Source organism: Amblyomma mixtum, chromosome 1, assembly GCF_055824585.1.
Source record: "Amblyomma mixtum isolate Tamu chromosome 1, ASM5582458v1, whole genome shotgun sequence".
Classification (NCBI taxonomy): Eukaryota; Metazoa; Arthropoda; class Arachnida; order Ixodida; family Ixodidae; genus Amblyomma; species Amblyomma mixtum.
In genome coordinates, this window is record NC_143012.1 from 50,736,226 (window position 1) to 50,808,314 (window position 72,089).

Here is a 72,089-nt window from a genome sequence, read left to right on the forward strand (position 1 = left end):
AAAGCTCCGGTGTCGTCATAGTTCTTTCCTGTTTCGAGATTAAAGATATCTCTGGTTTGTGCAGCGATGTTACGAAATTATTTGTCAGGATTTTTTAGGGAGTATACCAATGTTTCCTGTTTGGGCACATAAAGAAGAGCTGAGGTCTATAAGCTTTTTGGGATGACCATCTTACGTAATCGATACATCAACCAAAAACTAGGCTGGAAGGTTGCAGGGAGAGAAGAAACTTGGCAATATGCATCTTAATGGGGTCCTATGATAAGCATTCTAACAAATGTGTTTCAGTGCGTGAGCACTAGAGCTTCCACAAAGCCTCTTAGACGTTGTCTGCACGGTACCTATGGTCACCGCGTTGTGGGCAACCTACCCTAGGTGGAAGGTGCGCCACCTAGGTCACGCAGCCTTCTGATGTCATCAAAATCTGCCCACCGGAATGGGAAGAAACTGCCCAAAGTGGCAGGTGACAGTTAAAGTATTGAGTTTTCGCGAAACCTTGTTTAGGAAGAGCTACCGAAATCTCACAAGCCCCATCGACAGCTGCAGTTGCCATTGCAGGGCAGTGGCGCATCGCTTTACGACCGTACCACTTCGCCATGAGTAGTGTGAGGACTATCAGAGATCTACGAATATTGTTACAGGTTACGGTGTACGGCCTTTACTTCGCGATAATCCACGCAAAAGCGGCTTCTGCTGTCCTCCTTCGGCGGAAGGACCGGAGCCATGCGAAGGGGAAATAATGCCTTGATCGAGCATGTCGGCCACGTGCTGGTGGATAACTCTCCGCTCGGCCGGTGCGAAACGATCTGGTTGGTGTCGAATATGTCGATGCGGTGGTGCGACCAGGAAGTACTCCCCAGTTCATTGGCACGGAGAGCAAGACACCCGCGGTGTTGCTTCAGTAGTGCCTTCAGTGCAGCGAGCTTTGCGGGGGTCAGATTGGGGCCAGAATTAAAGGACTGCCACTGTAGAGCTTCTTGTGTTGGAGGGAAAGGCGCTGGAACCGCTGGTTGCACAGAGGCAACCGGTGAGCCTGAGCCCAAAACATGCGCCGTGCCCAGGCTAACCCGTGACGCAGTATGAGAGGGTGACCACTGAGGTTAAGGACGAGGACGTGAGCCTTTCCATTCGCCACCGATAGAAGACTCCGAGGAGAGGTCGAACCGTGTACTGGTGCTGCACGCACATCGAACGGGTTCGAAGAGCACGCAGCTGCTATCTGGCCGCCTGGCTCACCCTGCGTCCAGGTTCCTGTTCCCAGTTGTAGGGTCACGTCAGAAGCCGCCGACACTGTGCCCACGTCAGACAGGGGGACGTGACGTCTAAAGTTCGGGAGGACACCAAGCAGAAAGGTACAAGCATGCTTGGCCACCAACACCATGGGGAGGCATTCTGAAACCGTATTGAGTGTCGCTTGATGAGCACTTGCTATTCATTGCTGTTTTTCTCTGCCCACCTGCAAGATATTAGACTTGTTCACCAACTCAAAGAGGTTGCCGCATTCTCCCATTCTGCCCGGTTGTGCACATAAATGAGTGCCTCCATATTTGTTTATTTGCTTCGCCGTTCTAATTAGGCTTAACGCTCCCAAAATCCCTCTCCACCGAAGAGTAGCGTTTCAGAGCTGTTTTTACGCCGGCTAAATTCTTAACCTATCATTAAAGTGCTTCTCTATCTCTCCATGTAAATCCTACCAAACTAAAAGCAGCCTCTGTGCACCTTGTCGGGGTGCACAAGCTTGTCGGTTTCACGTAAACTATGAAGGGTGAGGCTGAGTTTATTCTGACAGCAGGAGATGGATTAACTTGCCATGTATCCTAGGCAGATAGCAATTAATCCCTCCCGCACACGAGAATAAGATTAAGAATAAGATCAGAGGTCGGCTCACCACTAGCATCACTGCGACTCCGAGGGCGCACCGCCATTGTCTTTTGTCACAAGTACTGACTTAATTTATACGCGTAGTCAACAGTTTCGGCTGAGATTTTGCAGTCAGATGTCTGGCTCCCTTCGCACATGCATTCAAGTACCCAAACCTCAAAAATGTGCAATTATGCCAGCGTTTTTTACTTTTGCGAGCCGCGATTGTCGATAACTCCATTTAGACCATACATTTTTGCGGCATGCGAAAGGGACGTATGCAGAGGAGCCAGAATGAATCAAACTGTGCTGTTGGCCGCGCACTGCCATCGCAATGCACGCGGCAGTGTTTTGAGCATCCCTTCCGTTACTATGATGCCACTAAAGCCGGGATTCAGTGCCGCAACCTTTAGTCAGCGGCCGACTGCATTGCCGTGAACCAACTGCAGTAGAGAAAACGGTATGAACGGTATGAACGAGATGAGAAGTGGTCATCAGTGCACCTCTGAAAAACATTTCCTTTAACGTCTCGTTTTCTGCGGAGAGCATTACCAAAAAGGACACAGGAAATTGCACGAACTCTAAGAAAATGTTATATAAGCTCATACGACAAAAAATAGGCGACATTTGTAGCGACTCATCTGTCCTCTTCATTTTTGCGCCTTGATCACTAGCAGCTATGTCTGTAACGTGTGACCCGATGGGCACCAAGTAAATCATTCGTTACCTCTGGTGGCAAAAGGCTTGATTGTAATTTCAAAAGACGCATAATTGCGGACCGAAAACATAACTGTTGCATAATACGACGCAGATACTTCCTTCTGGATGTTTGTCATGAACACGAGCAAAGTCCTTTCCTTGTTTTGAGTCTAACCTAATCCTTCTGGCGGTTACAGTACATGACCCGCTAAACAACTTGCGAATTTTGTGTATGAAGAATCTGCTGCTGTTGGCTCCGGTGGTTACAAAATTTTCTTTTTCTTTTTTCTCTTTTTGAGATAAAATGGCTAGATCTCGAAATATACGCCTTACGACACGGCGAAAACAATACGGACACGCGCTGGACATTCTTTCGGAACGGAATAAAATAAAAGGATCATCCCCATTTGTTTCGTAACCAACAGCAATCTGAGAATTTAGGCCTGCCACGTGGCAAACCTCGCAATTACTTTTATGCAACTCCGTCGAGTAGGAGACACCCTTTATTGGACACATATATTTCCGCTTTGTTGCTTCTCTCTTCCTATGGTCGAGTCCGGAAGGTAGACCAATGCCTGGACAATATATTACCAATATATTGCACCGTGAGGACGACGTAAAACTAATGGGGCCAAAGGAAAAAGTGTGATCGCAAGGCCTTGGTAACTTTCAGAAAGAGGACGCAAACAGACCGGCATCCTTCCCCGTGGTTAAGAGTTAGTGTTATAACGTACACGCACGAAAGGTTGGTGGGAGCGAGAGGAAGGCTACTTCTTTTGTAACTCAATGAGAACAGAGTCGACAGAAAAGAAATTAAGTCCGAAGCCAGCACTATGGTATCAAGGAGTTCGGTAATAGCAATTTATTCATGCTGTTTTAGCGAACAGGGTACTGAGCACCTCTTTCGATCATTCAGAATTTCACTATAAACTAAACACCTAATTGAAACTTCGTTCACTATTAACAGAGCTGAAGAAAGAAGTGTTTTTTTTTTAATAGCAAAAAGGATGCGTTCAGTCGCAGCTTTTAGTATCGCGTGAAACTGTCAATCGCAGCGGAACTTTGTCTATCAGAATTTTTTTCAGTTTGTGCATAAGTCTGTAACGATGCCAGGATTCAATATTATCGAGTGTAGCGCATGTCTGCCTATGAAAGGTACGTTGGATGACATGTCACGTATTAACTTCAACTTCATTTACCTCACACTCCTCAATATTCATTATTTGTTAGCGCATTCGATATTTTCAGACGTGAGCTTCGAGCAAAGCGAACACATTTCCACTCTTTTCCCGTATTTTTTTACCATCTCTTTCCGTTGACTTTTACGTCTGTTCTGTAGGCGTCAGATTAATCTAAGTTCCTCCCTGAAAAATAGTTCTCTTCCTTCAAGTACTCTTTATTGAGGCCAATGTGTAATTAACGGTACACAAACCAGCGAAACTTTTTTGTTTTGTATCTGTTTAGTACCCTTGTATTTGAATCACTGACTTCGTTCCAGCTTTTTTTTTTTGTGTGGGAGAGTGTGTTCCTTGCTATACCCTAATTTAGTTATTTTCTGGCTGATGAGCACTGATTCCCATGATAAAAATGGCAGCCTGTGGAGTAAAAATCTCACTTTGGGCGCAGCTGTACGTTGCAGAAACCAAAATTCTAAGCAAGTACTAAGAAAAATAGATACAAACACGTAGAAAAAAAAGAAAGCGCGAAAAAACCTATAAATGAACGTTGGCTGAAAAACAAAAGGCACTGGGGGTGCTCGACTGTTGTTTAAATCATTTGGAAGTCATCGAGAGAGCTGTTGTAGTAGATCGCTTCGAATTTGTTTTACAAATGTTACCACCATGCGTCGCCATCAAAAATATGAGAGCCAAGCCGTGTCTATAAACAAACAGGAGGCGCCGCTCTGGGCTGGGTCCTGACTGTGAGGAAATGATTTTTGGGCCGTACACTGAAATGTTATGAATGATATTGGGATTCTGACATCAAAAAGAAAGAAGTTAGTTGTCGCGATTATCATCGGATGCGAGCTGCTTCCGTTCACGCCACTGTATGGGAATGCGTGAATGATCCGCATCTAACGGATTCCCTGTTTGCCTTCCCCAGCGAACACCCGGCACCGACTTCCCGGAATGCCACAAAGATCCCGCTTGGCCTCCACTCCTACCAGTCAGGAGGTCTTCCCCTCGCTGCTCCCCATCCTGCTCTCTTCATTCGGTCTGGAAAGAATCGCATGCCACATTCGTGGAGCTTCCTATTCCCTGCGCTGTGGGAACAGAAAGGTCGGTGCAATGGTCAGAGAGACATGCTGTTTTTGGCTGTGTAGGCTCCGAGGCACGGCTCTGGAACTGTTCACCGTGTATTGGTCTCTATCGAAGGGACACGCCACAGCGGGAACTAGCAGTACGTCAAGTTCCTGCTATCGAGCGGTGACTTGCAAAGCTGCTGCTTCTGTTACTGCCGGTCAAACACGCTACAAAGCGACGGAGGCGGAGTGGCGGATTTTTGCGCGTTCCGTGAGAAATAACGGCTGATATCCTGAATACTGTGGCTGCGGCTTATTGCGGCTGCGACTGCGGCTTATTGAAGCATTCTCTACTCTGGTGCAATATTCCGCCCAATCATAATTTTAGCTACTGAAATCATACGATAAGCTGAAGTGAAAAAATTCTTATCGTGATTTTCTCTAGAACAAATAGCTTTTTGGCTAAAGTTCATGCTTTGTCTGAAAGCTGGCTTCACAGCCTACGAATAAAAAAATACTTTATGCATCTATTTGTGAGGACTAAAAATATAGGAAATGACGCTCTCTTAAAAATTCACGGAATGCTTGATTATTTATTTCTTCTTTGTGTGTATGTGTTGTTAAGTAGGCCACTTCAGAAAAAGCGATTGTAATTAAGGAAACTAAAAGGTGGAGACATAAATGCTACTCTTCGCCTGAAAGCTGAGAACTATTTCACAACAAGCTTGAATTATGCCGGTCATTTATCACTTGAAACTTTTCAGCTGACATTTGGTCGTAATAGGTCAACCTCGACGTAGGTCGTGCGAAAACGCAGCGCTAGAAAAGCTATAAAAACCACTTCAGCTCGAAATAGATGTCGCTAAAAAGTTACATTTAAACTGGGGGCTAAAAAGTGCATGGCGACGCGATGAACGCAACTCGACGTTAGGGGTTTAAAGTAATAACCATCATAATGCCACTAGCTTGAAACGCCGTGTGTGGGACTGCAGGAATATGCTACCATATGAGTAGAATTGCCCGCTTTTTCGCTCATGCTCATAAATGCAATAGAGAGCAGTAATGACCACTGGGCGAAACGCGCCATGAAAAAGTATTTTTAATGCGATTTTTACCTGACTGCTAAGAACAATTTGCGATTTTTGAACATTTCCGAGTTTCTGCAACACTTAGAAAAGTTGCGACACCATAATAGACTTCGCTGGGCTCACCGTCCAAGGAAAGCGGTTTTGTCAGCTGTGCAATATTAAAGGACTGAAAGACAAAGGAAAGAAAGATGGAATGAAACTATGCGCCTTCGAAACCAAATTAATTCAGTACGGTCGCAAAGCTTCCACACGCAGGCAAATTGCTTGGCCTAGCATATGCGTAGAAGTTAAGACCACCAAGTGAATTTTCTACCGTAATATTAACTACCTCCGCTTTCACATCGCGCAGCGCCACCACAAAATAAAAACGCAATGATCTGTTCAGGTGGGAGATCCTGAGCATGTTTTCCATAACTTTTGGCAGGGGGCCTTCAAGCACAGTTGAGTTTAGATAAAAAAAATACTTTCGGCGCGGGGCCGTTATGAGCTGCACCCGTTAAGGGGCTCCTTTTAGCGAACCAGTTGCGACCAGTTTTAAAATTGTATTCCCCGTACAAGCACTAAGCCTGTACAGGCTTCCCGGTACACACAGTTCGATGAACCCTTGGCATGCGTTTAATGAAAGCTTAGCGACGCGATGGAGGTTCGTTTATCACCCACTCGGGGAACCTAATGCTACGCTTTATTATACGAGTGCGTAAGCGAGCCTGCGTCAGTCAGAAAAGAAATACAATACAGGAATGCCTTAACAATTACTAATTACACCCCACGAATGAGCTTTCGTCAGAAAGCTGCAAAGCATCGGTGTCAGGGCCTCGCCCTTCAGCAAGCAGACAGCAAACGAAGGCAAATTGGTTGCACGCCCATTACGGTTGAAGCCCTTAACGTCGAAGTTTTACGAGTGAATGACCCTGCAACACAAAACTAAGGTCGCAGTAATTAATGACGCGCAGGGAATTCTTTTCAAGTGGTATTCTACCCGCTATGGTAGATGAGGGGCGTACGATGAGAGCATGCGTTTCGCTTTGTGGAGCTCATGGGAGGTTTTCCGGGTTCACACGACACGTGCCCGCATATGCGGAGACTGGACAGTGCCATGACCTTTTCTAGAAAGCTGGTGCCGAAAACACCCCAATTCCTACCCGGTTTCCTGGCGCACAATACTCGTTGCGGAACCTCCTTTCCCTAAAACACGTTCTAATGAAGTTTTGTCAGCCCTAAAAACGGCGCATGACAGCACATATCCTTTGAGGTAATCAAGAATGAATGTCTAAAATAGCAAAGTAGGAAAAATGGTAATCTAGTTTCATCATTGTAAAGTCAAGGGCGCACTTCGCGCCTACTTGGCATTACTCTTATGTAGCAAGATTTTTAACAAGCGCGAAACACTCATCTGAACTCTTCTTTTGATGGTCGCTCAGCACAGTATCGTCCCGGATAGTAATCACACACGGATGTTTTACATTGCGCCTGAAGCCCAAGAAATTATGATGGTGGTGATGATGACGTCCTCAGGCTTAATGGCACATCGCCACGGCGGGGGATTAGCCAGGGGGCATAGTGGCTGCCAAGAAATTAATGCGAGCAGTTTGCTTTGCACATTCATTTTTTTCTTTTCATATGTGCTGTATTTAGCGTTCCTGAATTGAATGTACACCCCAGTCACCGTCTAGTATCAATAGTCGGGGGTGCTTGAACGATTGGCTGAAAATATGTTTTAGCAACTACTGATTACAACAAGGAGTCTTTTCTCGGGCATTCATGTTTCAATGTGAAAAAAGGTTCGAAACAGAAAAATCATGGAAAAATACACAAGGGTGCTGCGACAAATTAAGTAAGACTGTAAAAATCAAGACCCGCAATGTCACCGGGTACTGCTCACTTTTCTGATACAATCTACAAGGGCGGCAGCTTTCAGACGCATGCAGAAGCGCATAACGCAAGCAAAAAAGTTTGAAATGATCGTCCCTGGACATGCTCAGTACGTTCTGTTGTTCTATTCCTGTCGGATGAGGAGGCAGACAGCACGAAACTTAAAAGAAATCGAACCCCCCTCTGGCTGTCAGTCCATGGAAAGACAGCTGGAATGGTAAGACATCGATGTGGCCGGCACTTACAGACAGGCAAGTTCTTGCGCGACATCAAGAAGCACTGTCGAAGAGGGAAAATGCAATATGAAAAGGTAAAATATTATATAAAAGTGGGAAACACCGATCCGTACCGCGGAGAAAAAAAGCGGTGGTTTACGCGCTCACAAGAGCCGTCTGCAGTCGAGAAACCGACACTGATGTCGCATTGACATCATATAGAAAAACGTTCTGTCTATATCTGGATTCTTCTGCTAGAAGAGAGTGGACGACGAGGCAAAGCCTTGAAACATTTATATCTCTTTTGCCATGAAAGAGAGTTGAGTGTAAGACTGCAGTTAAGAAACGAGGTACAGTTGTGTAGCAATGACAGGCTCAAACTAAATGATAAAAATGAAGCAAGTCAGAGCTACAGAAGTATGACTGCACAACAACGGATATCTACATAATAGTGAAGGGTAAACCTGCGAATATTACAACACTTTTTCAGGGCCAGTTTAAAAAAAGCAACAACTCATCAGAGCTAAGAACACCTCAAACAAAGAGTAATGATTCGTGGAAGCTACTCACGTCTATCCTAGTAGCTAAAAGTCAACTTTCAAGCAAGTATTTCTGGTTTGACGAAAAGAAAAACGAAGTGAATATTTGCATATATTTGTACATACGAATATCTAGCGCCGACGAAGAGTAGCCGGAGATTCGGGCACATTCTATCGTGCCTCATTTGCTGTTAAGTAAGTACCTTTTGTTGAGTGGGTTTAAACCACATGTCCAAGTTTGTACTGTGGTAAAGGAGTAACCTATGCCTTGCAAAGGTGAATTTAAATTTGTTTATACAAAACATTTTTCTGTGTTTTTCTCTTTTGATAACCCTGGAAACAATGGCGTAATAATAAAGTTCATGCGCATTCCCAAGTCAATGCTGAGAAGCAATCACGTAAAAGCATGCTTTCTGACATCTGTGCTATTGCCACTGCTATATTCGTTTTACGTCTTGGTCTTAGCGTGTTAAACTCTTTAGGATGTACAACCGGCAGCAAATTTCCGCCTTGATTTTTATCTTAACCCCCACCCCCATGAAAAAGAAAATTTATATAAAATATTAAATTACATAACAGCGTAAAGGTATATTTTTTGTGCTTCTTTAATAAAGAAAAACACCAAAATGTTTATTCGCATACTGCTGCATTGCTTTACCACCGTAATACAGCATAAACTGTTCGTAATGGGTTTTTGTTGCCGATTGTTGCTTCTTTAATTATCATCGTATCACACCTGCACCTAAAGAAAAGAGCATTATACGTTAACAAACGCAAAACGCGAACCTATCTTCCTAAAAACCTTGAAAATTAAACGTTTTTTTTTTTATTTCTTTATTGTTTTTTTTCCGTTTTAGTCACAGTTGCCACCTTCACTGACTCTATCAGGCCATTCGTGAAGTTCAACTAATATTCGGGCTCTACAGGTTCCCGTTTCTTCTCAGATAATGTTTTCCTCCGGGCTAATACGAATAATATGGCCTGTTGCATTTTCTGACATAGTCCCCGGTGCGGTTCTCCGTCTAATCCCTGCCCACCTTCTTTTCAAAGAATGGAATAGATATTCTTCACGATGTCCGGAATGAATTGCCCCGGTTTTTTTCCGGACGCCTGCCCAAAGCTGCAACGACTCCCAAAAACTTAATTTTCATGCACGCGTTAAATTGAATTTCCATGAAATGTGTCGAAACGTTGTTTCTTTACTCTTTAATAAAATAATGAGAACTGTTTTTCAGGAAATGCTGCTTCTCCTTGACTGCGAAAGACATGCAAAAACAAACTGGTTTTAGCCTTTCAGGAGAGTGTGCCCTCTATGTGCAGGGATGTAGCATCCAGAGCAATGCATTACGCCTTTTTTGTAGACGGAAACTAAAATAAATATAAGCGTCTCCCTACTAAGATTTCTCTTCTTTTTGTCACGAAATGTGGCAGTTGGGGAGAAGCATCGAGCATGACAGAATTGACGCTGAAGGAAATTGCGTTAAGGGAAATGAATAATAAGATAGACGATCCTAATTTTATATTCGTAATTTGTGAATTAAACTGGTTATCCACTCGCAGTAATGGCTTTACCACGAAAACTAAATTATTTCCATATTGAATTACCGCATTGTAACCTTTGACCCACAAAGAAGCATATTTTGATATGATTATCTTTCAGATAAACATACTGGGAGCATCTTTTCACTATGTTGGAAACGATCGAAAGCTTATACTTCGAAATCTCAAGAATGGATCCGCCAAAAGAAAACAGAAGAGTCCGCGAACACTGAGCAGCAGTGCAAAGAAGCTAAAGAAGTGTTAAAGGAAAGAAAAAAAGAGGCCTGACTCAAGCAACCTGCCTCTGTCGGCACCCACATCGTTAGCACAATAAAACTGTAACTGCGGGAAGGTAATCCAGACAGGATTTAGCTTAGCGCAAAAGTCGTAGCAAGTAGTATCGGTAGGAATTGCCTATACGATACGGTGAGAACCAGCATCCATTGCTTGTACTAATTTCGCACTCATTGTCACCAGTATTGCGTTGTTTCACTGCGAAATACAGGTATTTGGTTTCGGCCTTCGACGTTCATCCGCGATTACCAAGCTTCTTTGTGCGAGCTCTGTTGACGCATGGCTTAATCGGCTGACGCCGGCTTTGGGCAATCAGGTGAACAGATTTTTCCACTCGACCACTTAACACGTATTTTACTTTTCCCTCGTGCGTAATTAGTGACGCAACTCTGTGAAGAAATGACTTAGCGCGCACACTAGGCTATGTTGATCGGTGCCTGTCCAGTTGAGATATTTGTGCTTCTGTTATATGAGAGCAATCTGTACGCTGGAGACGTCAACATTAGTTCAAATCTAGGTTAAAAATGACAAATTGCACTTTTTTTGTTTCTTTGGAGCTATGTAGAAAGCAAGTCATGGAGGTCGAGGAAAGGAATCAAAGCTTAAATATCTCTAAAATGTAGCCACCTTACATTTCGTCGTGCTAAAGTGATCTTATATAAACCATTACTGCCCTCTGGCTTGTGTTATTGAAATAAGGTACATATATATACGGCGATAAACAAGCTTTACCTGCAAGCTTTTGCATCGTGTCACTGAAGTTTCAAAATAAAGAGGGTGCCGTCTGAAAAATAGGACTCGCCACTTTGCATAAGCCACCCGTGAAGCCGTACCGATTTTTGGGCCTGCAGTCGTTGTGTGAAATGGTCGAACGCAGTTTTTTTTCTAGCAAAATGTATCCTGTCAAGCAAAAAACTAAAAAAGGTGGAATTTTAATTAAGCAAATTAATTAATTTTGTCATCAAGAAAGAAGCGATGGGACGCGACAAACCTGCGTTACAAATAATTGATGTACAGAGGGCAGAACGCTGGTCTATATGACGTTCTCGGTGTGTTTCGGGCTGAATACGTGACATCTAGCGATAGCATTTGGCTAACAATAGTCTAGATGTAAGCATGGGCAGTTGGACTGATAGGATTTTATCGTCCTTGATTGCCTTCCTGATCGCAGCGGCTTCGAGAGGTGCGAAACAGACAGCTGGGTCGTTCTAGACATATGTTTGTTTTGCCCTCTGTACATTTCACTTTTATGTGGAGAACTTTCCAACTGCTTCATTAGATCCGATTTCGCGGTCGCTTTTTCGTCTTACTGCTGCCTGTGTTTCTGGTGGACGGATGCCTGTAGAGCGTGGAGGTGGCTGGAGGTGCCATGGGAATGTGCAGCACACACAGAGAAGCACTTAGCTTAGCGTAAATTTTTGTTTTTCGCGTCTTCAAGCATAAACGCCATGCAACTCGTTCAGACTATTCCCCTATGCTTCTTTAGTTGAAGAAGTGCCTCCTCCGAATATCATTTATTGGCAAGCTTGAATTGCAAAGACCAGAGTAAATATGTAATACCAGTGAACGTGCACACATGTGAACGTGTTCTTCCGGCATTGTGTTCCTGTGATCTGACGCAAGAATAGCCTCCTTAAAACTGGTTTCGTTAAAAAACGAGAAGCACCTAACGAGATTGAGATGCTGTGTTTTTGTAGTCATGTATTTATATAACAGAACAAATTTATTTGTTTTGCATTTTTAATTCATTATATGCCTTCATCCATTCATCGCACCTATGCCTCACGATGTTTTTGGCATATCATCCCTTTTCGTCTAGGGTACATCTTTTGGCCGAAGTATTCTTCAAATAAAGAAGCATATAAATAACCGCAGCTATTACATTTCTAGCGCACACAAATAGCCACCCACCATCTCCCTTGATGCTTAGGCCTCCCTTTAGAACACTGTACTCGTGAAAGATGTGAATAGAGGAGCACTCGTTTACGGCAGGCTATGACACCGACGCAAGAAGCAGGGCCTTTTATCTCGGAGGAAGCCGCTCATACAGCCAAGTTGTGCAGTTGCTTCAACAGCCAAGTGTAAAACCGTGGCTTCCATATTTCGCAAAAGGTGCACGTTTCCCGTCCACACAAGTAAAGTTTACTGGCTCCCTAAATAAAGCATTTGTCCCAGGGAATCACATCCATGTATGTAAATTTCCTTCCTACCACCTTTTGTTCACTCTCTAACGACGTGACGCGACTGCAGCACTAAGAAGTTTTGCCGAGGTCGCAGTGGAGCGCTTGGTGGAAACGCCAAAGGCACCGGTACTTTCATCCCTCTAGCGAAAAATATTGCAGAGCTTACACAAGTTTTCTGCGGCCAGTGGAGCTGCGCGTGCTAAGGAGTACGTGCCATGCTTTGGGTGAAGATTACCGGCATTGCTTGTTTGGTGGCATTACTCGCCCACGCTGTGGCTTCGTTTGCTTTGTCTTTTACAGGGGTTGTAGTTTCTACACGGGGAAGTTTTTGGTGAATATAACTCAGCCGGCTTAGATGTGAATGTAAAAACGTTGAGTAAAAGAGAAGTTGAAGCCTGTTTCACTGGGAGAGATAGAGATGGTGAGTGAACGTGACAGCAAGTGTAAGATACACTTCGCTGATATTATTATGATGAAAGGTCTTGTGAATGCGTATTTAAGATATTGTCATAATACTACCTAATGCTATTGTTTTGGCTGTAATAGCTTAAGTATATAGTTGCACTAGTAACTAACAGGCCGCATGTAAAATCTGGTTTATATCTTCAGGAAATTTTTTCTGTCTTCGAAGGTAGGTTATGTACCTTTTGGATATGGCTGTTGCTTATTGAGAGTGGAGAAGTCGGTAACTTAAGCGTTAATAGAAAATTTTGTTCCACTGGTTTCCAGTCCAGTTTATTTAAACAACTGCACAAGGTCTATTTTTTTGAGGCTGTGGAATACAGCCACTAATCACCGCATGGAAAAGAAGGTTTAGCTCTTGTAGCCATAACCGCTACTAGGCAATTGCACACCAAAGACATAACACACGTATTCCTGCTGCTGATAGATGTAGATAATATTTGTATGACACTAAGGCTGCTGAAAACTCACACAACCCGAACAGTTTCGCTTGTATGCATAACGGGAAAGCCAAAAAATGAAGCCTGTTAGCAATGCCTCAAGCAGAACTAGTTAAACAGCGCTCCGGAGCTTGCAAAAGCTCTACGAAACGATAAGCAAATAAGAGAAATACGAAAAACAAAAGCACTTCATGCGCTGATCGCTCTGCATAAGTGGTGTTGACCAACTGTATTCACGGGCAATGTTGAATTCTTAGCATGTTTACATGTAGCATTTAAAGCACTAGTCTTAAGATAGATTAAGGATGTCGATTTAGGCCATTGCTGTACCTTCATTTCAACGTTCATATTCTGATTCCGTGGCACGCGTTGGGGCTGCGGCCACTCCTCAGATAGATGACAGGTCGCAAACACAAGGAAAATCGAACATTTATCCAGGCATTTACAACTTGTAAAAACGCGGTGCTGCCGCAGTCGTGCAGCGCGGTAGAAGGAAGGAAAGAATCACGAGTTACGTAACATGACACCTCCGGAGGGAGGTGTAAAGAGGGAGAAAGCACGCGGGCGAGAGGGAAGGCGCACGGGGAGAAGGAAGAGAAAGAGCGGGGAGGAGAGAAGTCCAGTGTTCGCAGATGAAGTTGGCGCCCGGGCGGGAAATTCAAACTGGACTCGGGACAGCACACTCCCCGTCTGGTTATACATATAACCACTATGTGATGTGTTCAGTCCTCACACGGAATAAGCAGGACTGTCTCAGTCACAGGACGGAGAAACGTCTTAAGCACTCCCCGTGTCGCCGTCTTGATCTCGACCTTTCGCACCCTGCCGTCCGCACTCGCGATGGCGTTCACAATGAGTCCCATGGGCTACTCGTTGCGATGAATCTGGCTGTCTCTCAGGAGCACGAGGTCACCTGCCTTGAGATTCCGAGTTGTCCCCTGCCACTTCCGACGACTCTGCAGGGTGGTAAGGAACTCGCGTCGCCAACGGCACCAAAAGGTGTCGGCCAGCCACTGAACCTGCCGCCACTGTCGCCGATACACATTCTTTTCACCGAAGGCTGGTGGCACTGTGTTGCCGCCGACTTTCTGGGTCAGGAGTGTTGAAGGAGTCAGCACTTCCCAGCACTCGGGGTCCGTTGAGACAGGAACGAGGGGTCGGGAATTTGTGAGCCCCGAGACTTCCGCCAAGAAGGTTACCAAGACTTCGTGAGTAAGGCGACGAGAGGTACTCTCAAGAAGCATGGAGTCCAAAATTCGCCGTGTGACTCCTATCATTCTTTCCCACACTCCTCCCATGTGAGAAGCATGAGGGGGGTTGAATACCCAAGTGCATCCTTGGTCTGACAGGAATGTTCCTAGCTTCTCGTGGTCTGGGCCACTGGTGTCCAGTTTTAGTTCTGAGCACGCTCCAACAAAGTTCGTACCACAATCGGACCTCAGCTGCTTTGCCGGGCCCCTTATGGCGAAGAATCTCCGGAGAGCATTAATAAAACTTGAGGTGTCCATGCTCTCGATCACTTCGATGTGAACAGCGCGGATACTCATGCAAGTGAAGAGCACGGCCCACCTTTTGCTGTTGGCCTCACCGCCTCTGGTCCGACGAGAAGCGACTTGCCACGGGCCAAATACATCTAATCCGACATAAGTGAAAGGCGGCTCGGTGCTTAGCCTTTCTGCAGGCAGGTCTGCCATCTTCTGCTGCAGCTGCCTTCCTCTGAGCTTGCAACACGTAACACAACTGTGTATGTATGAGGCGATGCTACGCTTAGCTCCGACGATCCAGAACCCAGCTGCCCTGACTGCTCCCTCAGTGAAATGGCGGCCTTGATGTTTTACCAGCTCGTGGTAATGCCGCACAATCAGGGTGGTGACGTGATGTCGTCCTGGCAAGATGATGGGCTTCCGCTCTAGCTGGTCGAAATGGTTTGCTCTGTCTAGTCGGCCACCAATTCTCAAAAGACCGTCGGAATCAACCCATGAGTCCAGTCTCCACAGAGGGTTTGACTTCGGAAGTCGCTTTCCTCGTTGCAAGCTTTTCAACTCTTCTGAAAAGGCTTCTTTCTGGACAGACAGAATAATGACTGCCTTCGCTCGGGCTAGGTGTTCTGTAGAAGGTCCTAGTTGTCGAGATGAGCTGTTATGCGGGCAGTCTGACACGTTGTGAGAGGTGCCCCGAAATTTGCTCACCAGCCGCACGAGCATTGCAACTGCGCGAGTCAGCTTAATCCAACTCGAGAAGCGCTCGAACCGCCTGCTGCCGAGTTCTTGCACGTCTACACTGGTTGCGAGAACGTTTGCCTGGGGCCGCACCTCCGTGTCAGAATCAGCGTCGACCAAGTCGAACTTGCCCTTCAATACCCGCGAGCAGTGTTCTTGATGATACAAAAACTCCGGGCCTGTCAGCCAGGCCGATCCTGCCATTTGGGCTGCTGGCACAGACCTTGTTCCGAGGTCCGCAGGGTTCACGTCTGAAGGAACGTAGTGCCATTGCTCTGGCCGTGTAGAGCTCCTGATGCGTTCGACCCTGTTACTGACATACACATAAAACCTCCGAGTCTCATTATGTATGTAACCTAGGACCACCTTGCTGTCAGTGTAGAAATTTACAGCATCAAGCTCCATATCTATTTCACGACTGACGAGCTCTGCTAGCACCACTGCCAACACCGCGCCGCACAGTTCAAGCCTTGGGATGGTGTGTTCCGGATGTGGTGCTAGCTTAGCCTTTCCTATGACGAACCCGACATGGCACGCACCATCTGGATATGTCACTCTGAGGTAAGCCACTGCAGCCACAGCCTTGGTTGATGCGTCGGAGAATATGTGCAGTTCCTTGCGCTGTGCGGTAGTGAGTGAGGCATGGGAATAGGTGCGAGGTATGTCCAGCTGCTCGAGCAATTGCAAGGAGTCTTTCCACGTCTCCCACGCGGCCCTCTTGTCTTCAGGAAGTGGACAGTCCCAGTCGCATGTCCCAACGACCAGCTCTCGGAGGAGGGACTTCCCTTGAACGATGACTGGAGCAACAAACCCAAGTGGGTCGTACAGGCTATTCACCACTGACAAGACACCGCGTCGAGTGAATGGCTTCTCTTGGATTGGAGTCGTAAATGTGAAGACATCCTTCTTCAGGTTCCAAGAAACTCCCAGACTGCGTTGGATTGGCGGCGTGCCATTGCACAAGTCAAGATCCTTCAAATCCTTGGCACGGTCTTTTTCTGGAAATGCTTCCAACACTGTAGGGCAGTTAGAGGCTATTTTGTGGAGCTTGAGGTTTGACGCGGCCAACATCTGCTGTGTGCGGCGTATCAGGCTGATGGCTTCCTTGTCTGTAGAAAGAGACTTCAACCCATCGTCCACATAGAAATCCCTCTCGATGAACTGCCTGACGTCGCTGCCAAATTCTTCCTCTCCTTCTCGTGCTGTTCTCCGCAGCCCATAGGTTGCAACTGCTGGTGAAGGACTATTTCCAAACACATGAACCTTCATTCGATACTCCACCACGTCACTGTAGATGTTGTTGTTGCGGAACCACAGAAATCTCAGATAATTTCGGTGGTCGTCTCGTACCAGGAAGCAGTAGAACATGTGCTTTATGTCCACAGTTATGGCCACGGGTTCCTTCCGGAATCGGATGAGCACTCCGAGCAGGCTGTTGATCAAGTCTGGACCGGTAAGCAGCACACTGTTTAAAGACACGCCTTTGAACTGTGCACTGGAGTCGAATACAACTCGTGTTTCGCCGGGTTTTCGTGGGTGGCAAACACCAAAGATGGGGAGGTACCAACACTCTTCTCCTTCTCGAATTGGTGGAGCTTCCTCGGCATGGCCGTTTTTGAACATCTTGTCCATGAAGGCCGTGAACTGTTCCATCAGTTCTGGTTTTCTCTTCAAGGTCCGTTGGACAGCAGTGAGGCGTGACTCGGCCAAGCACTTGTTATTCGGAAGCCATGGCCTTGGAGAACGAAAGGGGAGAGGCGCTATCCAACTGTTGGATTCGTCCTTTGAGAACTCGTCGTCCATCAGCTTCAAGAACTTCCTGTCCTCGACAGAAAGGGAAGGTCTGTTGTCATCCTCCGTTGTCTGGAACAGCGTTTCAGCGATCTCATCGTCATAGCTGTGTTTCCTAGCAGCGTGCTGAGCTGGTTGGAAGCATTGTGTCGACCGCTGCATGGCAGTGAGCTTCTCCTTGACCAAGAAATGGTTCTCACATGGCTCGAAAAGGGAGGGACGTCCATTTTCGAGGACGTTTGTTTTGAGGTTGCTGACACAGTCCGGTGTGCGACTTCGACTTATGCAGACATTTCCTACGATGACCCATCCCAAATCCAGTTTCTGAGCAAATGGCGCATCAGCCGGTCCGTTGCGCTGTTGTCGAACCTTGTGTATTCTGAGGATGTCTCTCCCGAGGAGAAGTAGAATCTTGGCCTCAGGGTCCAAACAAGGAATGAATTTAGCAACAGCTCTGAGATGAGGGTGATGCAATGCCACTTCCGGTGTTGGGATCTCGGTCCTGTTGTTAGGCATTTCGTTGCATTCGATAAGCGTTGGCAACGGAAGCTTCACGGAGCCATGTATGTCTTCTATGAGAAAGCCAGACGCTCTTCTTCCTATTGCCTCCTTAGTTCCAGCACATGTCTTTAGTGTGTAGGGGGAACTGTGACCATTGAGTCCGAAAATGTCGAAGAACTCTGTTCTTGCAAGGGACCTGTTACTCTGGTCGTCTAAGATGGCATACATTTTTGCAGTCTTGTGAGGCTGAGTCGGATGACTGACTTTCACCAAGCAGATCTTAGAGCAGGATTTGACACCGTTGCTTTGACCGCAGACCTCTGTGCACTTGGATGACACCTGAAGTGCAAAATCCTTGTCTAGAATTGCATCTTCAGCATCGTTCTGAGCTACAGGAGGCCTGTGGCTGGCATTTCCAGCATGAAGCGCCGTGGCATGCCGATCGCTACCACAATCGTCACATTTGAGAACTGTTTTGCAGTCTCTTGCAAAGTGGTCTGTCGAAGCGCAGCACCTGTAGCATATCCCAAACTTTTTCAGCAAACATTTTCGTTCATCCAGCGGCTTTTCCCTGAATGCGCGACACTTCCGGAGGGGGTGAGGCTTCCTGTGCAGAGGACAATACTTGGCTGCATCATGCCACTTTAATGCGTTTGAGGGCGGATGGTCAGTGCTTGCTTCCACGTCCGTCATTTGCACTGAGATGGGTGCTCTTCTCGGGCTTCCATCCGATGCCCATCTGTCTGCTCTCGTGAGCCTTGAAGGGGTGCTGCTTGCGGAGCTGAGTTTGAAGCTAGGATCGTTTCTCGTTTTCGCTTGGTCCCTGATAAAGCTGGCAAAGAACGAGAAAGGGGGAAAGGCGACCTGATGATTCTGTTTGTACTTGGAGCCTTTCGCGATCCACATGTCTTGCAAGCGCTGGGGCAGCTTTTCTACAATGGGGTTTACCCCTCTTGCGGTGTCGAGATAGGAGAGCCCAGTCAGGTGAGGGTCACATTTTGCTGCCTCAACTTCAAGAAGGAGGTCTCCCAGCTCTCTCAATTTCTGGGTGTCTTTGTCGGTCAGTCTGGGGAAGTTCGAAATTCTTCGAAAGATGGCCTCTTCTATAATTTCTGGGCGACCATAGCATTCCTCAAGTCTTTCCCAAACTACCTTTAACCCGGCCTCTGGGCTGTCGACGTGCACGGAACGCAGCCTCTTCGCGTAGGTTGACGATTCGGTCCCAAGCCATTTCACGAGAAGGTCAAGTTCCTCGCTTGCCGTGACTTCGAGAGTCTGAGTCATTCCCTTGAACGTAGATTTCCACGACCGGTAGTTTTCAGGGCAGTCGTCGAACTTCGTAAGCGAGGTACTCACAAGGTCGCGCCGAATCAGATACTTTGCTATGGCGGTCAGTTCAGGGGCGTTAGCTTCATCTCCCTGATGACGAGCAATGTTGTGCGTGATGCCTTGGTTGCGAGGGCTTGGTGTGCATGGAGCGCGGTCTTCAGGTGCTTCATTGGCGTTCTGACAAACGTAACGCTCCCCGCCGTCATGCTGCTGCGATTGCTGGCGCGGTCCGATGCGCACGTGAGCCTGGTCAAGCACGTAGTCAAAGGGACGTTGAGCGCGGTCTTCGGATGCCTCGGAGACAGTCCGACAGATGTGATGCTCCCCGCCGTGCTGATCTAAGGCAGCCTCCAGGACGTCCGCTTGCGCTTCCGCGGCGGCCGCTTCTCTTTCCAACTGCATGACTTGTAACTCTGTGTCTAGCTCGGCTTTCTTGCGTTCGATTGCCGCAGCCGCACTTTTCTCTTGTTCTTCCAGTCTGGCCTTTTCCAGTTTCACCACGGCTTCTTTCCTCTTGAGAGAAGCCTGTACTCGCGCCGCGGCGGCCTCCGCTCTTGCTCTGGCGGCCAGCATGCTTGGCGTTGTCGAGACGGCCGAACGCTCCGAACGAGCTGAGCGCGACGAATGCCGTGACTGCACATAGCTTGCTGTGTTCTCAGAGCATGCAAAATGAGACTGGTCCGGACTCACTTGAGCAGCGGGCGACTTGCGGTCCTGTGACGCCATGTCGTCCGTGGCTGCGATGCGAAAACGGAACTTCTGAAGAGCGGAGCCAGCCAGCGGAGCCTAGGTGCTTTCGAAGATTGCGCGAGACACCGACTCGACGTTCATCGCGTTTTTACTATTCTGATTCCGTGGCACGCGTTGGGGCTGCGGCCACTCCTCAGATAGATGACAGGTCGCAAACACAAGGAAAATCGAACATTTATCCAGGCATTTACAACTTGTAAAAACGCGGTGCTGCCGCAGTCGTGCAGCGCGGTAGAAGGAAGGAAAGAATCACGAGTTACGTAACATGACACCTCCGGAGGGAGGTGTAAAGAGGGAGAAAGCACGCGGGCGAGAGGGAAGGCGCACGGGGAGAAGGAAGAGAAAGAGCGGGGAGGAGAGAAGTCCAGTGTTCGCAGATGAAGTTGGCGCCCGGGCGGGAAATTCAAACTGGACTCGGGACAGCACAGTTCAGTTCTGCAGAACATACGAGTACTAAGCGAAGAATATCTTAAAAAGGTTGTGAACCATTCATATATTGCAGAATCAGATTTCCTCCGAAGATTTGCTATTTGATGTCGGCGCTGGAACAAAACACACGGTCCTACGAACGAAAGCGGAAGGATGAATGAATGAAGAAACGAGTAAAACCACGAATGCAGGAAAGAACGAGAGGAGGAGTGGGCGAGCGAAGGATGTGGAATGTAGTATAAAGGTTCGGTGCCGTTCTGTCTGGGCTCCTTGATGAAATATTTTGTGGGACCATAATGAAACAAGAGTTCATTGATTTCGTGTTCAGCCCTCGTTGACGCCAAGGTTTGACATTCGCATTCTAAACAATTCGCTGAAAAACAGCATTTGTCTTCACTCATATAACCAAAGCTTGATTTGTAAAATATTTATGTGTAAGCTATACATCCCAAGATGCGCATCGTAACTTAGTAAAAAATAAATGTCAGATGACTTGGAACAGATAGATCTTGATTTCAGAAAAAGACATCTACAAGCACAAACGCAAAGTAGTGGCAGAAACAGCCCCAATTTTCTCAAGAAATCTGGGCAACCGTTATATTTCTTTTTTGAAGTACTTTTTGTACAGCAAAACAGGATAAAAAGACATACTGCTCCCGAAACAAGAAAAAAAAAACAAAACAGACATTATGGATGAAAACAGTAGAAGGCAGTAATACTATCCCGGGGATTGTAGTAGTGAGTTTTGTGTGCCTCTTAATCGCAGCATTAGCAACAACAGGTCTTCTCTCCATTTATTATTTATCTTCACCGTTCTCTTCCAAAACAATTCCTCAAACATACACCGTGTGAAAAAAAGAACAAAGCGCAACAACGCTAAATAAGAAAATGTATTGTGTGTAAAAGTGAGCAAAGCTTCTAGGTGGAAATAATATCTGTTTTGAGCGAAGGGGCCTTTTAATACTTATTTGTTCCTTCCCGAAATATGCAGGCTACTGCACATTATTACTGCAGTTCCGTGTGTAAAAGGCCAGCGCTGAGGGAACAATTAGCGACAGAGGAGAAAGAAATAACGCAAAATTCAACACTTCAAAGTGTCATGAGCACTAACACAGAAGGATCTACGTCAAGCAAAACTATGTTTGATTGCCAGAGCTTCGAGGGAACAGCGCGAAAATGAAGTCGTTTTACCAACACGGAGACGTCATACCATTAAACAAATATAGGCATTTAGCAGCCTCTTTAATTTAATGCTGGCAAGTGCTTGGAGCGATTGTTATTGAGGTCTTCATAGACCTATGTATATCTTTATGTTTTCTCGCCAGTGCCGAGCATTGCGAAAACAAAAGCTTTTTCCAGAAATATCAATACAAACTCCTCTAAGAATTGTTATTGAAGTTTAAAATCTTTACTATTTCTTCAGCTCAGCGTTTCTACTCAGAGTTGAAAACAGTGGTATCACCAAAGAAGCTGCTTACCAAAGCATTTTCGAGCGTAGGAATTCTATCTCTAACAATCACTTACTTCTTTTCCTTCCTTTTTGCCCTAATAAAGACTAACCTGCAATGGCTTGACTTGTTCTCGTATTAGTCAGACGTTATCAGAGTCCCTTTCGCCTACTGTTTAAACCACGCAAACTCGAGCAGTCCAGGTAGGGAGATGAACCGTAAACCGGATGAAAAGAAGAAAACATGGTTGACTGGGTTGCACGTACTAGTGATATACTTTCGCGCACACGTGCAGCCTTTCTAGGACCGGAGATATTGAAAAGGCTAAATGAGAAACTAGAGATTAAAATAAGAATATAAGGACATGTTCGGGGCACGCCCTGAAGAAACGACCGCCGGCCAGACCAATTTCGTGCCCGCCGTTTTAGAGCAGAGAGACTTACGTTACAGTGCCTCCTTGGTCTGTCTAGACATGTTATTAGGGTGCTTTCATCTACGCGAAGCCTAGCGTGCCTTGATCTGTGGCCCAGTTATACACTCAATCTAGCCAGCCGACGCTTTCCAAACCATCTGTTTCGCCATGGCGGGCAGGTGTTAAAAACTTGGGAGTAGGAGGTTCGGAAATTTAATGTCTGTCTTCGTTCTATGATGTCCAAGTAAGAAGGCCGCTTTGGTTTGTTTAAAAAACGCGCTATTCGACTGTTCTGTGCTAGTGCGGGAAATTGTTCCATTCTACAGCACAACTAAAACGAAATGACTGTGCAATAACAGAGAACCGCAAATGAAGACAGTCGGACGCGCTGGTTCCACAAAGAAAATAAGATCGTGAAGCCTATAGACACCAGAAGTCGTTGAAAATTTTGGAGGAGCAATACCATTAGAGTAGAGTAGGCGGTATATAACTAATTACAGTATTTTATTCATCCCTTTACGTAGAGAGGCTCAGAAGCTGGCGAAATAAAAGCTAACAAGAAGTCTTGTTGTTCACCGCACTTTGGCACAACCAGGAATATTTCTCGATCGTAATTTGTTTCAGAATTAGTTGACATTAACGAAATTATATTGCCGTCAACGTGAAGAGAAAAGCAGCATATTAAAATTGGAGGTCGCAAATGTTCCCTTCCATGTAAGCCATGAGTGCAGAGAGAATAGAGATATTTAAGTAATTCTTGATTTCATAGGCACCACTAAGTTTGCATTGGAAATATTTTAGCCATTTCATGCGACCATGTCCAAAATAAGAGCTGAACATCGTTTCTAGCAAAATATTCATGCTAAAAAAATCTAGGCTTTGCATTTAGTAAATAACCGAGATTTCTTTTTCTTCTTCCCGAGTGCAATTTTTCGATAAGAAGCTTAGACATAATTCACTCTAACAAAAGGTAACTATCCAAAAATTTCAGCAAATCAGAGCTTAAGACTGAATTGAAAGACTTAGTGGAAAACAGAGACTGCTACTGGAAATGCGTTCAAAAGAGTAAAGCTGATGAATACGCAGCCTCTTTCATTTAGACAAGACATACCCAAGACAAGCGGTTTTTTTATGTTTGTACAGATATTAGAGCGCAGTGTACTAGAATTCGGGTTCAGTAAAGCTGAATTCTGGGCGAGTTCATATGCACTCGAGGTAGGGGAACAACGCGACAGCAGCTGGACACAATTTTGTCTTGTCCATATACTACCGTTGTTCAAATGTTCCGCTACAATGAATGCATACCAACTCGCCTAACTTTCAGTTAATTGCTTTTCGGCACAGCACACCGGCAGCTTCAATGAAGGGACTTTTATTTTCACTGCAACTACGCATACCAGTGCCCTAATTTTCTTGAGCCTTACAGCAACCCGAATTCCTTGTCATTTTTATGTTTAGTAGTAGCCTTATACCACCCTCGATAAGTTAGCAGTCCTGCCCAATTCTAGATCTTCTAGAAGATCTTGAAATAAAACTTTGTCATGCCCTGCATGTCTTATCTCGCTTGGTCAATTGGTATACAGGATGCAGAGGTGCGACAAAGTGCGTAAGAACGGTCGCATGGCGTGAGGCAGCGTCTGTATAGCAAGCAAGCAGTTTTTAAAACAGGTCTAATTGGTGGGAGAGGAGCCAGGAGCGAGGAAGGAACCAATGGGCCTTAAGTTGGCGGTGCTTGTTAGCCAAATTTTCTGGATGTCCAAGACACAGAAAGCCTATTGGAGGCAACAAGGCTCAAGGGGACTGCGAGAGCCATACCTTTTCAGATCAAGTACTTGATATGCCATCGGTGGAGTGGAACTCGCTTTCGAATGGCGACAAGTACAGGTGGTCAAGCCTTTGATATCATACTGGGTCACCGCCTGTTTGCCGACACGAAATAATATTCACAAAACATATTATTGTGCCTTTCGGGATGAACATTATACTGCTAAAATATTTCCTTAAGTTAGATCCTACAGAAGCTTGCTTTCTCGCATAAAAGGCACGTCATAATATTTGAGGCGCCTGCAAAAACTTTCTTATCGAGAGGCATCCTGCAAGTGCACGTCGGAATGAATTCTATAGTAACGTTTGACCTCCCGCTACCCAATAAAGCAAAAAATTTAGAATTTTTGACATCTCTTAATAAATGTTGATTATAGCGTTCTTCATAGCCAAAGAAAGATTAGTTGCCAACCATTTCTTTTTTGCTTCATTGTGTCCCTAGATGAGACAAGCCGCAAAAGTGCTTTTTTGCTGTAACCCTAGTAGAGTGGGAGATGCCTATTTTATTACTCTGACCTTTCGCCGTCCATCACGCACGAAAATTTTTGTCAAGCGTTTTTTTCAAGAAAAAAAATAGCTTATGAAAGCTTTTTTATTCATATAGTGTTAGATTTCATTATAAAAAGTAATATATCCGCACATCTTCCTTCGGCAGGCTGGGACTTCTTTGCTGTTATTGTTTTTGCTATCGTCAACCATGTTCCCCATTGCTTTTCTATGGCAAACTTCAAGACCCGATTAGAGCGATAGATATACTCTCAGATAGATATAGCTAATATAGCTAAGATATAGCTATATATAGATATAGCTATGTATAGATATAGCTAAGATATAGATATAGCTAAGGGTCAGAAAAATGGATCATTACCTTCCATTATTGTATGCTATCCTTAAGATATTCAACTATTTTCTTACAAACAAAATTGATGCCTAGGAATTATAGACTTGCCAAAGCTGAAGCATTTGAAAGTTGCTTTTATCAGTCCATTCACGAAGTGGATCGAGATGTTTACTCTGTCGGGCCCCTTAATTCTCGTTGCCTTGAAAGTAGTATCTAACTTGAGCTTCGAGAACCATCAACGTGTCCAAATGAACGCTATAAGGATAGGCGTCGAGCAGCATGCGATTGATGTTTTGTTGCCTAACTTTTACTCGGAAGAGACATACATACTTTCGCGCACAGGTCAGACTTTCTAGGAGCAGTATTCCTGAAAAGAGTGTAGCTAAAGAACAGCACCAAAATAAAATTCTAAATGAATATGCACGTGACATTTCCCGAAGAAATGAGCGACGCCCCGAGCAATTTATATCCTGACACATGATTCTGAAAAGATGCTCGGTGCAGTGACATCCTTCTTTCAAGTAGGCACGTTGTTGGGATGGTTTCTGAGACCTTGAACGGTTTCGGAAAGTTCATTCAATGCATCGCATCAAAGCGGATCGTGGGCTGAACCTCGTTTGTACCGTCGATTTTTCCAGCCGATGCTTCATGTACCATGAGTCTTCGATCTTTGATATCGCAAGCTCACTGCCCCTTCGGTTTTAATTATAAAGCACGATATCCCTGTGTTGGCGACAGACTTGAAATTGTTTTATTACTACAAACTTTGGAAAGAGGGCAATCAAATTCTATCGCAGAACAGTGAAATAAATCTTTGTACCGATCCGCAGCATTTTGAAATTCGGAAAACCGTTATATGCACTTTCTTCTCGTGAAAGTACAGATAAAGAAAGCTGAAGATGCTTAATTCAATAATGAGATTTTTACACTATGCGGAATATCCGAAAGATTTTGGAAGGTGATGAACGACAGCTCTTTTATTGTTTTGAAGGGTTTAGGAACAGATCATGTTAACATATATGAGCCCCTTTTGGTGAAGCAGTTTATTGCGCTTTTTAGTATGTTTTTACCTACGAAGGTCGTTTCCCAGCGCGGGAATTTTTCAATTTTAGTCCCTTTAGGTAAGACCTCACTTATTCTTCTTATTGCTGTTATGTTGTGTCATTCCTAAATTGCGCCTGTGTAAATAAAAAAAAATTACTGCCCCTTAAGTGGTCCCTTGGCCCCTCGCGAGCCACGTTCACAAGTGCATAGAGATACTTTGGCGCTTAAACAGGCTTGTCGTTACGCAAGTAACGAGGCCCTAGGCCTTGAGGGTAAATAAATAAATAAATAAATAAATAAATGATATATCAGTTATTATTAACCTAAAGTGGGAGAGGGATTTTGCGGTGTCTCAGCCATTTACTTCCATTTACTTACACTCTGGGTTGTCCTGGTACTTACAAGTTTTCTGCACTAATGTTTACTCCATCTACTTACCAACGTTTGCTTGTTTCCGCACTTTGTGTTGGCTGAGAAGCTGTCCTTTGTCGCGCATAGAAGAAAGAAAGTGCTCTCTTAGCCTACGCTAGCTATTATGGTGGTCAGGTCTGGGCTTGAAGTTGCCATAATGGCTGCAAATTGCATTTAGCCGCTGCATTCCATTGGTTCAACCGAACATTCCAACAAATGAAAACTGCCGTCTTGATGCTTTTCCATTTCATGCCGGTAGCTGGATAGAACTGCTGGCGGCAGGAATTGAGTTCCGGATCTCTCAAAGATGGTAGATCATCTTGCCTGTGAATATGAGGCAAATCCTGAAAAGAAATAGCATTGTAATTTACCCTAAATTCCGCCGGCATAATATCCGCAGTAACCGTACCCTGCTCGTTGAGGGGGCTAGTCTAGGATGTGATGTCTTTCAGTCAGCACAGCCCCCCGTACTGAAGATAAACGTGAGTAGCTGCTAGGCTATTGTTACGTAAACGCCTATCAGTGCTTTCGGTTCATGCTGCACTTAAACAATAAGATAGGTGAAGATGTGCATGATAAATCAGAGGCGTTTGAACATGGCAGAACTACTCAGTGACAACAACGCAACCCTTAAGCCTGTATACGGTCTGATGAAAAAGAGATAAAGGTCCATTGTTTCGCAGGAGTCTGAAACAGCGTAGATATGCACTCAAATATTGCACCTTATCATTCTCACAAATGATCCGACCTGCGGTCTTTGTTCCATAGCAGAGTAGGTGCTGCTCGCCGCTCAGCAGCCTTAAGCAAAGCTGGGTCATCACACCACTGTACGTGTAAGAGCTGCTAAGACGAAGGGGGGCAACGAACTTTTGCACGCAGTAGGCCACCGTGCATCATACCTTCCGGACATGCGCCATGTACAGAGACCGGTGTCGCGAGAAGTCAGTCACAAATTTCTGGCCGCAGGGGTTCTCCCTTTCAGCACGTGATTGCACGCTTTCCTTCTCCAGCTGTTCCCGAGGCAATTACCATAAAATGCACAGTTTTTTAACATTTACGAATACTCTTTAATTACAAAGAACGTGGCACTTCCATGCAGGTGCCGTACCGTGCTCCGCGCTCTGCTGTAAAACCACGGTGCCTTCCGTAATAAGTCCAATGTCTGAGGAACTACACTCTTTCGTTATAAAAACTTAAATTACATAATACAAAATTTCATGAAAAGGAATACAACCAGCCAATGCGACGAAGACAGGTAATGTAGAGGAACGTTTGCGCACTTAAAAGTTTGTGGCGCGAGACACTCTATGATCATAGACGATTTCTTGTGTGCAGTGTGGAGAATACCACAAGAAGTTTTGGTGGGTCCCGCTGCTGTGTCAACAATTTTCGACAGATGATATAAACGCCGCTGCAAGCGCGGTGTAAACCCAATGAGCTGATTCGGCGAGCGAAAGATAAAACGCCGCCTAGACAGTCTTGACAGGCATACCTTTGACTTCTCTGTCTTCTACGTTTGACAGGGACAACGTTCCACCTCTACCGCGTCCGTCGTAGCGTTTTATCGCCGCTATTACTGTGCTCTCTTCCGGGACACTGAAAGTGTTGCTCTCATAAAGCGTTCGCTTATGGCTCTATACGTGATGCCGCTTTGTCTGTGCTCTGGATTTCACGAGAAGGGGAAGGGGCTATTAAGTCCTCAGTATGAAAGATAGGCCACTCGAAAGAGGCTGCACGCAGCTCAGGCTTCATGTTGTGACACAAAACAAAGAAAAATGTATGACAACTTATGGAAACAAAAGAGTGCTCAGCTTTTTATGATGGCAGGCATAAACAGCGAGCATATGGTCCGAACAGCAGCGCGCTGGAAGAACGGGAAGGAATTCAGAAGCTGACGTGGCCGGTCGTCGTAAGAGCATGTTCGTGATCACTGTTCGGAAAGGAGCAGGTGTACAGAACAGCACAGACGACAATCATACATTTTGTTTGGAAGCGCGGGAAGTGCGTCAGTAAGGCAGCTGTCTTCCGCCAGGGATTGGGCAATGAAGAGAGTAAGAACTGTGGCCCCTCCTCCATCAGCTGGCCTGTTGCATGCAGCAACTCCATGATTCTAGGTGACTCTGATACAATCCTCCTACATACTACAAGCACTTCTATAATCGTTGGCTAAATAAAACTGAGCCGATAAACGAAAAATTCCACACTGTAAACTCATCATTTAGCATAACATGCTGCGCACTACATTTAGCGTGATAATTACTAAATTACCACGCTAAATGTAATGCGCAGCATGTTATGCTAAACGATGAGTTTACAGTGTGGAATTTTTTGTTTATCGGCTCAGTTTTATTTAGCTAACGATTATTGAAGTGCTTGTAGTATGTAGGAGGATTGTAACAGAGTCACCTAGAATCATGGAGTTGCTGCATGCAACAGGCCAGCTGATGGAGGAGGGGCCACAGTTCTTACTCTCTTCATTGCCCAATCCCTGGCGGAAGACAGCTGCCTTACTGACGCACTTCCCTCGCTTCCAAACAAAATGCATAATTGTCGTTTGAGCTGTTCTGTACACCGGCTTCTCGGCGAACAGTGATCACGAACATGCTTTTACGACGACCGGCTACGTCAGCTTTTGAATTCCTTCCCGTCCTTCCAGCGCGCTGCTGTTCGGACCATATGCTTGCTGTTTATGCCTGCCATCATAAAAACGCTGACCACTCTTTTGTTTCCATAAGTTGTCATATATTTTTCTCGGTCCTGTGTCACAACATGAAGCCTGATCTACGTGCAGCCTCTTTCGAGTGGCCTATCTTTCATACTGAGGACTTAATAGCCCCTTCCCCTTCTCGTGAAATCCAGAGCACAGAGAAAGCGGTATTACGTATAGAGCCATAAGCGAATGCTTTATGAGAGCAACACTGTCAATGTCCCGGAAGAGAGCGCAGTAATAGCGCAGTGCTGTCCTTAAAAGCGTTCATCAAGGGCATTTTAATTCAGTGTTATCTTAACCGGACAACATTAACAAAAGCAGCCTGAAAGAATCACTATTCCATTAGCTCTAGACGTTTAAGAGCAGAGAGCGGAAGAGGAGTTTGGAGGAGAAGGGGTATTATTTCTTCCGCTAGCTATGATAGATGACGAAGATCCAGAGACAGCCCCCGCGGAGTTACACAGAATCGAAATTGATGGCTAAATATTTTAGTTTTAAATAATTGCATCCGCTTTCCATTTACTCTGTGTATGATGTCGTAGCATAGCACCTTTATTCTTGAACCTGTTTTCAGGGCCGGAATTAATTTAACTAGAATTATTGTACTCCAGTGCAGAACATCATGCTCCTCCGCCGTGGAATATGTTGGTTGGCTGTGTGGTTCATCTCTTTAGAAAAGTAAGAATAAAATGCCCTGTATTTTCAGTTGCTTTAGTTATTAAAGAGTCCAAATCTGCGATCTCTGATGTCAAAGTGCCCAGCAGCGAAAACCTTGACGTCAGGTGGCGCTACAAGCAAAGATTTATTTTTTAGATTCCGAAGAAAGGATTTTTCTTGCGAGGGCATAATGACGGACTGCGCTGATTGCTCGTTACTTTTAACTGCGGTGGCCGCATCTGTCATCATTCGGTTGAGAAACTTTTAGTCCCGCGGCCCGTACATTTTATTGTTCAGGAACCTTGACGTACACACTTAGAAACTGTACGCTTTTCATCGCTTAACAAGAGAACTTGACACATTCTGGCTTTATAACTACAAATAAATAAATAAAAAATATTTTTTTTGTTCAGCAGAACATGTTTAGGGTTACGTTTTTTAGCGCCTGTACTTGTATCAGATGTCTTAGTAATGCGCGTTTTTTTATTTAAAGGTCAAAGTTGCGCGGAGCTCAGATGTATATCTGGCTCTCATTACGGCTTGCAAACACCTATAACCCCTCATATAGCACAAGCTCAATGTGATTTCACGCATTTGTACTGCCGCTCCCAATGTAGTACCACTTTGTCCTAGCTTTGTCAGTGGGGATTTGCTTTTCCCCTGTGTGGTGCTCTGTTCGACATTTCGGCTTTCTCCTGACGCAGTGAATGGAGAAGTTTTAGTGTGCTTCGGTGTGGCGGCCGTTCTAATGTGGTTGGCGAGTGCGTTTGCAGCGACGATTAGGGCTTACTCGGGCGACAGGGGCAAGCGTGCTAGATTTCCCTAGAGCCCATCTCGTGCGCCGACTGTGTACACGTGTGCCTAGACATCCGGTCGGCTACCCGCTCTCAGTGCAGTGCAACGAAGTTAGAGTGCGGATGAAGAGCGGGCAATGAAGCCACAATAAACATGGAGAAAAAAAACGACCAAGCGCTCGTTAGAGGGAAATGTCGAGGCAGGGTACGAAGAGGACACAGTTGAGCATAGCGGGGCTGTTTGAAGTTTTTTCATCTTTCATTTGTGGGACCAAAAACTGGTAATCGATACGTTTTTATGTTCGCAGTCAGTACCAGAGGTTCCTTCTTTTTTTAACTTCACAACATGGACGCAAGTAACTGCATAAACTGCAGCATCCGCATATAAGCACGCTTCGACATCTTTATCCGGCGATGAGAGCAAATGTTCCAGTTATGTTCAGCTATGCGCGTAAATGATTGATTTCGCACTAGCGTGGCCAGCAAGCTTTACTGTGCTGTGCTCTCGGCTTGTTCCAATAACAGAAAGCATTCCGCTCCAGCACCCATAATTTGCGCACAATATTCCGCATCTTATAGTGCTGAGGTACTTTAAAAGAAAGCGGGAATAAAGTTTGCATCTTATTTTCGAACGTTATCTTTCTGCATGACGAAGTTCAAATTCACAGCATTTTCTTAGCTTGTCCTTCTCGTCATCTTCGAGTGGAGTGCACAGATTTTTGCGGCTATGACCACACCTCGCACGCAACCCGGCCCTCCTACTTCGTGTGCGTTGGGGAATATTTATCAACCAAATCGAGTAGAAACGCTGTGGCTGGAGACCCGATATTAGAATTCCATTGCTTGAAGCTGCGAAAGCGACAATGCGTACCTGCGATTGCTGGCCCTCAGGGCCTACGTTTTGCAGGACGGCCTCCCACTGGTTACGAGTGTGGGAGGGATAGAGGATACATCATGCTGTAGAGATGCGCAATTTCCGCACAGTTGCGACATTCTGGCATGCAAAGTTCTGTGTGCCGAGTGCACACTTTGCCATTATGTAGATGAGCACGTGCACGAAAGAAACTGCCAAATTCTTGGAAACTTCTCTCGGATGCTGTACGTAGACGACAGCCAACCCTAACAAAAATTTTTAGTAACATTCTTTAGAAAGTCTTTAGGCAATTGTTAATAGAACCTATCAACATTGAACAGAAAGTCTTTTAAACGTCTTTATACATTGTAGTAACAACCTATCAACCGTCTTCCGACAATTGCCCACCGATATCCAAAAGACTCAAGTACGTAGAAAGTCTTTATACTTCCTATCTTCCTCGTATCGACAGTTTCTATACACTTCCTATTGACCCCTTACTGACAATGTCTACCACCACCCTATAAACGGTCTTCCGACAATTGACCACCGTTATCCAAAAAACTCAAGTACATAGAAAGTCTTTACACTTCTTATCAACCACATACCGACAATATCTACCAACACCCTATCTACGGTCTTCCGACAATTGGCCACCGTTATTCAAAAGGCTCAAGTACGAAGAAAGTATAATTCCTACATCAACTTTTGGAAACGTGTGTGTTAACTACACAGTACAACTCTTTTGCCAACATAGTTTTATCACTTCAAAATCACTTTGTGAACACTGTATCCTGGAGTGCTTAAAGAATAATAGAAGCAAAATGCAAATTACTACATTTATTGTGCACAAGTGTACATACGCGCTACAACACATGCATGATGTATCAAAATATTTTATGCAGAACAATAGAGGAACAGAATATTGCCTTCGGCACATTTCCCCTCAGTTCCCTCTTAGTAACAATGACTGACACACAGAAATTGAAAAACATAACAGGTTTTAATTCACGATGTTTCGGCTGGAGGACCAGCCTTTTTTGAGTGCAGTACAGCATTCGAAACAAAAGCTGTGTGCTTCAAATGCTGTAGTACACTTGAAAATGGCTGACCCTCCCAGCAAATACGGGGACGATGATTGGCTCGAGCACTTGCTGCGGACGCTGCCCGCAAAAGCGCAGCATGCCATGAGCTCTCTGCAGACGTGTCGACAGTTGATTCATAGTGCCGCGATTCTTAGTAGTGTTTGCACCTTCTTCAAAGCTGCCGGTATGCCGCTTCATCGCATTGTTTGTGATGCAAGACGCGACCAGATTTGTCTCAATTGATAAATCTGTTCGCAGAATATTTGACAAAAGTTTCAGTAACTAGTAAGGTTGCGCTATTGATATTGACAATTTCTGCAAGTTTTAACTGGTCTCTAATTTCTGCGCACACACCGGAAAAGCTTATGAGTGCTTAAGTTAAAGGGGCCTCTATAAATGCATTTTGTCTTCGGCATCCATAACAGCTTTTCTGGGATCACTGTTCTCTCCGGCAAGCCTTCGTCATGTTCTCTTTTTGAGAGGGCCCAAGTTGAGTGCAATAATTTTAAGCTGTCGATTTTTTGAATAAAGTTTGTTTCGTATTAAGAACTGAACTCTTCAGCAATTTTCATTTCGCTAGGGTGACAAGTCACAGCGGTAGTTGTAACCGCCCCCCGCCCTCCCCCCTCCCCCCCCCCCATTCTTACAGTAAAAACGCCTGATTACAAGCATCAGAGGCGAGAAACTGGGCTGACTCGAGGGCTTTTACATATTTTTAATAGGGGCTATAAGAAACCACGAAAAAATCCAGTTGTGCCTGCGCTGAAAACACAAGACACCATTAAAAGTAACCTCCCAGCACTCTATAAGCCCAAGCAGCATTGGCAATAGCATCAATAATGCAAATGGGTGGTGTCTCTCTCGTACTTTGTACGACCTTCCTTTGCCAATGCGTTTCCAATATTGGGCCGATTACCTGTGCTGCCTGGAGAGCCTTGCTCTAAGTACGCCATCTGCATTTCGAAAGACGTCTATGGATCTCTTTGTGGACAAAGTGCACTATCCTGCGCCACAAACTTGTTACTGACCAAAAAGACGAAGTGAACACTCTTTTTTACCAAACTTCTGAAAAACGGCGACATGTTTGACTTTGGCAAATATTTAGCTCATAAAGACAAACCAAAGCACGGGATGGGGTTTATATGAGTCCGCGTCCGCCTTATAAATGATGTGTATTCGTAATTGTGGTCTACAGCTTTCTCCCATACAACGCCAAGAATTGCCAAAGAATGCACCTTTTCGGCAGCAGGTAATTGAGTGAACCTCCAAACGTGAGAAAAAATGTATTCTTGCACTGACCGTCATCCCGCACGTGCCAATATAGGGATTGGGAGGAAAATAACGATCTTAAATAGCTTTAATGAGTCCTCCTGTTTTTTTTTAGATATGGTGATTTTTATTCTGTGCTTGTAGTCCCATGTATGGCATTGACGACGCCGTGCCTTTAATAGACTCTCTGCCGTTTATAAGAAAACATACGTGTGCAATGCAAAGAAGCCATCTGAAGTACAAGACCAAGTCAAAGGTTGATAAATGCATGTCCACGAGAAAACTCTTGCCCACGCAGTGTGCCTCCTCGAAAAGGCAGAAGACATCCAGAACAAGAGAGGATCGACTTAGTGACAGGGACCAGTCTTCGCATGTTCGGCAAGAAAATTGATTCGCTCCTTTTCTCGCTGTTCTGTAGAGACCATCGAGCGGAATCCCTAAGAGAGTTCAAGTCGGCTTCGACAAAGGGCTGTCACGGGCAAATAGATTGCGTCTACATGATGGAACAGTTGATGGCATTGATGTCATCCGCGTTATATGTGCGGGTCTTTGGAGGACGGCGGTGACGACGCATTCTTCGGCGGCTGCCTTCCGAAGTAGACCTATGGGGCATTCCATTACGCCTACAAAAAGTACTTTCTTTTCGTTGTATCGATCAGGTATGTTGGTAGTTGCTTCAGAGCCGGGAAGGTGAGGAAAAGAAAGTATCAGTAGGCATTAGTGGCTGCTAAAGTCCTGAATTTTAAACCCCATCTCTTCCTGGATCGATGTTATGCTTCCCCGGAATCGAATGAACGTTGTAAACGTCCAGCGGTAGCGCATGAAAGCGTTTTATTCCGCCTTTGAAGGATCAAAATAATACTATGATTTTTATGCGTGAATGCCCCCAGCCCGTGAGCTAAGAGCGCACAGCAACACTGATCTTGTTTTAATTAAATCAACACAATTGTTTGAAAACAGGCGCACAGCTAGCAACAAAGAAAGCTAAACAGAGACGAGAAAATATTGAAATTTGCATCTACAGATTACTGCGCGCTAACGACAAAGACACCACTTTTAGGCAAAAGGAGGATTTTATATGATAGAAGTTTTCGGGAAAGGAAATGCCGCTCTCGCCACCTTCGGGTGCATTCGGTAGGAAACTACGGTGCGCCAGAACAGTGTTTAGTGCGCGGATCGCCGAAGCCAGGCCACATAGCCATTGACAATCCACCGGTGATGTAGGCGTCTTTTTCGATGATGGGGTCCAGAGTTTTTATAAAAGAGTTCGAAAATTTTCAAACCCATTGTGAAAGCAACTAAATTGTACTTGGCTACAGAAAAGCAACAACAAAGCGCAAAAGATCTATACAAGGAATATTCATTATGAAAAAATAAAACGTTCAGTTTTCCCCACTGTCCGTTTGAACACCTTTTTCCTAGGGCAAAAGGGTTCGCAGGTGATAGCAGAGATTTAACCTCCCGATGCCTTTCAGCTGGACATTGAGAAAACTTTGGTTCGGACAGTGCCCGGTTAAGAGTGCGCATAATTATAGATCACGTGATACGCACAGGCTTGACAAGCATCCTTCCCTTCTGCGCTGTGGAACAGCTTCAATGGCTGTCAGAGCTGGAGCTCGGCAATGTATGTGGCCTGAGCGATGATATGAGGTTCACGTGATGATTGACTTTAATGAATGGCATTGTATATTTTTGCCAAGCATAAATTTTTTATGGTAAAAAAAGCGATAATTTTCCTGAAACAGGTTGTTGCTTTAGTAACACAATGCCTGAAGAGAACAAGTGAAGCACTGGGAGGCTGTCCAGCAAAATAAGAAAACAATCAGAACCGTTACGATTCCCCGGTATTAAGACAATAACGAGGCCATTTTTGACCACTCCGCCATTCTTAGGCACCTAGTCATCACTCTGCTTTTAACTGAATGTTATGCGCTGACGCAGGCATGCAACATAGTTAAAAGTGTTGAGTTCTGCTGGTTCATCATATGATGATAGCTTGAATGGGAACTCAGATTTGCGCTTTGTTCAATAGGCATTGTCGGGTATAAAATGAAAATGACAGCATGACTCTTTATTCGTCATGCAAAACCCACTGTTCCGTATACATGATTTTAGTTTCGATACCTGGGCGCCGCCATGTTTCTTTTACTCGAGCGCCGCCTACCGCCGACGCCATCGTGGGCTGATAATTTGCAGCCCGTGGGCTGCAGCCGAAGCAGTGTGCGATCTTTGAAAGTGTCATTCGCCCATTTTATTCCTGCCAAGCCTAGAAATTTTGGATGGGCGTTCGCCTCGTGTCCATCCTCGTGTATGCTATGCCATTAGCTCCTGCAATAACCAACTGGGAGCAAGCGACCATTCCTCGACGCAGCGAACGATCAGCATCGGTGAGTGCCATGCGCGCAGTTCACGCCTGTAGATTTTGTCGCCGGTTGCCTGTAGGGCAAATGCGGCACGGTGTTGCATGTTAGAAAAACGAAAGCAGAATGTGTTGAAACGCAAGATCGCGGAGAGCAATGAATACCTAGTTTTTCGTGGAGCTCAGTTTTTCATGAACGCTTTCGCTGCCTGCTTGGACACGGTGAGTGTGACAGTTTAGATGCTGAGCATGCGACAGAGTACCCCGTTTACAAACTGAACATTTTGGAAACAGCGAGTACATGACCGAAACGAATCCACTTCTGATGATTAGAATGTTTGTTTGCGGAGGTAAGCGCGATAAAATTGAAATTCGGCCCCTCCTGCCGCTTGCATAGGGCTGTTCGTACTACGAGCAATACAACCAGTTGACCGAAAGCAATTCGCATCCTCGCCTTCTCCGCTCCCGCCAGTACTCACTGGTTTACAAATACCAGAAAATGTGCAATTACATGATCTAAAGCTATTACCACTTACTGACAGGCAGGATCGCCGTACCTGTGTTGAGAATTCCAATCTCAATCGGGTCGGGGCACTGCTCAAGTCGCTGCGTTTGTTGTATCTCTGGCACGGTTATGCATAGTGTGGATTGTGGATTTTTTTTACACTGCATTCGATGCGATTTCAGTCGAATAATTTATTACAATGCATGACAGAGTTTACCGTGCTGTTCATGCCGTGTATTGTTTCATCTTACGTTGCCATGACTGCATTTTTCCTCACTTTGCAATTCAGTAAAAGTGCATGTCGCCGCTTCTATTCATGCCGTGCTCTACAAATTAAATTAGTATTTTTGCACTAACGACATGTTTATTTTTTTCAGGTGGTGATCCCCACACCCTCCCGATATTGACCATCATGTGGGGTGGCGAAACGAAGTTGTAGCCAAATTTGTGAAGTCCTCACATAGTGTACTGCTGAATTAAAAGAGCTCTGCCAAGGCCGTCCAAATACTTGACCTTTTAAAACTATGCACAGAGTATAGTTTGGTAACCCTGGCGCTGCGCTTCGTTCCGCGCCCGATATTAGGCACAGGCAGTGGATTTGTTTCTGTCTGCATTTCGTTCACAAAGTGCGCTAACGTTTAAGCTTTTTGTTGGCGCAAGTATTTTTTGTTCACCAACTACGTCCACTGCCAATGCAACTGGGGACCGGCGGAAAAGCGGTGAAGAAATGGACACCGCAGACATGCTGAGACCTTCGCATAACATAGTGCGCGTACAGTGGTGAGCAGCCTTGTCTAGAGCGCTCGGGCGGTGCACTTCCTTGCAAACAAATCCAGATTTTGAGGCAGCCTCTAAGGTCCAGCTGCAACGCTTGCACGGAAGTAGCGCCAGATAGCCTCGTAAACAAAGCAGGCACGAAAAATTTGCCCTGTAATGAGGGGCTGCTCTCTAATTTCGGTTTTTGTTACAAAGTGCGCACTGCTCAAGCGCTCTAGACAAGGCTGCTCACCACTGTGCATACTGGCGGCGTTTGTTTTTTTCTTCTTTCGTCGACTATTTCCGCAGCCGACATAAAACAATGATGTCTAGAAGACGTTGGTGTTCCGTGCAACATTGCTGCTTTTGTTGTACAGACGCAAACACGCGCTTGACCGGTAGCTAAGCAGCCACGGACGTTGCTCCGCGCGCCGGATTATCAGCCCAGGGGAGGACGGCAACAGTGGGGTGTCGCGCAGCGCACGTGTTTGAGAGTATTCCTCCCTCTCCTGCCCGCTCCTCGTAAAATGGTGTAAAGCAAACTGGCCGCGATTGGTAAGGAGCCGTGCTGAAGAGGCAGACTAGGCGGGAACAGATCTCTACTGCAACACCCGTATTTCAAAGAAATAACAAATAAAAAAGCACGCGAGGACTCAATACTTCAAGTTGAGGAAGAACTACTACTTCTCACCAATAATCCGGAACCTTCCAGTGCGGCACTTCTCATACTCTCAGGTGGTGCTACTGGTGTTCAACCTGAGAGTTAAAAAATACCACAGCAGTACACAAAAGAAAGTTTTTAAGCCCACACATTGGAGGTTTTTTATAGTTATTTAAGGTTCTTTGGCAGCCCTTGTAGCACCATTCTTGTCCTCGCCTTTCTTTGTCCTGTCAAAACCCTACTTTTTAGTTCAGCCCTTCGGTAAGCACCTGCTGGTTTTTGAAGATTTATTGTGGCAACTTCAGCCGCCACCAGATACACATCATTGTGAATTCGCTGCTGCATCTAAAAGCAAAAAGTGCTTGCTTTATCTGAGTAGTCGCTACTCGCACACAAAACAACCTTCGAAAAAGTTCTACCATGGCAAAAGGAACAAAGAAAGGTCATCACAGAGCCCTTAACAAAAATTGAGCTGCTCCCTGCCATCAGCATCAGGCACATGGTTATCGCTTTACAAGAAGAAAACGCGAGGAGATCCTTGCACCCAGCCAGCCAACGCATTGCAATTAGCATTATGTGGAAACCCTGACGCGATGCGGCAAGAATGGGATTTTGTGCTCGTCAGAGCTAATCCTGCGAGGTACTGAGCGCATTAGCAGAGCGTCGTTTCAAGGTGTTTTCTCATTTCTGCTAAACTCTCATTGTTCAAACTAGAAAACAATAGAACCGAATGATGGGTTCATCACTGCGGGTGGCGACACAGACACAGTTCTTGTATTGGCCGAGCCATGCCTGATAACAGAAAAACCTATAAATATTGGCGTGCCCCGTGGCTCCTAAATAAGGAATGAAAGCTGGAAGCGGGGTCGCACCATCGACAAATCGGCTTTTGTGGCGTGGCACGACCGCATATGTTGCAAGAAGGAAACAGCATTGCTATCGCCGGGGCTTATTTTCTACATTCTGTCTGCAGTGCTGTTGCGTAATCTGTGTGCACATCTCTAGCAAGAGCTATGCATGACCCGCGGTTGCAATGAAGGGATTTCGTGTGGAACCGAAAACGACGTTTCTCTCGACGGGCTCCAGTTATCTGCAGGGGTCTTGTGCTGGTTATTCCGGCTAGCAATGAGCCTGATACTCCTATCACATTGATATGTACGCTGACTTTTAGCAACTTTGCTCTTTGAGGTGTTAAAGCACAAGAGATTAACATAACCATGCCAATGACGCTGATAGTTACCTCGGAGCTGAGAGTGATGAAAACAAAAGAAAATGTGATTTGTCCTTTCCCACTCCCGCATGTGCCCTATGCCCAGAACTCTTCGCTTCTTCCCTCCACATCCTTTCCCTCTGTCCGGCGGACCCTCCCCCGCGGCACCTAGAGAACCTCAAGACCTGGGAGGACTGGGAGACCCTGCTGCGCTCGGAGGACCCGGCCGTGCAGACCATCGCCACCGGCCGGGCTGCCAGTGTTATGGACCTCAGGAACATAAACACTTGTGTGCAGTGGGGTCGTGCGGGGACCCTGGGGCGTGCCCCGAATTCCTGTTGAAATAAAATTTTCTCTCTCTCTCGCACTTCGTGCTGAGTTGGCGATCACTTAGTATGTGTCGCTGTTATAGGGAGTAAGAAAAGAAGGAGCCGTGAAATGAAGGACAAACAGGTGGCGGGATGGGTAACCACTCATAACAAACGGTTATATACCCTAGTCATGGCATAATGGAAAAAGAGAATAAAAATTGAGAGTGGCTTAGCTTATCTCCAGCCAGGATATACCTAGCGAAAGCGGTGTTCTCTACTGGGTATTCGGTAGCGACGCGCCGTCATTGTCGTTCTGCAGCTTGGCCACGTCTCTTGGTGACGCGTTCCTAACGTTCTTCGGGCGTCTCGGCCAACCACTTAGCCTTTCTCGCCTCGCTTTCACGCCGTCGGCCGGCCTTGCACCATGCGACGACTTCTGGGTCGGAAGACTCAAAGACCCCCTCTGTAATGCGAAAGCCCTGAGGGTAAAATAAATGAAATGAAATGAAATGAATTTCACTCAACCTGTACTGCTGCCGTATGGTGCGCGTCTGAGGAGCGAGCGCGTCGTTTCCGGCTTATATCCCAGCTGCGCGGCTGGACTGTGCGCATGTGCAGTGAGGCTTTTTAGGCTTTTTACACTAAAACACGCTTTTTAATGTTTTTGTGCCTCTGCGTGGAAAATTTTTCCATGAATTTTTCTGAAAGTAATTCGATGTCCCATGACCTCAATCAAATCGATGGCTCCCTTTACTCAATATCTCTGAAGAAAGCTCCCCAGTTTATTTTCATTCTTTTCTCCCCGCTAGTTAACGACCCTTACCAGCACATTTTTAGACTGAGAGTAAAATCGCAGAAAATTCAGACATCAGCGGAAACAACTGAAAAATAAAAATCTGGCATAAATACATTAAAGTGAGACATTAATTCTCATAGAGAGCTGTGTTTTTCTTCACGGGGTGAAAAAAATTCATGCGAGTTTCTGATTCAAATAATTCAACAATGATTCAACACAGCCTAAAGTTGCACAGGAAACTGCGCTTCTAATAACGGCAGGAGTTTTGCGCGAAAAGATTAAAACTTGAAAATTCGTTTTTGTTAAAGGAAATGGCGCAGTACCTGTCTCCTATCTCGGTGGACACCTGAAGAGCGCCTTAAAGGAGGGGTTAAGGAGGGACCGAGAGAAGAAAAGAAGAAAGAGGTGCCATAGTGGAGGGCTCCGGAATAATTTCGACCACCTGGGGATCTTTTAACGTGCAGTCATATCGCACAGCACACGGGCGCCTTTTGCGCTGCGCCTTCTTTGCAACGCGGCCGCCTCGGTCGGGTTCGAATCGGGGTACTCCGCATCAGTAGCCGAGTGCCATAACCACAGACCCAACGCAGCGGGTACATTTTGCGTGCGCTTATGACATTCTGCGCTTTCTTTGATGACTAGCTAGTAGCTGTCTCTAGCGCCACTTGGCCCCAAGAATCATAATAACGACATCTTTTTTTTACTTTGCCGACTGTAGCTTAGAATATCGTACAGGCATGATCGCAGGCAAGTTTCTTAAAAAAAAAACTACGCTTATTTCCGGCTGAGCTACCTTAATTGCTTCCCTAATAATGAGAAGAAAAATGGAGTATGCAGACTCTCTAGTGAAGAAGAGTTAACGCTCTAGAATTTTTTTCCTCCTGACGAACTGGAAAAGAGCTCTTTTCACCCATCCTCACCAATGGACGAATGGGCTGACATATTCGTCCCTCTTAGCAAGCATGTAAATCTTTGATGAGCGAGACAAAGAAAAGGGGTCGTCGAGGTAGTTTCAATTTTATCACAGTAAACAGAGTCAGTAGCTGTTGCAGGGCTCGTCTCTACTGCGAGGCTTTGAAAAGTTCCACTTAGGACGCTCTCAGTCGTGCCCGACAGTCCCTTCCATCCTTTTAGCCGCGTCTATGATTTAGGCTACGGACAGTGATTGGGAAATAATTGACGCCTAACGGGGAAAAGAAGTGGGAATGGTCGTTAGTGACCCGCTGAATCAAGCTGGCGATGCGACGGTACGGATTATCGACTCAGCTCCTAGAGCAAATTTTTAAGATCATGTTTTGCAAGCAGCGGCTGTTTGAACAAAGCTTTTTTTTCCTGACATTAACTGCAGGTTTTTTCGCCTACTTGTCTAACAGTGTAAGCATTGTGCTGGTAGCTAAAGGATGTGGAGCTCAAAAACAGTGAAGGTGATATGCTCTTTTTCATGGGACTGAATCGCCATGTTCTCCAGTTACCAGATTAGGGCGCTTTGAAATATCTGCAAGCATATTAAGGTAACTGTTGTGAGAGGACTGGAAACGCTCTTTAATTACTTCTTTCAGGTACCCGCCAATTGGATTGAAAATCCTCAAACATCTGCAGCACCACTTTGCTGAACATCATTTAATTTTATGAACCCTCAAAGGAGGCGAATTTTCTCGTCTACGCTATGAAACCTCGCTACAATTTTAAGTCACAAACAATTGGCACACCATATTATAAGATCTATGAGGCAGTAAACAGCCGCAGTTTTAGTTGTAGAAACTTAGCATGTGCAAGGCATCGTGTTCGACTGCGAACGGATCTGTTTAACTTCGCAGTACTGCTTCAAAACACAAAGACAGTGACTTTCAAGCCGCCAAGGAAGATTTTTCTTTTTACAGTAAACTACCCAAGCTTGTCGGAAAAACTCCTATGCCGCTACTTTCGCCCCTACAGAGTGCTGCGCCGCATCACGGATGAGACTTATGAAGTTTTGCCTGACGGTTCTGTGCACAGTGCGCGCAGTTGACCCCAGCCAGAAGTATTGCACGTACTCCGTATGGAGCCCTTTTTCACTCACTGACACCGCTTCCACCATTGTTTCTGTTTACTTTCTTCGCACATGGCCGTTTTCCTTCTGTCATTTTGCCCCATCGATTGTTGTTGCGTTACTCCCTTCAGTTAGCTCGTAGCGTCCTAATGGTTTTCCTTTTCTTTTCTTTTTTCGGGAGGGGGGAATAATGCCACCAGGTGGCCCCAGGTAGCATAAGAAGACAAGGAAGTGAAGGTTGGGTCACGCACCCTGGGAGCTTTTCTTGAAACGCTGCTGGAGAACGGGGTCTCCTTCCTTGGTTCCGTGACAATATTTACTTGCCTACTGCATTAATGTGGTGAACAAAATTCTTGCTAAATCAAATTAACATTACGTCTACCAAAGAGGGACATGCAGACAGACGCAGAATGACATCCCGCTATGCCACTCTGCCGCACTGCACTCTCTCTATCCACATGCGAGGCCTCTGCAACACATTTGGACAGTGACAGTACTAATAGATATAAACAAAGATGGGCGTTGAAATGAGCACCGCAGGACACTCGTTGCGTCTATTCTCCATGTCCATCGGCTGTCAAACGAGAAGCATGTCCGTAGAGACAACGACCACTTTTCTCGCTGTCACTGGTTCGGGAAGACACTTGTGACAGCATGACACGACGGTCCAACGATCGGCTGTCACCGTAGACCTTTCACGACTGCGCGGTGTGTTGTCACAGGCTAAGAAGGCAAGTCGACAAGGTGGAGGAAAGAAGAACGACTAGAAACAGCCGTTGCCTGGTGCTTTGCCTTCACAACAGTGGTTATTCTCTGAAGAACTTGGCTCCCGGTGCAATGTGACAGTATGCAGTATTTAGTGTTAGAATGTACGCATTTTTCCATTTCTTTACTGTTTTATTAGAAACAAAATCACAGCAAACTAATCTTGGTAATTCCCGATGTGAAAAGACGATGTGTTCGAGACAATGGCGATAGTCGGTTGATGGTGAAAGACAAGCCAAAAAGAGAAGAATACGCGAAGATGTGTAGAAATAACGGTGCTTCAAAAATGAAGAATCAGTATTGAGGGTTTCAATACTACTCAGACGTCGATATATAAGCTAATCTTCAAGGACGCAATTTTCGGACCGCAATTGTGACACTGCGGGTGACGTCTTTATTATGTCGCACTGAACATACGCAAGGCGGATTTTTCGCTGCACAAGTAGATTATCTTTTCTTTCTACAAGCTTGATTCAGAAACGCCAGCAAGAAAAAGGCGATATGAATTATCACTCTTTTCTTTTCTGAAAGAAGTTACTAATTGAATTTGTGAGTGCCAGCAGCCCAGTTGCATACCTTTTCTCATCTTTAGTGTGGCGAACTGAACACTTTTGCCTTATCCAATCAGAATAACGCCTTTTTTATCGCGTCGTCACGTCTGGTCGCCCATGAAGCTCATATAAGGTAATGGACGACAAGGCATACTCTAAATAAGAGGGATTTTCAGGGAGCTTATACACAAGAATTTGTTTCTGCGTACATGAAGGTTTAACGGCTTCTTGCGTAAGCAGGTACGCTTAAAAGCCGTGTAATAAATATTGTACGGCATTTTTTCTCAGCTCAGCACCAACCACCTTTTCAATTATGCAGTAGACACCATAACAAGCCTATATAAAAACGTAGCTGAGTGCATACAAGAGAGATTATTTGTCACAGCAATTATTTAGGTCTCTAAACGACAGATAGCTGAGTAAATGTTTCTTGTAGATAAAGGTGAAAATAAGCATACTTTCGATTATGTCGATTACGTATCCCCAACGCACAAAGTTAGCCATTTCGTTACAATCACATGGGCGGCACCTTACTAAAGAGACACCTTGACCTTTTTATGCCGCTCAACCAAACAACTCAAACCGGAACGGGCTTCCGATAACTCATCCCGTCCATGCGTGCTCCTGGTGATCACAGATTTGCGCAGCTGTTGTTTATTCAAGCTGGTTCGAGGGTATGGAGGTGAGCCTTCGTGACTCCGCCTCGCCTCTTTTACCGCGTCTAGCTCCGCTCTTCCTGCTCGTACTCTCAAATATTTCGTCCTGCAGTCCCCGTCGTGGTCAGAGTTACGCGGTCCCAATAAAGATATGATCTTCCGGTAGGACTGTAATAATTCGGTGGGTAAGTATGCAGGCTTCCATCTCCTGATACCTTCATCGAGAGTCCGATAGGAAGGCATTAGGAACCTTCTCATTGCGCAATATCCAATCTCAGTCTGTCAGGCTTGGACCGGCACATGCCGGACCTCGGTGGCACGAGAATCATGTCAGTAAACGAATCAAATCACTTGCCATATTTAATTACTGCTGCGCAGCGTGGCATGTTTGCTCAGTTTCCTACGCGTATTGTTGTACAGAAAGCTGTTATAGCTTTGATTCAGTCACACAGCCCTACGGGATCTACAGCATCTGGCATAAGAACTTGATGACTTAGTAAATTATACTGTCTGGATCAGCTATTCGCAATGGATGTCAGCTATTAAATGAAGAAATAGCTTCAAAACTTCGAAACGCAGACAGCAACTGGCGCTTCCAGAATGCGAAAACAATGCTGAACAAATGAAGCTTTCCTGATTACAGCATTCTGTTGCGCATCAGCTACCGTGAACAACAAAGGTGCTGAAGCGGGCCTAGCTTCTTACCATGGACTAAAAAGCGCTCAAGGATGCCTCCTCGCGCAGAGGAAGAAATGTAGAAAATATAGAGGAGAAATAAAAGCCCATAAAGTTTTTTTTCCAGGAAATTTTGGACATAAGACTTTGGTATGCCCCGAAAAGGAAAACTTGGAGAGTTAAGCAGTTGCCTCACAATAACGAGGCAGAACACCAAACTTTCAAGTCTCTCTTTATAGCGTCTCTGACGAAAGATCGGATCACATCGCGAGCGGGTGACTGAGACGAGCGGCGAAGGCTATCTTCGTCGGCGGGACTCGCTACCTTGGAATTTGTGAAATTATCTTTCGATGCGTACATCACGACAAATGAAAATATAAATTTCTAATGTATTTTAAAGAATACGGCCACGTTCCCTGCTCGCTGTTTGTTACAGGTCTATTTGCGTCAGGCTGGAATAACTCAAACGTGATTTCAACATGCTTGTTGGTGTTGGTGACGACAAACTTACACTGTGACATGTCGGCACCTCTGCCGACCGGCACCTCATCAGGCGCGCGTGGCACCTCCGCCAAGCGGAAGTGGTTTCTATGCAGGACATAAATGTTTCCAACCTAACTGCCGCCATATTACTGGCTGGTCCGCCCTTCTTTCATGGCGCTACTAATGCTCATCGCCTACGGGAACAGCCGCAGCTACTTCGTGAACAGCAAACCCTGCGAGCACTATGACGCCAGTCAGGTTGGAAAGGTGAATATAACACACCAAATGCAATCTACTTCTCCAGATCTTCTTTCTGGCTACCTATTGTCATCCAAGTAAAAAATATTATCCTCCCAGCTCTATGCAGGAACAGATTACAGAAGCATGGTTCATAAATAGATAGATCAATCAATCAATCAATCAATCAATCAATCAATCAATCAATCAATCAATCAATCAATCAATCAATCAATCAATCAATAAATCTGTCAGCTGTACTTTATTTTTCTTTCCTTAGTAGCGTAAGCAAAAATTTTTGAAGGAAAAGGTAGCTTTCTTAAAGTATTCTTAGCATAAACGACCTAGATTTCCTCTCGAGCTGATAGAATAGCTGAGCATCAAGTAACCATCTCGTTCCGTATGGGTATCACGATACGAAATTCCTTGTTCTGGCCTTTATATTTTCTGTCTCTTTTCTTATTTCTGTTCTGTGCTTCTTTCTTCTTGCTTTTCTTTTATCTTTCTTGTCTTCTTTGTTTTCACATTTCTCGTTGCTTCCTGCCCCTTCCATTTGTTTCTTTGCCTTTACTACTCTTTTTTTTCTCTTCCCACTCTTGCGCTTTCTCGTCTTAGCCCTGAGAGCATAGATAAGCCGCACCTCAAAAATTATTTTCCATCTGGGTATTTTGTTTCGCACTAAGGCATAAATGCAGGCTTTTTCACGTCTTTTTTATTGTAAATATTCCTAAAATATGCAAAAGATTACCGCTTACTTTTTATTCTTGCCACGTTCAGAACGGACAAGAACTGTTTCTTTGAAGATACGTTCTTGGCAAAGACAGGGCACACTCATATCACAAAACTCCATACTAGCCAGAACGAACCATCCTCACTCAAGTTCCGAACTCCGCCTGTCCACTTCGAGACCCGCATCTGGCTGAACACGCGACACCATCTCCCCATGGAGGAGCTGATTAAGGAAAGGTCTTCGATTCACCCCTGAGAAAGAAAATCGATGCCTGGTCGCTAATCAGCTTTGCTAATTAGAGCCGCGCTATCGCTGAGGAAGCTCCGGTGAGGCACCGGACGTGCCATTCTGGCAGCACCAAGCCGCCCTCTTCAAATGAGCCGGAAAGACGTGCGTCAGCGAAACACGGAGGCTGCATGGAATTCCAGAGTTCTGGGCATTACGTAAGATAAAGACGGAACGGACAGCGTGAATGTTGGGTTTCAAATGTGAGGCACAGCTGTTTGTTGGGCTCACCTGATTACGGGTGGGTGCTTTTCTTAAAGTTGACATTTAAAACAGCGCGAAGGGAGGAACACAAGGAAGGAGACATCAGGAGTTTTGACGATCAACTTTTTCCAGGAAATCATTATTCCAAGAAGCCCAGAAGGATATATATGTTTGACAAGATAAGAGCAACAAAATAACTTCAAAAAGCGCCCAACGGCGAATGACTGAAGACATGTGCGCAGTTATGCCGGTTTGTGCCGTTTATTCCTTATTGCTCTCCTTCGTTCTTTGTGGCTACATATTAGATTGGTTTCATGTTTCCCTTCTGATTGGCCCTCCACCTACCAGACTCACGGAGTCTGTCTATGACAGCTGATGGAGACAGTGTTGTACCAGCAAAAGTTGTAGCGGATGGAGCGCTGCCGAATAAAGCAGACACGGAAAGAACAAAAAATAACGAATGACGTCAGATATTCGGGGCATGAAATTCCAGAACCAAGAACAAAGAAGTAAAGGCACAAGAAAATAGACGAAAAAAACGGCACCGGAATAGATTTGCAGTCTTAGATGCTTTTCTCCTCGAGGAAAACTAACGTACAAACCATGATACTTAATGATGGTCTGTTATAAACAAAGTTGTAAGAGACCAGACAATTAGTTTCGGATCCCATGCTCTCGGAGGCTGCGGCTAAAGTGTGGTGCCGCATGAGTAAGGCACAACAAACTCCCTAGATATCGCTGTTTTCCTGTTATATAACAGTTTTCCATGGGCAAGTCAACATTGCAGCGCATTACCTATACTTCCGTTTATAGTAACCTCCTTTATTTGTGTAACATACGCGTATGTATACATCTTTGTACACCGTATTGCGACGCGGGACACAGAATACATATTGCAGCATGTGATACCAGGTATCGAAATTAGTTTGGAATGAATACTTTGCCTTTGATAACGCCAAGCAAAACTGGCCTCCTCAGAAAGGGATCCTATAATGGTGAACCAGCAGTGAACAAGGTTACTCGCGTGCTGCTGAGGCTGTCAAAGAAGAGGTTCTCATATTTTGAGATGGATGCAAATTATTTGAACCGAGTTCACCGCCTGTGTCTTGGTCACTCCCCCGTAGTTGTAATGTACCATTTTATTTGAGGCCAACGAACCAATTTGAAGCGAAGGACTTCGTTTTCCACGGATAGCTTTCTGGACACCACTTGTTTTGAGCGTCGCAAAGAACATATTATATAAGAGCTATTTCTTCGCTTAACATGTCCTGATCTGTTACCATAAACCCATTCGTAAATTGTAACCGTTGCGAAGCGCTACATGGTAACTGGAATGCTTGATAATATCTCAGAGCTGTGGAGGAGCAAACCACCGAACGACTTTTCCTGGTCGGAGATCATTCAAGAAAGCACGAGTGATCTTGCCCTTCCGTAGTAGCATCTGTACAGACTGCGTAATAGTAATCACAGTAATTTTACCGAGCCGGTAGCAATCAGTGAGACAATGCTCTTATTATAGCATCAGTACTGCGAGAAAGTGGGAAGAACCATAAGCGTTTGCAGGTTTTCAATACAAACTGCGAAATACGCATACATAATGAGCGCTAGACGCTCTCCCATTAATTGGTAACTTCCTGCAGGAATAGTTTCGTTCATGTGGTTTAACATGCTAAAGCTGCTCAGGCTATAAGGGACGCTGTGGAAAATTTCGACCATCTGGACTTCTTTAACGTGCACTGACATCGTGCAGTACACGGGCCTCTAGCATTTCACCTCCATCGAAACGCTATCGCTGCGGCCGGGATCGAACCCGCGCCTTCCGGGTCGACAGCCGAGCCCCATAACCACTGAGCCACCGCCGCGGCTACTAAGAATAGGTTACATAGAAGTTTTCTCCTTTGAGCACGAAAGCACAGGTTCGAACATAGACGACAAGAAAGCACGCGAAGCCTTATTAACGAAAAAAGCGAACACTCCCAGAACCCGTACTATTAGCGAGGTACACTTCTGAGGAAAACGGGGATTTCCTCACCAAACCAGAGCATGCGTCTATTTCCTGCTTCTTCGCGTTCTGCATTCTCGTGAGTGAAATAGTAGTTTTGTGGTGATAGCTGGATAAAAGAATTTCTTGTGTGATATGGTATGGCATGGCATGGTATGGTATCGCATGGTATGGTGTGTTACCGTGGCGTGCAATGATGCGGGAAGGAGAGTAGCCTCTTCTATTGAAAAGTAGGCCTGCCATAGACGTAGGCAGCGTGGCGCCTCCCTGAGCGTAGCATACAGTGTTAGCTGCCGTGCTAGCGAGGTTCACGACGTGTTCCTGTGGATCCTTGGTTGACCTCATATAGAGATGGCACATACCCATTACGGCGGAGAAACTGAGACACAGGCGGTGAACTGCAGGAGACAGAAGCGCTTTGAGGGAAAAAAAGGTAATAGGCTACTGTTGACTCATATTAGCTCGCTTCGTCCTGTTCGCGCGTGCCGCGAGCTGTGATGTGGTGAAGAAAGTAGAGGCCACAAAGAGACAACGAAATTCACGCTATGCACCATATTCAATCCCCCGCCGTGGGTATGTGCCATTAAGCCTGAGAACATCATCATCATCATCATCACAATCTCCTCCATTCGCCGCCATGGATATCAGCCATTGCTTCAAATCTACCACCAACAACAACAATGCAAGTCCATCAAGGTGATTTTAGTAAGTCCGTACAGGGTCGTCTGGTAGGCGGAGCAAGTTTAAGAAGGCGAATCTGGTTGCTTTGCAGCAAGCGAGGGTTTCCGTGAAGTGCAAATGGGGATAGAGGAACTAAGAAGGAAACTGTGCCCATGGAAAACTACTTAACACTTCTACTGCCTTTTACCTTTTGACCTCTGGTTCGGGCCGGCGATGTTGCGAGGTGGTTTGAAAGTGGCGTCCGGAATTGTGGTATGCATGCAACGAAATCACTGGTAGGCGGCGGTGAGATCTTTTTGGTTACCCCACTGTCGCTAACACGATGTTTGCATCTCGTAGAAGCTGTTGCACAGAACAATCTGAGTATCTCTCAGGTCTTTTTAAACAAAATTCTCCAAAGTCTGAAGCAGACGCCGTGTATATCTGGCAAGAAAATGCGCATTCCACTATTTACTGGGTATTTTTCTGAGCAAGCGCTTTTCACAAAAAAAATGCTATTGCACTCCAACCAAGTAGAACAGAAGGGCACCACAGCATCCTCTACAACGCTGCACTATTTGAAGAGACTGTTCTGTACAGATATGCAAAACAGACTCCGCAGGAAACACTCTACGAAGGATGTACACGTACGCTGAAAAAGACTTCGGTTTCTATAGCAACTGAATATTCCTTCGAGTAGGCAATAGTACTCGCAGCATTGTTCTTTTTTTACTTCAACCAATTCACCAAAACTTTGGTAGAATATTAGACCCTAGCGAATACCTTGTTCTCCAGCTGCCGACGGTAGATAGTAAGCTCGTAACCTGAATAATTTAAACCTCCATAAAGGGATTTTTGACTGGAGAGGTTAGGAAAAAGATTGGTTTCTTGTCGGATGCTTTTTCCGTCGGTTCTCCACCGGAGGTCGCTTTGCTAAAGTGGCGTCGCGACGGACCCTGAGAGAAAATTGCCGCTGTATTTCACCACCGACATCCAAACGTGACTCGGGTTAATCAGGAATGTAAAAGGGCATTCCTTCGTCGATTCGGCTTAGCACATTTGCGCTTTCGACTGGTGCAATAGCTTGCGTGGTTTTGTATGTTTTGTGCGCTGTGCATCTTTGGAAGACGGTAAAGAAGAACGTTGAGGCATTTTTTTTTGTCGGACGCTGCCGTTCCGCTTCTCGCGAGCCTCCGCTTTACGTTTCATGTTTCATAATGCAAGGTATTATACCCGGTTTTTCACCTAAGATTAACTGCCATTTTCAAAATATTGTTTTTGAGTTAAAAGAGCGCTTTTCCCCGCATAGCATTGTTAGCGCTGTAGCGGTTCACAATACCGTTATGACGTGTTAACTATTAGGCTGATTAATTCCTGTTGAATTCTTAACTTTTCAGCTATTACTCTTGATTTCCCTATTTATTCGGAGGCATGCAGCCCAACGTAAATAGTATCCGCATATGGTTTTAGATTCTTAAAAACACAGTTACTCTCGGTGCTCTCACCAAAAAAATTTGGCTATTTCAAAGAGTTACGTGCACTGCAGGAGTTGCGTTGCCTGCAAGCTGTTCGAAACAAGTGAACTTTCGCGCATTTAGGCAGAACTTGTTGGGCCACAACCCCGAGGTTAACGGGGGTTTTGAAGTTCAAAAACCTGATATGGATACTACTTAGGATAGGCTACACGCCTTTCAATAAATTCGGAGACAAGAATTAATAGTTCAAGTGTTCCCTATTTATTATTAGTTAACAAGCTAACCAGCTAGTACGCCTTCAATGCATTCTGCTGGGCAATACTGCTGACGACGCTATGCGGAAAAAAGCGCTATTCTAACTCTAAAGTTTCATGATTATAGTCATCATCAGCCTCACTACACCCACTGCAGCGCTAAGGCCTCTCCCATGTCTCTCCAATTAACCCTGTCCTTTGCCCGTTGCGGCCACTGTATCCCCGCAAACTTCTTAATCTCATCCGCCCACCTAACTTTCTGCCGTCCCCTGCTACGTTTGCCTCCTCTTCGAATCCACTTCGTTACCCTTAAGGACCAACGGTTATCTTGCCTTCGCATTACATGCCCTGGCCAAGCCCATTTCGTCCTCCTGATTTCAAATAAGTTGTAATAAACCCGGGTTTGTTCCCTCACCCGCTCCGCCCTCTTCCGATCTCTTAACGTTACACCTACCATTTCGCTTTCCATAGTTCACTGCGTTGTCCTTAACTTAAGCTGAACCCTCTTTGTTAGCCTCCACGTTTCTACCCCATAGGTGAGTACTGGTAGGATACAGCTGTTGTATACTTTTCTCTTGAGGGATATTGGTAAAGTTTATCATTAACTCTAAAGTTTATCTATAAAAATTGCAAAACATCTTAGGTAAAACACACGGCCGGTACATCGTAAATTTTTTCCACTTCAATATTTGCCAGGGCCCATCTGCACGGATGTGTAATTCTCCCGATGCATATATTCTCTCGGGGTCTAACAGGCTAGTTCTGTTTGTCACTTCCTTTTGGACGCCCCCGAGAAGACGTGCGTATATTCGTAGAGAGCTCAGGGACCTTTTATTCCAGAGCCTCCAGTTAACTGGCCAGTGAACTCAGGAATGCTGCAAGGCTTTATTAATGCGAAAGCATATATTTCTCTGCCACGTCAGCAAAAAGTGTCCGCAGATTTGTCCGCACAATTACGTCGTTATATAAGATACCTGTGAAGAAGTGTTATTGCGAAAGGTAGTGTGTGATAAAATCTTACCTTGGGAAAAATTTCGTTGATGATGTCTAGTTAGTCCATCAATGAAACGAGAAAGAATGTGAAAAAGTACACTTAAACATCAAAATAGCCTTTGGCTTCGATGTAGTACTTGGACGTCAGAATAGCCATGGACGCCGACATAGTATGTGAACGTTTTGTTTTCGCATAGCTCCAATGCGGGTCGCAGCTGTGATCTGTTTTTTTTTTTCAATGGTTCTCATGTAAGCACGCATTATTTACGTCAACTGGCTTAGCTTTCTACAGCTCTAGTAGCAAGAATCCCTATGTCTGTTTTCAACTAATTTTTAATAAGTGACTATTCACAGTTTGATCAAGCAGCTTCCCTTCTGATTTCTCTTGCTTCCTTAAATGATCCACCCATTTACGCTTCCAGCTTCCTTGCGTCACAACGACACACGAGTGCCGAGTCGGCCGGATAAAACCCAGCAGGGTCCCTGCAAGCCAATGGTGCTGTCAGCATGCGTTGTCCCTTCCTGCATAGAATTAAAATAGGGCATAGAGTTCAAACAGGCGCTGCCGAGGTAGCGGGTGTGCAGTAAAGCGGATAAAAGAAAAAAAAATACAACTGAATGGCATGGGCCGGAGCTGGCTGCAAGAAGAGCTATAAGCGCGGCAGCTGTGTAATGTTTGTAATATCCGGCGGCAGCCAATTACGTCAAGCCCTGTGCGCCGTCTTATGCGTGGTCAGAGGTCTGAGGAAAAGTACCAGCACTGAAAAAAGGCCGCCGATGGGATGGGCACCATAATGCCGCCGCGGGCTGCCACGATATATATTAATTTTTTTTTTCTTCTTTAATTTCCGTCTTTGGTAGTACATCCTAGAGGGGGAGGGGGGGGGGAGGGAAGAAACTGTGTGTAAATAACTCTGAGTAACTGCTGTTTCATTGTTGGCTTAGTAGGAATGCAGCGCTGGAAAGATGCTTTCTTCAGGCCACTTAGCGTGATTTGGAGGTGCAGTTCCTACTGCATCGGTACGATTAACATTCAGATGTTTTAGTAAGATTTCTGTATAGGAAAACTTTTAAGTGTGGAAAAACTGCAGCATACATAAAATTCTGAAAAAAAAGCACTTTTGAGCGGGAAACCTTTTATGAACGCAATTTTTTCACGGAATGTTAAATTTCACTATAGCAATAAATATATACGCAGATCCCCCGACGGCAGTCTAGAATTTGTTTCTGTTAACGTTTTTTATATCATCAAAAGCCTTCCACATTGGTTTTTTATGGCAGTCTAAAACTTTTCACTTCAAAACAAAGAAAGTCACTTTAAAAGCAAGATTTTGTGGCTTATCAGAAGACAGCACCTTTACCTTCAATATTTCTGTAAATGAATATTGTAGTTTTTAATTTTCAAAATGTTTGTCTGAAATTTTTGGACATGACAAAAAAATAATCTAGACCGCATAACTTCAGGGTGCCTTAAGAACTAAAAATTACATCACAGCGTAAAGCTTCATTTCTGTCAGACAAGATCTAAAGCTTTTATTTGATATATTCCTAAGGTTTATTAAGGTTATTCGAGCCTTCCACGGCAGGAGGCAGATGCATGTTACTCCTCGGCAGGTGCAAAGCCCTGCGCAACAGAGCAACGAACTTTAAACTAGCAATATTTATTATAGGCTTAACAGTGCTCATTGCCGCCGTCTCAATAACGATCAAGAATTCGTCCACGTTGACGCCTATAATCTAGACATCAAGAATCCTTGACTTAGTTCACATTTGTCGGATAAACCGCGGTAGAAGATCAGGTGTCCACTATTTAGCACTGAATATGGAACCCTTATATGGTTCTCTTTATTACAACCTAGTTGCGCAACAGCGCATCTGGGCCAACCTGGGTCATCACCATGTTCCATCGCTAGGTTCTGTTTCTAATAATGAATTGTCCATATCCAGTGATTATTAGCTCCCTCCGCTGTGGCATACGTCTGACCGCAACCTTCGTCAGCTGCTTCGCAGTGACTGGGGACTGAGGGCCAGTGATCACTAGGAATATTAAGGAAGGAAGTGGTGGCCAAGTTCTACACCAAAGCTACGACATCCAGTTATAGAAAGAGGGCACGTTTTGGCAATTCCTTGAGCGAGCCTTTCATAGTTATGGTGCAGTGCTCATCCCCTCTCTTCGCGAATCACTCTGCAACACACTGCAACTTTTAATATCAGAGAAAATAATCCTTCCTATTCCACATCCCGTCATAAAGAGGGTTGGGCAGTTTTTCCACCGGTTATGGCTTCAGTTATTTGTACTGCCTTGTTGGGTGCTCATTTGTTGTTGTTGTTGTTTACGTCAGTAAAGATGGCACCCCGACTGCGCAAGTGTCTCGTGCTATATTCGTCGTCGTTATCGAGTGGGACACGAATTCGCAATAATAGTACGTTTTAGCGCAGCGAATACCGCCTGCCGCCTCCAGTAACTTCAGATGCCTACCAAAGATTGCACAGCGCGCGCCATTCGCTGCCAGCGCATCAATGGTTGGTGGTTCCCGTAAACGGTCGCAGTAGCAAGAAATCGCTATGTTATAACTCTCCATTGTGCCATCACAAAGTATCTAAGATCCTCCCAGGAAAGCATTCAACTGTTTTTCTATTCCTCCCTTGCCTGCTGCGCTCGCTCATCGCAAATGGTCATGTTCGAAGGAGCACTCCGACGTCATGGAGTACGAGTAATTGCTCGCCGACATTGTATCAGGATACTCTAACCTCGAATCAAATCCGCTGCAGTCTACATTGCGAAACACGAGTATCAATTATAACATCATCGGGCAGTGCAAAATAATACTGTTTAAAAACGTAAGTATGGATTTCTCATATGCCACGGAAGGCATAATGAGGATCCAGGATTGGCTGATTCACTGAAAAACGTTCTTTATTACGTGGCTTGATGTCCGCCTCGTTTGGGGCATCAGAACGAAATTGTGGCTGCGCCGCTGTCTGTGTGCACTAAACTTATCCTAATCAAAAGCATCGCTGTGGTAGTCAACCCAGTGCCGAATGTGAATTCTTATCATTTTTTAGCTAATCATGAACCCATCATTAGCATCACAGCCTGCATAAACAAAACTCAATTTTGCATTCCCAGTTACTTCTGTCAATTCACAAGCCACTAATAGGATATTCGCCGCCGCTTCATTGCGATGACCAGTCGTTATTTTTAGGTCCAACCCATTCAAAGGTCATCGCCTGGATATTCTTACTTGGAGTGTAGTCTGAATGAATATTGAACATGCGTACAAAAATACCTGTGTAATCTTTGGACTTGCTTTTTCGCGCCTAAGCGTGCACCACGTAAAATACCTCTGGGACATTGGACTAAATTACTTTTTACGGTGCTAGATGCCACTGGGAAGGTGACCGGGCAAAGCGATTTTGTCGTTGTTGAAGTAGTAGCATTTACCTCTCAGGGCATCTCTCATGATAGTGGTATCGTCAACACGTCGTGCGGTGTTTGTTAGGGTAGCCTTTTCATTTCTTAGAACTCGCATGCGACAGTAATGAACTCATTGAAGCCGTCATCTACATTGTTTTCTTGATTATCATCAACAACCTTTCTGGGTAAACTATATGCTGACTGTTATCCTTCTATTTGTATTTTGGCTAGGCATGGCATGCTGAGACTTTTATTAATCTTGTACTGTCAGCGGTTGTCTTGTGTTCGTTTCAAACCCGTCTTTTGTGCTGCTACCAACTCGCACATTTAGCAATTGTACTGAACTTCCATCAGTCTACCGCTATTTGAGTTTTGGCTAGGCACGGCAATCTGGGAAATAAACACGTTCACCAAAGAGAATCGTTGTCACCCTATTGAAAAATCCGGTATCGCGGCAAACCGGATTTTACCGGAACATATCGGTTTCATACCGGTCCGGTATCACTCTCATACCGGCGAGACCCGTCCGGTTTGATGGCTATACCGGTTCATACCGGTCCGGTATCGATCCCAAACCGGACAGACCGCTCCGGTACGGAGCTCATACCGGACAGTCCATTCCCGGTTCGAAGCTCAAACCGGACAGACCAGTCCGGTACGGAGCTCAAACCGGACAGACTAGTCCGGTACGGAGCTCAAACCGGACATACCAGCCTGTATTCAGAGCGATATGTGCCGCGGTTTTGGTGCTTGGTCTGCAGATTGACTGTTGTACGCCAGCAGATATTTTTTAGGGGAAAGGGGGGGGGGGGGGGGCAGCGCACGCATAAGTGCGATAATCAACACATACACGGTTTTGTTGAAAGGGCTAGGAAAAGAAAAGGGCTAATCGTGAGCTTCGCAGTGGCAAAACATGCAGTTTGTGCATGATTTGGTGATTTGAGGGCAACCGCCATATTGCCTTCCCGTGCAGCACCCTGACAAAGTCAGGGCGGCTGTGTGCGGGCACACGGCTAGTATATATCCGCCAGCAGCCTTCGTAAGTCCTGCGCAGATTACTCTGGATTTCACAGTGCAGAACTTCACGACTGGCTGATAAACATGGCGAGCCTCCGGTGACTGCGCCAGAGGCTCCAAAAGGTTTGTTACTGTCGCGTTCATTGCAGCAGCTTTCTTAATGTTCGCTAGCGGCAGTCTGTAGCGACGCATCGATGAAGAAAGAAAATTCTTGGTTTTCGTGCAGGAATTCTTTGCACTTCTTCTTCGTCCAGTGATTGCCCATTGATAACGCAACTTGTCCAAGTGCCATCCCGAGCGGCCCCACCCTTCACTTTATCAGGAAGGCATACTAATCACAAATCGCCCAGAACATTTCTATCGACGAACAAGAAAAGGTTAATTCAACGGAGCCGGCAGCTTGCGGTGTTCCCTTAAGGGCGACGCTTCGTGCTAGCTAGAAGATACAGCGCTCGAGAGAACAAAATAAAAACAAAAACCACCTGTAGAAACCTTACACGAGTAACCCGTCTTTACGCAAATTTTTTAAAACTTTTTTTTTTCTCTCATCGCCGCCTTCTCTGCTTTTCCTGGGTCCATCACAACAAAAAAACCTGCGCATTCGTGGTTTTTCTATCGGGCTTTGTTCCTTCCCCTTCGGCTCCTCTGTGTCTGTCAACCCACGACCGAACATTTTAAGCCGCCCTCCCGACCACGCTCCCCGCGACTTCCATGAAGTGGCGAGGAGGTTCCAATTCTGCTTGTTCACTGTCCCCGGCCGCTTCGCGGTGACTTTTTGCAAAAGTGCCCCCCCCCCCCCCCCCCCCCCCCGCCTTTCCTGCGTTTGTTTGGAACAGGTTTTTACTTCTCTCCTGCGGCTGGGTTGAGTGTCAAGCGATGAAGGTAGCTGGGAAAACACGCTGGCACTCGCTCGTTGGCGTTGAATTTGTGTTATACAATTTTTTGCGCCTTTCTTCGTGTTGCCTTGATCAATCCATGATCAAAGATGGCATCGCCTTTCATGCGTACGTCCAGTGCAAATATGGTGGAACCCTATCATCCTTGTCTCAGTGATGAATGACTTCGCTCCGAAAGACGTGAGTGGTGAACATTTGACCGGTGGAGGCCGGTGGTGAACATTTGACCGGTGGAAGGCGGATTTTATGACGGCGACGTCGTGCTGCCAGGACGTAAGTAAGCATTTTAAATCACTCTGTTCTTTAAGTACTGCCTCCGTCTCGGTTATATGCTCGGCGTCAACAGAAACGTTCTAACTGTTCAGTGTCTTTTTAACTAGAACTTTGTAGACTGCACAGCGTAGAGGGACGAAATAGCGCAAAATTTTCTTTGAGTTACATACAGAAATTGCTTGTCCTTCATGATAGCACGACTAAAATTAGTTTTATAGTTTGTATTATTTCTTTACAGAGGCACATGGTGTATACGTGCGAGAGCAATCATTGATAAGCGTCCTGAGGGGGAGCGGCTCAAGACCTTGAACAAACATCACGCATCGCATCGATGCTGCGGTATGTGCCGTAAATAATGGAGGATGACCACGCAAGCATCGCAATCGTCTGAGCAACCTGTTTACACACCAACAATGTTACGACGCAGATTTGCAATACATTATTGATTCAAATATGGAAGGCGGGAGGTGCATTCACGATACTGAGCATTGCCAATGCTCAGGGCCTGGCGTCTTGAGACGCCTGGCTTGTCTGTGGCTTGTCTGGGCCCACGGGGGCCCGCAATTCAGAGCCCCGTTTGTGCTACTGGGGTATGCATTTGTTATTGCATACAGGTCCACCTCGGGAATGGAATTTTTATTCCTTCGGCAACGTGCGCAGCAGTTATGGCGGCACCCAAAGATTCGCGTTTCTGTAAACACGCAGCCTTTGGACGACTCCACAACTCCTGGAAAGGGGCGTTACAGGGCAAGCTTGCCATCGGAACCTGAAGTCAGAAGCCTCCACAGTGGGCAGAAAGCCAATGACCCCTGAAAAGCTACAAGCCATTGGCCGTAAGTTGCATGTCACAGTGCCCAATGCATTATGTTGTGTGTCAGTGCGCAATTAAATGATAAGCTGGGGGCATTATGTACTACCAATCATATTTTCTTTTCTGCAGGTGCTTTTGACTACTTCATTGGCCAGCACCCTGTAGATACCCCAGCGCCGGTAGATCGTCGCAAAGAGTTAAATTATTACCTTAGTGAGCTGGTTCAAGACATGCGGAAAAAATAAACATCTTTTGGAGTTTTTGATGGATTATAATACTCACCAAGCTACCAATACTTTGGTAAAAGGTGGGAGCAAATAACACAATGGCACATCGACTGCAATGCGAGTTGCTGATAATCGCAGATTACCAGTTTCTGAGGCTCTGTATATTTCAGCATTTGGCATGTACACTTATGGCCCCAGTTTTTGGGCAGATTTAGTCCAAGTGGGATATATTTGAAGCATTTTTTCTGCCTTTGTCCTGTGATACAGGGCCCTCCTGTATAATACGGGCCTAGCCTGTTTAATACAGGACTGTCCTGTATTCCGGTATGAATTTTAAACCGGAACCGCATACCGGGTTATTGTACAGGATTTGCGATACCGGAGTATCCTGTACAAAACAGGAGAGTCCTGTATTATACAGGACTGTCCTGTTTTATACAGGATATTCCAGTAATCCGGTATCGCAAATCCTGTACAATAACCCGGTATGCGGTTCCGGTTTAAAATTCATACCGGATTTTTCAGTAGGGCAATGTCGGATACTTACTGTTGCGTCTTCGATGGACCCCTGTGCAATGAACGGAAGACTAGTGTATGGTTCATACATACAGTGAGCTGTTCACCGAGCATGTACCGGCTGCGTTAATTGTTATCAAAGCCAGAATGACTGAAGGGTAAGCCGCATGAGAGGACATGGCGTAGAACGTATCCGTAACGCTCTGCATTAGCAAATTTTTTGCTATATTTTTGATCCACTATATTCTATACCTCTTAAAAGAGGCGACTGCACGAAGGATCTCTTTGGTGCTGAATTCTTTGTATCAAACGTCAGGAGAAATATGCCATGAACGCGGCAAGCTGATCACACGCCAAGAAAGTATGATGTCTTAAAATTTAAATAAAACTGCCATGCCTTCACCCTCCTTTCATTTCTGCGGCGAAGAAGTCTACAAAAACTTTACAGCACCCCGCCGCATGACCATCAGGATTGAGCTATTACCAACGTATCGTGGCCCATATGACCATGTTGATTTGATAATGGCATGTTTCAACATTCAAAATAGTGATTATACATGGTACACTGGTGAATTTCAGTTGGGCTGTAGCATTGTGAACCCCTTTTCGAATTGGCCATTTTACAGCCAACACGTTTCCTCCTGTAATCTTGTTCGCAAGTGGCCATGTTTCTTTTTTGTTAACCAACCTATATGAAATCTACTAGACACTGCTGAAGGTTAGCGCAAGCGTGCTCAAGCCGAGCGCTAGGCGGTTACCGCAAACTTGTTCTGTCGGAAAACTCGATGCTACTGAGAATTGCCGTGCGGTACTTCCACAAAGCGCTTTCTGATGCTCGCCCACTGGAAGGCGCTCGAAAACAACAGACACGGGTGCAGCGATTGCGTGTGTGCTGCGCACGAAGTCTCCTAGTGAAGACACTGCTGTGGCGGCTGGGCCCTCCTAATTGCGTGCCTGCAGTCCTTACCTATTTCGATATGCGATAACACGCCATTGCGGGAATATTTTAAGAAAGAGGACAAAGAAGAGCTCAGAGGCTCTATACTTTGCGGTAAGGTTTTCGCAATAGTCGCTGCCTACGAAAGAAATGTGTGTATGAACGGCCGTAAAGACACCAGAATGCAACAGTTAAGTGAAATAAAAGCATCCGCCTTGCATGCAACGCATATGTAGCAGCAATCGCATTGCTAATTTAATTTGCCTCCGCTAAAGAAGGTACTGGTGTTCCTGGAGGTCTAAAACCAACCCGGAGATGCTGCCTGATTGAGGAGGACATAGCAATAGAGCAGAGAGGCTGTGAAAGTCTACTTTCCAGCTCACTATAGTGTGTAGCGCCGGCTTTTATTGTTTGAGCTTGCAAGATATGAAGAAATGTATCCCACTGGGTACGGGGTATTCCAGTAGCTGCAAACGAGCCATCTACGCCGCTACGGCCAGAACAGTTATCTCCTGGCTAGATGCAGGTCACGCGTAAGCACTCAACACTAAGAAAGCCTTACCCCTGTGACAGTCGTTACCACATGACAGCGAACGACACAGTGTGAGTATTCCCGCAAGTTGGCGGTACCAGCGGCGGTTTGACCAATGTGAGCAGGACAATTCGTGTCTACTGCGCTGCTCACGCGATTTCTTGAGTTTTTGCGGCACGACCACCCTTAATCCCTGCTCGTGCGCTGTCAGATCCTGTGGCTGCAAAATCTACATTTCAAATGTTTAGCTTCCTACTGTAGACCAAGACTGCTGCTTGTGATTCCGGGAAGACTTGGAGGTAGCTTCTTCTAACATGAACTCCAAGTGGTCTCGTCCAGAGAGACTGCCGGAGAAAGCCACGCTGTGTTCAGTACAGCTTGTCGGTAAAGGGACGCGTGCATCCGAATGCCTTAAACATCAACCCTGGAAGGAGCACGGGAAAAGTGAAAAAAAAAAGAAACAACGCGTGAACTCCGCATTCATTCCGGATATCACGCAATACTAGGGAGCCTGGCCACGCGGCAAAGGGCCTTAGTAACAAGAAACACGCGTCGGGCATCAGCTGCCTTTCCTCCCAGCCTAAGCTCTGGACATTACTGCACGTAAAACGAACGGAACCTTAGAGGGGCAAGTAGCGCTCATTACTGTTTAACGACTCAGGAGATTGTGTTGCATAACAGGATGAAAAGGCAAAGCGCGATGACGGAACCGGAAGCTGAAATGCCTTAATAGAAGTAGCGGCGCCAGCAATCTGCTTGATTCAGATACTGCTTCATTTCTTTCGGAAAAATTGGAGGAGCTCTTGCACACATATACCGCGTTGCCATGGACGGTCCAAACATAAAAGAAGCTTATTCTAAGCAAAAACCTTAGTTTCCAAGCGTAAATTTAATGCGGCATTTAATGAGCTTAATGACGGTCTCTGCACTATTGAAAAAAAGGAAAACAATGAAGAAAATCAATAACAAGTGGCGCTTAGCAACACTGCAAGAGTGACATTCCTATGTGGCGTTGCAGGTCTAAACCGGCGCGTTTGTGTGCGTGTGCGTGCGTGCGTGCGTGTGCGGGCGTGTGCGTGCGTGCATGTGTGTGCGTGTGCGTGCGTATGTGCGTGTGTGTGTGTGTGTTGCTGGTGCGTGCGCAGAGTGAGTGTGTGTTTGCGTGTGTGTTTTATACCTGATGTGTCTTGACTTCTTTTCTGTACGTACGAATGGTTACTTGCCTTTTCTTTCTAGATCTATTTTTTTTTCGGCTAGGGCAGTGCACAGCTACCTGGTAATTCCATTACTTAACATTGCGGTTTAACTGATGATGCATCCACCGACTGCCAGGTCAGCCAACAAGCGCTATGTGCTTAGGCTGACCAGCAGACTTTTGTGTAAGAAAAAGTTGTGAATAATTTCTATTGTATTGTATGTTCTGTTATTGTAAATCAGGTTTTGTAGCGTTGACAAAGACCACCTCTGTCATGAGCTGCAACAGTAGAAATAAAGAACAATGTAACCTCTGAAAAATGCTTGATATTTGTGTGTATGCGAGAGAAAGAGCTAGCTTAAAATTCTGGTACTAAATCCAACCCTCGGGTGAACCCGACAGTAGCCTATTCGCCTTATTCTTTCATTTTAATCTTGAACATCATGTTCTAAACAGACTCTCAACATGGAAATAGTTTTCAACTATGACCGCAGGCTAATTTGAATTACTTTAATTTTTTGCATAAATAACCTTTGTAAACTTTTTATGAACCGGGTATCAAACTGCAGTATGCCATTAACGCAAGAGGTCCTCGAGATTACCACTTCCTGGAAAAGATCCCTCCAAAGACAAAAGCGGCGAGAATTTTCGTGCTCAAACGCTACAGGATTAGGTCACAGAGCGATTACCAATTATTTATTTATTTTTTTTCATTAGTGCAGGCATTTTTGCACGTTTTACTGTTTGTTAGTCATAATTAGCTAAATAGAATTTAGCAGAGAATATAATTTCCTGAAGATATATGTAAATTTTTTTACATTCGTGTAGTGCACAAGCCACTAGTAAATCAATGCTGGAAAAAACTTTCAGGTGTAGTTTTTCTTTCATGACCAACACAGAGTCCAACACCTCCACTCGATGACGTGGTTGAACCCTCTTTATAAATTTTGGTGGTGCCCAGAGATGCTTACCACTGCTCCTGCGTTAAGGGAATAGTGATCAGAAAGAGATGTTTGGAATCACTCATCGACACCATCGTGAAAAAGTAGCTAGGGTGTGCCTACTTAATATATTTTAAATGTGTCTCGATCGCCCTCGTTATTCGCCCGCTTCGGAGTAATCTCGCTTTGATTAACAAGGACCGAGATGTGGAATGTAAGAACGTTGGCATGGACTTGAGCAGAGAACCATAAAATATTGACGACTACACTATTTATTTATTAAACTACCTGGCAAAATCTTAGTGCCTTTCCCAAGAAAGCGAGAAATTCCTGACAGCGGACCACTCACAAAACGTAAGGGCTGGCTTAGTGCTTTCTGCAAGTTGGGGGCTCGTCCCATTAACGCTGTCTGGCACTCGACGATTTGCATGGCTACAAGCTTTCCCTTCGCCTGCTGATCAGATTCTCTTTGTTTAAAGGCCTCTAGCCCCGCCGTCCTCCCCCAGCATCTCCTCCTCAGACAGACAAAAATGACCTTAGCTATGGTACTTTTGTGGCGCCATCAGCCTTTATGCCTTTAAAACAAATTGCCACGGATAACGGATATGAGACCGTCTCAACAAACTGCACTGTGAAAATGGTGCTATTTAAAGGTATATGGCTAACCCCTTTGATTGTAAACACACAAACACATATATTGACCATGCAGCGAGTGTTTCAGTGAACCAAAACCTGTCACACATAAAGCGCAGAAGCTCGACCGAGTCATAACAAGTCTCAGACAGGATATGAAGTTACACGGCCATGACCATTTCACCGCCTGACGGTAGGCGATACGACAGCGAAGCGAGATATTGTGAATGAAATGAAAGCGAAAGAATTATGGTGGTTTCTTCCCCTGCTCTTGTGTTGCTCCCGAGCGAGCCTCTGAAGTAATCAGAAGCCGCCAAGCGCCCGTCGTTTCCGTCCTGGGTCGAATGTATTCTCGTTCCCTTGGTTAGCATCTTACCCTTTCTCTTTGCTACTCTGTCACCGACTCGGGACCAGTGAGTGTGTTTTTTCTCGCTTTGCTTCTGAGGCAAACGCGCTTTGTATGGCGGGATGTTCTGCCCTTTCAAGCGTGGTGTCCACTAGAAGCCAAGCTTCTTAGTGGGGCTGAATACACGCTGCTGCCTATCTGCATTGCGCAAATGCCCTAACGAAAACTTACGCGAGCTTGCGATGAGAGCAGCGAGTACATTCACCGTGGAGCGCAAGAAGAGTTCCTGCTAGATATGTTGCAAGAGCTTAATCCGTACGCCTGGAGTTTTCGTTTTGTCAGTGCTAGAACGCATACAGCACTGATCCGATCAGGCGTGGGAGAACGCGGGGGCGGGGGGAGGGGGGGGGGGGGGGGTGTGTTAGAGGCACTATTTCGCCAACTGTAAGATATGGTACTGGCGTTTGCTGCAACTCTTTGTAGCTTTAGGGAATATTTGTTCTTTTGCGTGCGTGGTTTTTTTTCCTGCTCATATAACTCAGATACAGTTGACGTAGTACTCCTCCACAATCCTTTATTTTGTCACTGTTAAATTTCCTCATTTATTTATGTGTTCATCAGGACAACTTAAAATGAGCAGGCGCAATTATTTCGTGGCGATTTGTGGCCGAAAATTTAACGTGGACGAAGCAAGTAGACACAGGACACGCACCGTGTACGTGAAATTGGTCGCCATAAAACAATGAACTGCGTCCAACTCGCCCAACTTTCAATTCTGTTGATCAAGGAAGCGCATTAACAGCGCACGTAATAGGCCGCGGACGCAACTTTAAAAGCATGAAAAATTTTAACGACGATACGACCCACCACTAAACAAATCAGGCGACAATCCTCTTCACCGCATTGTGATGAGAACGAGTTATGTCGTAACGCGGAAACATTTTTTATTGCTCTCCAATGTCCTGGGCGTCTCTCATAGCCTTAGTCGCTTTGGGACGTTAAACCCCATAAACCATAAACCATAAACCATCCAATGTCCTGGACTCTCTGTTTTTTGACGTACCCACTATTTAGTTATTATGTAAACGATGTCCTTGGAAGAAAACCGGCTCTTAGGTACGGTATGATTTAGTGGAAGACTACAGAATGAGTTGGATTGCGGGGATAACGCGCAATGTTTATTTGCATAGAATATGTCACATTACAAAATAGTTGATTACTAAATGCCAAAACAATTCGTTCTCAATTCCATACGGAAATCTGTCAACCAATCATTTCTGATAACTAGTCTGCAAAAGTTGCATTGTGGCATGCTCCCTTCGGAGGTATTGAAATTGAAGAACAAATATAAAAACCGCTGCAAAAATATGGCCACACGTACTCAAGATCGCTTGTAATATTTATTTGCCGATAACTTTAATATTTCTTTGCCCATAACTATTTGTCATCTGGTCCCCTGCTCCCTATACCATGCCCTGCTCTGCCTATAGATCGCATCAGCATCGACCTTTACTTCTGTCTCCCCTCAACTACCACCAGTAACCGATGGGCCATTGTAGCCGTTGATCAACTGCCCCATTATGCAGAGACAGCCCCATTTCCAATAGCGACGATACATGACGTCGCTTACTTCATTCACTCCCCCTTCTTCCTAAGTCACGGCGTACCTCGAGAGCTCCTGTGTGAAAGAGGCTATGTGTTTCCGCCCGACTTAGTTAAAGAGCTCCGCTCAGCATGCACCTCAGTTCACCGTGCTACTACAGCTTATCTGTGCAAACAAACGGCCTCACTTCGCGGTTCAACCGCACTCTGGGTGACATGCTTGCACTGTACGTTACCTCTGACCATTCCAACTGGGACCAGCTGTCACCATTTCCTACTTGAGCGTATAACAGTGCCCATCAGGCGACTATCGGTTTCTCCCCCACCTTCCATTTATACGGTTGCGAACCGCCCTGTTTCACGCGATTTTTGTGCACCTGTACCATCCTGATCTTTTTGTGTACACTGGTCTCTCAGAAATCGCCCAAACGGCTGATGAATGCCGTCAGCTGGCACGCGCCTTCAATTCCTACGCACAAGACTGTCGTAAAGACAAGCACGACAATGCTGAGCCTGCTCCGACGTCACTCGCCATGTGCCCCTTTTCGCTTTGACTTCCTGGCGAACTGCAAATTTCCCCCAAGTACCATGGCCCTTACCGAGTCGTTCAGCGCACGTCTCCCGTCAACTACCTCGTTGAGCCAGTTGCGGTTTCCTCGGACCACCACTGCAGTGGTCGCGTGTTTGCGCGCGTTAGCCGCCTTAAACCCTACTATAACTCTCTTGTCGTCTCTCCACTGCCAGTCGCCAGGATGGCTGCTTCTTCCCGCCGGCGCCATTGTAAGAAAATAAGAACCACTGAGCACTGCTACGCTTCATCGTCATCGCTCGTGGCCAGTTCAAGAGTATCTTGCTGCTACCCCGGCTGGCTGTTGTCAGCTGTGCGCTTACTTCTTCCTGAGTTGGTCACTGTGGCCTATCAAGAAGTCGCCTCTTCAACGCATACCATTCGGACTAGTGGCACAAACAGGCTACACACTAGTCTTAGCAAATTTGCTACTTGCCGATTTCTAAACTTCCAGCGAAGCTAAATTATTTTTCTACTGCATTTCAAATGTGGGTGTAATCGGGTAGCGCAGTGCGGACGCAAGAATGATTTTCGTTGCTTGCTTCATGAACACGTGATGCGGAACGGCTTTCAATTTTTTTTAAACAAGAATAGGCTTACGAATGACCCTATTGCGGCGTGTAAGGAGGAGTTTTACCTAACAAAGAAATCGCAAGTGCTCGAAAGAAACGGCATTGAGCAATCGACAACGAGCATGGATCAGAGCAACTGAACATTTCAGTGCCGTAGTTTTCAAAAATGCTCGTGCCTAAGATGTACACTGCAGGGCAGACTTGAACTAATATGGTAATTTTGTCAGACCTCAGAAGGGCACAGTGCAGTAAGGGCTGTTCTTATGACAGGCACAGCAACTGGTGTTCTTGGCACATGCACCACACCATCATCTCACCTACACGTGTAAATTCCCAGCAGTACAAACAATGGAAGCCAGGAGAGTATGATTTTCCATGTGCGTTGATTTCATCAGAAGGGTAACAGAACATTGTGTCATGTTTAGAGATAAAGATGACAGGAGCGCCAATACACAAGCTAGAAAACGTGTAAGCTGCGCGTTTGCGACGTGAGGTAAGTGAAGTTTTCCCCCAAAAAGGAAAGGAATGACATGTTTTCCGAGTCATATTGGATAGAAGGTGTTTCATGGGAAATATTCATAGCAAAAGTACTGTATAGCCAGCGCCTATAGGTAGTCGGAACGCCGGGGAGTTTCGGCGGCAGACTGCATGCCAGCAATGGCTTATATCTTCTTGAAAATGCCTCCATTTGGCAAGTTCCTTCGCGAGACGTTACTGTTACCAAGCGACTATTTTTGGAAGTGTAATTGAGCAGCCGGCAGCTTTCTGAAACGAGTGGCACGGCAGAGGCCGACTTAATTTAAAACTGAACCCTTCGAAAGAGCTTTCAGAGGAGTGTCCGCAGCTCGAATTGTTAAAGTTTAGGCTTAATTCAGCCTGCAGGATGCGCATCTGCGCACGAAGAGAGTAGGAATGAGGCCTGGGGCTATTCGCCCATTCTACAATGGAGTGCTGCTGAATCTAAACGCAGCGGGTTCTATTCCTGGCTGTGAAATGAAGCGTCTCATAGTGTGTGATGAAACTAGGGATTAAGTGTTTGTTTACTTAAATTAGCATACAGAGGTGAACTTCGTCCTCGTCGACTGTACAGTATAGCGCTGCAGTTCAGAAGTAGTCACAGGTGGTGTCAGTTATTTGCAATTGGGTGATGTAGTGCGTTTCGATCCGGACGGAGACATTGCATCGTTTTGGGCTGTGCAACTGTTTGATAGTGCAATTTTTTCTTTAAGGATAAAGACATGTTTAAACAGATTGAAATAATATGAGCACGGAACTTTCCAAATTTCTTCGCAGCTGCAATAAACAGTCATAAAAAAGTATTGAACCGAAAAGGCTGCCAAAGAAGGCGTTTTTTTGGCAGATTTCTTCTCTTGAATGTTTGATTTTATTTGGGGCAGTGGTTCGAAGAGGAGCTGTCCTGCTGTTTTTAAATTATCAGTTAGACAGCTCGTAAGAGAGAGCCGAAAAAAATTGAACTCTTAAAAAGTTTATAAATAGCTGATTGCAAAAACAGAGTGCCGAAACGGCCCTGAATTTTTGTCTGCTAAAATTCTCTAGCAGTTCATACTGTTTTGCGGTCACAAAAGCTTGCACCGTTTGAGAAGTTTTGTAATTTTGAAATCAGCGAAATACACCTGAAGATGTACTGAGTGAAACGCGAAAGTTTCTTATCATACAAAATCGTGCTATCCAGGTTGTTATATGATGAACTTTATATGCAAGTTAGAGTAATTCTACTCAGAACCATGTAGAGAAATACATGCAAATAATTAAGTCGATATTAGCATCTCAACTTCAGACGGTGGTTTTTTTGGTGTGAAACTGGAAGATAAAAGAAATTTTCTTGTTAAAAACTTTTTCTACGGTAATAGTTTGTGCTCTCTTCATTAAAATATCACTTAAAAAGGAATATGCTCTGAGTTCAGCTGGAAAAAAAAGCTGAATAAACATTGTCTGTTATCAGGAACACGGCCGCGTTTCGCCAAAACAAGGAAGTAAGTCTTAATAGTCGGCTTCCGTCACAAGAAATTAAGTGGCGCCTTCGTTACTTATGTTCCAACACCGGCATCAGAAAAATAAACATTCTGGAATGTATAGAATCACAATTATTTTCTACTTAACAGTCGCATCGTAAATTATAAAATAGCAACAAAATGAAAGACGAAGGCTAAAAACGATTTTACACCACAGGCGCTCGTCCTGTCGCTTTTAGTCTGCGTCGGTCATTTCTTTACTAAGCGTGAATTTTTAAAGCCGTTATCAACAAGGTCAGCTAAAAACTCTAAAACTGAGTATAATAGAGGCGCATCCTTGCTTCCGTGGCGACAGGGCTAATAATATCTTCTTTATCATCACCTACTGTTTTCAGATTTTCCACCGATATCTTCATATCCTAAGGACAAGTTTGCGCAGTACCGTGTATAAAAGAAACTATACTTAGAACTATTCAAGCTACGGAGCTCAAGCTGACTTCGAAGGCTCTCACAACTGGATTTGGCCTTAATTGATTTCTATATAAGCGAGATAGGACTCATTTTCTATTTGGTATAAGACTTGCTCACTGGTTTTCTATTTTACTTGATGAGGAAGCCCGTTTGAAATGCAGTATTTCTATGTAAGCCTCATTTTAGAGTTTTGCGTTCAATGTAAATGATCGAATAAAATGACAGTGACTGATTTTAAACAGTATTTTTATTGGGTACAGTACATTCGAGCCAAGCGCCGGGCAGCTCCCTTTCTCTGTTTACAGAGAACAAACGCCTTGGCTCCTCCAGAAAATATGAGGATTGCACTGACCCACGCCCTCTTTGGGTACTAAATTTAAAATATCCAAAGGAATGTAAATAGAGATGCCACACTTGCAAGCAAGGAGACCACCTTGAAAAGCTTTGCCCTCAATATCTGCATGTCATGCTATCACTGCGTAATAGGCGTGACGTCAAAGGAGCCTCCTTCTGAAAGATTTGCAAAAAATAAGCGCATGAAAGCAATTACACCTTTAAGCATGAAGTATGAGGTGCTTCAATGTAGTTTAAGTAATGTAACACAAGCAATTCAGAGGTCGTTTTTCAATAAGATAGGTAGTGTTGAAGTTTAAACGTTTTTCATGGCAAAAGAAAGGCTAGTGCTAAATATTAGCAAATCTACAAGCCTTGTTAGATGATAGCAGCTGAATGCGGTTTTCAGGGTATCGCAACTTGCAGAGACAGCCGCTTTCGTAGCCTCTAATGCAATACAGTGAGCGGAAAGCAGAGTCGATCGGGAACCTTTTTCCCATAAAGCATAAAGCTGCAAAAATGAAATGGTCGTACTGAAGCACCTCCGCATTTACAATGCATTTGGCTGTTTTCCTGCTCTGGCCGGGGCACTGCAACAACTTTTTTTTTCACAGATGAAAAGGTTCCTCACGCTTTCCAGACACTAGATCAAGAGTACTTATTAAAATGGAGTATGCAATCAAAAGACAAGCGCTTTGCACACACGTGGCTAGTGGAAGCTGGCATGCAATTTCTTGCTGGGAGAACCCGGGGTCGCACTATTTGAGGGCATCGTCATTCTGGGTACAGGTCAAAGGGACAGATAAGAGCGATTAACATAGCATCAGGAGCGAAGTTTTATGGTAATTTCTTTGGCATCACCTCGACCCTTCTACCCCCAAACCTGTCTCCTGCTCTGCTTTGCCGACATATTCTTGGCCAGGGTTGAAAGAAAAACATTCAAAAGAGGTCTGTCTGGTTGGGAAAAAAATTTATGTTAGAAAGAAAAGCAACCAAAAAAAAAGGAAAAGAAAGAAAAATACGACGTTTCGGAACCAATTCGGTTCCTTCACCAGGTATGAGTCCGGGTGAGTTTCTGCTTGGATTTTAAGCATTCGGTTAGTCATCCGGCAGGTTGCTGGATGTAGACCCGTAAGGATTACTAGGAAGCCCACCCTCCCCCCTCGCGTCTACATTGCCCCGCGTCTAGGGAATATGCCATCATTCAAGTAGGGGCCTTCTGCGCGGGCGTGGCTTTGTGTCCAGCACGATGGCTCCCTCGAAATCAATCTTGCGGTCTCAGGTGCACTCCAGTGTTCCGCCACCGCACTCCGTTCCCTGTTCATCTGTTCGACATCTGCTTTGTGGTGCTTCATTCTGTCGGCGAAGTACTTGGTTTCACCAATGTACAACGCCGAGCATTTGGAGCAGAGCATCTTGAGTATGCTTTATTCTTTTTCTTTCGCTGCCTTCCCGGGACCGGCAGTTTGAACCGGAACGCTTGCCTACACGGGTTACAAATATAGGGAAGGCGCTCGGAAACTGGAAGCGAAGAGGAAACTGCTTCTTTATACATGTTTCAAATAGGAAGAATGTCCAAGCTACCACATTTTGGAACTACACGCCTAACGAACGAGAAAGGCAGCGATCAGTAAGATTGCCACCGCGTGCTCCCTGCCGAAATGACAGCTGCGCTTCAACGCCACCAACCCGAAAACGTAACAATTGATACAATCTCATTGGGCGTTAAGGCATCTCCATGACCTCTGCTATGACAGCACAGAATACAACAGCTTGCTTTGTTTGCATCACGTGGCCCTCTCAAAATGCAGAAAAGGATGCAACCGATTAGGGCAGGCGATGTTTTGTTCTCATAGATGTTCGTAATAACGTGACCAAAATTTAGGCGCCCCTACCCTGCTCATTGCTTGTACAGTTCCACCAGTATTTATTGGGTGTAGATACATGAAGAAACAACACAGGTGTGATGGCAATTGCAGCAGCCTACCATGCGTTTACTTATGTCTGCGCGTATACACGTCAAGGGCAGTCGTCCACATTGTGTTCCTTCTTTCGCTCACCGGACCTAATCTCTCTGTTAACGGGCACCCTGGATTCGTATCTATTCCTTTTTTTATTTGAACATCGATGCCTTTAGCACTAGCAGTGACTGCATGACGTCATGTTTGGTAGGCTTCGAGCACTGCCTTTCGCCGCCTCTGGTACCAGAGGTCTGCCTGGCCAATGACATATAGATGCGAATGAATAGAACGAAAAATAATCGTTAGCAGAAAAGACCCCCTTTCCTTGAAGACAGCAAATCGTCTGTATTTGCTCACACCCATCATCACAGACGTGTTCTTACGCAAGTGGTTTTGCCGTACCCGTCGGGTCCAGGTGCTGTCGGGGGTCGTTGAGCTAGAGTGGTGAAGTATGGAATACCACGCGCGTA